This window comes from Molothrus ater, chromosome 1 (genome assembly GCF_012460135.2).
Source record: "Molothrus ater isolate BHLD 08-10-18 breed brown headed cowbird chromosome 1, BPBGC_Mater_1.1, whole genome shotgun sequence".
NCBI lineage: Eukaryota > Metazoa > Chordata > Aves > Passeriformes > Icteridae > Molothrus > Molothrus ater.
The window spans coordinates 113,172,893-113,234,116 of record NC_050478.2 but is presented as its reverse complement, the minus strand read 5'-3'; the positions used below and the strand labels follow the sequence as shown (position 1 = coordinate 113,234,116).

The window sequence follows — 61,224 nt, the reverse complement described above, 5'->3', positions numbered from 1 at the left end:
AAGGAGACAAGGCTTTGCACAATAATAGAAAACAAATCTTTTTGTTTGTTTTGTTTTTACACAAGACTTTAAGGTTCTTGAGCATAGAAAGAATCTGAAAAAGCTACTTAAAACTTGTGATTTAGATGTGCTATGGTTCTAATTGGTTCTTTTCATTTTAAGGCTTGTCCCAACTCCTACAGAGGTGAATGAAAATCTTTGCAGTAACTTCAAGGGCTGATAGATCTGCCTCTCAAGCTGGGGCTCAGCAGGGACACCCACTCTCTTGTTTCCCAACCTTCTTGATTATTCTTTTGAAAATACCAAAAGATAACATAAAAAGAGGGTAAGAAATTAAGTAACTTACCTGTTTATTTTGTCTAACTTAAACCTAATTATAAAACAGTTAATTGCCCTCTGGGTGGGTATAATGTCCATCCCAGGAAAGAAGGATACAGCTCTTCCAAAGGAGAGAAACAAGTTACAGCAGAGGTAAAGGACAGGGGTAAAACTGGGTGGCTCATAAAGGTAAAGGGCCTAGTAGGGTTCCAATACAAAGCTTCAAAACACTAAATAATAAACATTTAAATTAAAGAACAAAATTTAATGGCCTTAGTAGCAGCATTTTTATCTTAGGAACCCACTGTGGGGGGGAGACATATTTGAGAATCTTTGCTGAAGGGGTTAGAAATTTCCCAAAGTGGCGGCCCCAGGATGTTGTTCATCAACATTAGGTAGTCAGCCATGCTAGTCTGCAGACTCCCTAGATCTTCTCTGGGGATGTGGGTGAGAATAAAGGGACTATTTGCTTGCCTTTTACAACACTGCTTTTAATCCTTATGAGTATTCTGCCATCTGCCACAAACAGACATCCAATAAAGACTTTGAGGTTTTTATGAACAGCAAAAATATTCTGTCTTAGCAGTGCCACATGGATTTCCTTCCCATGTGACCTGCTTCCAGGGCTAGAAGATGTAAACCTAGTCAATGACTAGTAATGAAGTTGAGCAGAGGAGCTCCAGTGAAGGCAATACTTTGGTAGGTTCCATAGAAAAATTCAGTCCCATTCTGTGGTGTCAATATATGTCTCTGAGGGCAAAATAAAAGAATAATAAAATAATAGAAACAAATGAGCAAACGGAGAGAAAATTTTGGATTTATTTTGCAGCTGGTTAATTAATATGGTGCTTTATTTCTCAGCTGATTAGTGCTCCCCTTTCCCTCTTCACTGAACTTAACCATCAGCTTGACAAAAGTAAACTCATTATATGCACCCAATAAAGATGCAAAAGCAGGAAATCACCTAGGAGGAAAGAGAATGGCACCTTGCTTCAGTTATTCTGGAAATCCACAGGTCAGACCAGTGTATCTTGTGCAGTACACTGACCTCTAAAATATGTAGTGTGATAAAACCCTTGGTAAGCCTTTATTAGTTGAACACTGTTTGATCTCCAATCTTTGTGGGATCACAGCCCCAAAGGTGAGTGAGGATGGCCCAAGCAGAGGAAGATGTGGGGAAGAAGCTGGTTCCCATCACCAGCAATGACACAGTCCCTGTGAGATACAGCCCAGAGTGTGTGCTGCCTGAGACAACCAGAGAAGGGTATGAATGAAGGAGCTTGGGGCAGATTCAGAATAGTTTAAATCTCCTTCAAATCTAAATTCCCCCTTTTCACATCTTACAGGACGTCTCAAATCTTTTTTTCTTTTTGTTCACTCTTATTAAGTAAATATCTAAGTGGTAACTTATGACAAAGAGTTACACTTGCCACAAAAATACCAAAATAAAATATTGTCTGGTATAATTTGAAAACTGTGTATTGCTTTCCAATCTGTCAAGACCACCTGGATACAACTGCTCTTTAAAAGTTGAGATTTTATTTACTAATTTTTGGCAGATCTATTTAGGGCTTTAGGAGGCAAGGTTTTAAACCTGTGAGTTTAATGGTTCCTTTAGGTCACTACCTTTTTTGTAAACTTTTCATTAAGTGTCATTGTCAAAAATTAAAAAAGCTGTTTTGAAGAAGCAAACTTTTACGAGGTTCATAGTTTGTGAATTCACCTGCCAGAGACAGACTACCACTTTCCTTGACATCAAAACAGAACCAAATTTATACACACTTCAGACTTTGCTCACGGCTTCTTGCTCAATAAAAAAGGGGGGAATTAAATAGTTTCCTTGTTGTACTCCCAAGGGAATCCCACTAAGTTAAAGCACATTTTAATCTCTTGAGCCGGCAGCTTTATTAGTAAGCGTTCCCCAATCTTCAGGGAAATCTAATTTCACAAATAGATCACAGTCACTTCAAACGCAGCTTTCAGTTGCCATCCACCGGGGGACAAACGGGGAGGAGGAAGTCTGTCAGAAAAGACCCTCTCTGAGCCCAAGAGTGATTACCAGAGGTGTCTCCATCGACTGCCACCCACCTAAAGTCGATAGTACTCAGATGAGTACGCCGGTGCGGACTATATAAGAGAAGCGCATGGCCCTGAAGGGCGCATCCCCCATCTCCGGGCGCAGCACCGAGCGCCCCACTCCGCGCCCAGCGGAGCCTCCGCGGGGACACGGGCTCTGCCACGGCGGCACCGGGGCTCGCTCCGCAGCCCGCACGCACCCGGCCGCACTCGCCTCTGCCTGAAGGTAAGCGGCCGCCAGCCGGCTCTAAAGAAGGGACCTCGGCGTGGAACGAGGAGGTGCCGCTGCCCCGACAGCGAACCGCGGGTCGTTCCCCGGTTACTCCCGGGTTTGCCGTGCGCCCCGGCACGGCAGGGAGGGAGGGAGGGAGGGAGAGCCCGGAGCCGTCGGGGAAAGCCGACTCCCTTGAGGCTCCGATTAACTCCTTCGCCCAAGAGGATTTGCAAGGCAGGCCAGCTAGAAAACAGTTTGTAAATAACAGAATTTCCCTCCCTCCCTCTTAATCCTGCCCGTTCTCTATAATTAGAATAGCTTACCTAGGGCATTAAGTGCTGCTCTCGAAGCCGCAGCCTGTGGTAATTGTTTTCGCCCTTTCTACCCTGATGTGCGGCACTTCCAGCGTAACCTGCCCCTCAGTGAACTCCATCCGACTGCCGTCCGTGCTCGCTCCCCGAGCCCCCGGTGTGGCAGCGGACAAGGCTGGCCCATCGCGGGGCTCCGCCGGCAGAACCCGCAGAACCCGCGGGCGCGGGGACTCCGGGGCCAAAGGGAGCCGAGCAAATACCCCGCCAAACCCCGTACCGCGAACATGTGCGGCGCGCTCAAAACCCTTCCCTTAATCCGTGTCTATTAAACGCAGCCTCCGCGGAGCCGGGCGAGCGGCACCGCACGGGGCTGGCGGCGCCGGCGGGTGGCGGCCCCTCGGTGTCCCCGCTCCGCGCCCCCTCTGCCCGGCCCCGGCGTGCGGAGCGGCGGGCGGGGGTGCCCCGGGCGCGGCATGGGGGGCGGGCGGGTGGGGTGCGGGCCGGGCCCGGCGCTGACCGCCTTCGCTCTCTGCCTCCTCCCAGCGCCGCAGAGATGCGAGGGGCGAAGAAGCGGCAGGCGCTGCCCGCCATCGTGCTCCTGCTGCTGGCCTCGGCCCCGCCGCCGCCGGGCGCCGAGGGCAGGGACGTGCCCGCCGCCGGAGCCGAACGGGGGGCGCTCCTCGACATCCTCCTGCAAGCCCTGGGCGACGACGGCCGCCCGCTGCCGCCCCGCCCGCCGCGGAGGGAGCGGGTGATCTCCCGGCGCTACAGCGGCGGCGGTGCCCCTCCGATAGACCCCCGCGCCGCCGCTGCCGCCGCCCCGCCGCCCCCGCGGCTCTTCGCCGCCGCCCGGCACGGAGGTAAGAGACAGGAGCCCTGGGAGGCAGCCCCCTCAGATCCCGTCCCTGCCGCTGCCTCCGGCGGCCGAGCCCGACGGCTCCTTTGCCGGAGCACCCCGCTGCGGGAGGGACGGAGGGAGCGGGCGAGCGGAAAGCGGGTCGGGGATGCTCTCCCGCTCCCCGGGGCAGCCACGGCGGGGGCTCTGCCTCTGCTGAGCTCCAGCACCGCTGAGGGCAGCACAGCCCAGCCCCGCTCACCGGCTGGAGCTGTGGGAGATCCGAGACAGAAGGGAGGACAGGGTCACCGGGGCTTCGGCACCTTCGGCCGCGGGGTCAGCTGCGACCCCCACTGATCTACAGCCCCTTAGAGCAAGGCTTCCAACTTCCCTATACTGCAGCGCAGCACTGGGGGAGCCCTGTTTCTCCCCAGTCTTAGGAGAGCTGCTCTGACGGGCACAAAGAGAATAAATGACCAATCTGAGTGACAGCTCTCTGGATGTACTCCTTTAAACTTCCTCTCCAACTTTGCTAGTTCCCATGTGATGCGCTTCTCTAGTTTCGCAGGGCAGGTGCAAAAGATCCAGACAGAGTTGGGCATGGGGCTTATCTCACCTTTCGGAGGATGCTCAGACGGGCAGGGAGCACTGGCACGGGCCAGGCCTGGCAGGGACAGCAGGGACAGTTCAGGACCAAGCACAGCTGCCTGGTGATACTCACACAGCTCAGGGCCAAGCACAGCTGGCTGGTGCTAGTCACGCAGTTCAGAGCCAAGCACAGCTTCCTAGTGATAGTCCCACTGTCCTTGCCCAGGAGACTGACACTGCTAGGCTTGATGCAGAGCCGTGCAAAAGCATTTCCTCCTGGAGTGGAGCTGCCTGAGGGGTTTGTGTGAGTTAGGATGGTGCGGTGCCACAAAAAAAGGACAGTCTAGTGACTGTCCCTGGCTGTGGCCCACTAATATTTTTCTCTTGTTGCCTGCCACAGAGCTTGCTGGAGAGAAGCCAAACTAAGGAAACCCAAGGAAGTTCAGTTTCTTAGGGATTTGTGTCCCTGGAGAGCGCCCTTGTGGCTGATGGCTGGTAATGGGTGAAGCTGAGATGCAGCCCTCCTCAAGTCTCACTGGTAGACTTACTCTTTTCTGTTCAGTAGCCTGTTTTAAATGAAATTAAGCTCCATTTTCGAAAAACTTGAAGTTGGGTGACAGATTGAGAAGTTAATAGGCGAATAACTGATTGGTAGGGCACACTTGCTCAGGGAGATTGCTGCACATTCTAAGGAAACTGGGCTAAAATTTATCCATCAAAAAGTAAACAATGCTCTGGCCATGGAAGCTTCTTAGCCTGGCCTGCTCCAGGTATTGAACCTGGGGTTCAATACCCCATCTGTAAGGGGTTGTAATGTCCCAGTGAGCTTCCAGATATTCTTGCTTTTTCAGATATAAGGTCTCTGGTAGTTATGGAAAGGCAGCCCAAACCAGATTGCCACAGATTTGTGTGCTGACTGGAGAAGATGCTGCAGGTTATCAGCATGACTGGTCATATCTGTTTATTTACTGTGGCTTGAATTCTTTATGTGCTGTGGACAAGACCACAGCCCAAGAAAAAGAAAGTAAAATGTTTTTTCAAGGCAGAGTACATGAAGTCTTACATTCTTCTTTTCAAGAGAATGAAAGATAGAGTAGTATAAACCTGAGAATTAGTCTCAGGTTTATACTTTTCCGTAATTATTACAAGAATTACTATTATCAGGTGGTTTAAGAAAAAAATTCTGTTTTGAACAAATCTCTCCCATTTGAGATATTTGCTCTTAACTAAATAATTCTATTTAACTATAGAAAGTAGAAATATTTCATAATATTTATATAACTGTGAAGGGGAATTTTCTTAAACACATCAGTATTATACACAGTAAGATGGTGTTTTCTGTTAGTTATTACTTTTAGTAACTATGTTGTACACAAAAGGAACAGATGAACATTCTTAGAGAAATTCTCCAGTTGTCCCTGACATAGGTACAGTGTCCTAGGGGCAGCCACAAAGGTAGCTGTCTCTCCAGCCTAGAAAGAGCATTCTACAGTTTAAATAATAGTCCCATTTTTATATTCACCTCATTTTTTGTTACCAATACCAAGGATACAAATTAGTACCTGTCATGATGGTGTGTACTTGTTTTTTGGGATAGAGGACTGTGACAAAGCTTTTCTTACAAGTAATTAACTCATTTTTATAACTCCTGTCACCAAAACATTAATGGCAGCTTTTTATTCCAGCTGGTAGTACCTGATCATCAGCTGAACAGAAGGCTTATCTTCCCCTCAGACAGGAAAGTTGTTGCATTCAGTTGAGTATTCAGCCAAGCATTTGAAACTGGAGTTATGTACTTTGATTGTCTGTAGCTGCTGAAAATAAACCCAAGTGTCTGATTTAAAAAGCAATTGAGCAGCTAATTACTTTTGTTTGAAACAAAAAGCATCTGGAATAGTGCTGTATACAGAATAGAGAATGCAAGACAAATGATTTCTGTGTGTTTTCTCTCTTTTTTTTTTTTTTTTTTTTTTTTTTTTTTTTTTTTCTGTGGATGCTACTCTGTATTATCAATGAGTTGAATAGCAGGAAGACTGAAATGTGCTTCCTCCCCTGTTATCTCATTCCCTCACTCTCAGGACTCTCTCCAGCTTTAGTCTAGCCTCTCACTGAGCTGCACCTCCACACTCACCTTTCTTTTATTTCATTTAGGGGCTTGGTTAACTATTTGTATTGTGAGAAAGCTGACCTGGAGTACCACTGGGTGAATTCCAGGGGCAGCACAGGGCAAGTGGCTACAGCACATGTCCAGGGGTGAGCTTTGAGAGAGGATAGGACCTCCTCCTTAGATTGATGGGTCCTGCTCATTTAGCTGAGGCTGTAATGGAAAAGCACAGCATCCACAGGGCACCTTGATGAGGCAGGAAAAAGAAGAGTGAAACCCTTACCTGTCAGACATTGTACGTGTACCACTCAGTTCAGATGCATAAAGGGGATATGAAAGCAAGAGTGGTTTTGTTCTGTGATATCCCATCTGGATGTGGCTTGCAGGTGGTTCATGGACAGCTCCCAGGCCAGAGCTATGCCATGGGAATACGAGTTGTGCTCTACTTCCTGTGATTTTGTCACAGAGCAAAGGGGCAAGCCTGAAATAGAGTGGACACTCAAACCTGCTCAGCTGTGTGGGACAGTGTGATGCTGTGACCTGCCTGGAAAGGACTATTTAGGTCTTTCTTGCCCCTTAATAACCAGGGTTGTATTCCATGTCATGTGCTTCTTAACCATTAGAAAATTTGTGTAATGGTTCTTGTATGACCCTTCTTGTATGCAATAGAAATACCAGTTTCACCAACACTTTAGCTGTCTTAACTTCTTATCTCTTTTATCCCTACATGTTCAAAAGTCTTATCTCACACAGATCTGTCCCTGTTTTTCTTGGTGACCTGATTAATGAGAACGATCACTTTGAACAGTAACTTTAGAAGAAATTCCAACTACCCAAAAAGCAAGCTTCGTATTTTCTAGGACTCCTGGTAGGATGTCACTAAAAATACAAGTTGTTCCTTAGAGTTATTATATCTAGTAGGATTAAAATTTCTGTCATAACATCCTTTACTTGCCTGATTTCCATGAAGTTTTTATGCTTGAGTGTGATTTTATATTTTTCACTAAGAAGTGTCTTAAAGTTTTTTAATCTTAGTGATGAAAGCTCTTCAATGGGTAATCTTTTTTATAACTATCCCCTGCTTCTGATGCATAACTGTGGTCAGCTTTTTGTATGAAGAAAGTAAGTATTTTCACAAAGAGAAGATTCGGCTTCAGGTTATTTTTGGATGTCACGTCAAGGGAACTAGAATAGTTTGTCATTGTTCTTCGATTTTCTTTGTTACATTTTTCCAAACACTTTCTTCAAAACCAGAATAGCTTCCATATAATTAGATTTAAAGAACCTTGAGAAATAAAAACATCTGCTTTGACTATTCTTTCCTTACATATTGCCCACCACAGTGGAGAAAGGAGCTATCTGAACTTACAAGCGTTAGGGGGCTGAAATTTCCCTTTTGTCCTGGGAGACCAACAAGACATTTTAAAACATTTTGAGTAGTCATTTGTCAAGCATGAAGGAATGAAGACAAATATTGCTCTGAGTTTAAGAGTATGTTCAAATTAGCCTCCTGAGCATATCTACCTCAGATTTAGAATAACATATCAGAGAAGAGAATTTGGTCCTCAAAATATTTAAACTTTGAGGTTGCACTTATAAGTTCAGTTTTATGCCAAAATTTCTTACACATCAGCAGCAGAAAAAGTTGTGCTATGACATAGTGCTAGTTTAAACATTATGCATCATGAATTAGGTTTGAAAAATATGTTTGAGTTTTATTTTAGTTTATGGTTAAATCAAACCCCTATATCCTATGTAAGGCATAAGAAAAGTTTTGGTTTTTTTCCTCACTTAAAGAAATCTCCTGTAATGATAATTTCTCCTGTAGTGATAATTACAGCTGGAAGTCCCTAATTCTGAAAGACCTGCTGTGCCTAATACTAAACTACTTCAGTGAATGTAATTACAGATCTGGAATAAAAAAAGGAGACCATTGAGGATTGTAAACTTTGTCTCTAAGAAATTAAAATATATGATATGACATAACACAGTGTTCTTTGTAATACTTAAGCCTCATCTGATTATTATTCCTGTTAATAAGCTAGTGCTTTTTTTTTTTTTGTACTGTGTTAATAGGAATTGCTGGGCATTCAGGAGACTTAGAAGCTTAGAAGAAGATGAGAGTTAATAAAAAATTACAGAGGGTTTGGTGGAAAGAACCATTATCTCTGCTTGTACCGTGGTTAGGTGTCAGTTCCACCCAAAAAATACCAGTGGGCAGGATAGATTTTCATTTCCTTTGGTGAAAGGAAGTCCCAAACACTGCAGAGATTGTCTGTTCCTTCAGTTCTGCACAGTGCTTGGACCAATCATGGTTATGATGTGTCACATCTGTCACACTGCTGCTACATTCCTGTCCCTGCCTGCTTGGGGTTTTAGGTGTATTGTGCAATATGGTTTTTGACAGCAATACTCTGTGCTTGGCAAACAGAACTGCCACTGTAGAGCCAGGCCACTGAACAAAAGGCATCTGAAATCTAGGACAAGACAGAAGTCTTCCATATTGTGGTGGAGAATATCAAGCCCATGGACCAACCCTAAGAGCTGATGAGGGAGTGAGCAAAGATAAAATGTAGTTGTTGCATATATGGAGACCCAAAATATAGTGAAGTATGGAGCAGTGCTTCAAATGAAGTGGTCTCCAAGGGGCTTTGCTCTCACTCCCATTAATCCCAGTGAAGGATATCTGAGACATTGTGCTGTCCTGGCACAAAAAGGGAGAAGCCCTGTTGAACTGCAGTACCCTGAGCAGCAAACATGCAAACATTTCAGAGTCCACTGTGCTGTCCCGAGAGCAAGATAGGATGTCAGCATATGGAAAAGCTTTTCTGTTGAGCTATTGCTTTGATAAATATGAGGAGGTCTTCTGGGTTTTGTTTTAGTCCTATTTAATATTTTTATAGGACTTTTATTTAGCACGACAAGACACCCTATTACTAGTGTGTGCAGCTCTGGCCCCAAAAAAGTGAATGTCAGAATTTTCAATGTATTACACCAGGACTGGCTCTGAAGTACACCAGAACTTCTCCAATATGCAGCAAAGTGAATAGCAAAGAAAACAGAAGTTTTGTTTCAAAGTAGATCTGCATCCATTACCATCTGTAATTGAGGAGCAGCATGAATTTTGTATAAGCCTAGCTTGGCCCTGAGCCTGTGAGCGAACTGAAGAGCTGATATATATATATATATATATATATATGTGTGTGTGTGTGTGTGTTCGTGTGTGTGTGTGTGTGTGTGTGTGTGAGTGTTTTTTCCTTTACACTATGCACAATTTGATTTTTCTATCAAGAAAGAATGGCAGGTCTCTGTGTTTTTGTGGTTTGTTATTTCAGGTGCTAGTCTGCCAGGGAAAGCCTCTGAGAGGTGGGAGAAAGGCAGTGCACAGGTATAAGGCTTTGTAATACATTTATTGTTTGATAGGTAGCCTCTAGCCTTGAAAGTACACTGCTTCAAGTGTGGAGATGATGTTGCTTTTTGAATAAGCATGTATACAGGGAAAAGGATATAAAAAGAGAATTATACATACATCCATGCATCTAGGCACACAGACTTCTCTTTTAATTAATAAGGTTTGAGGGCAAAGTGCATGAGAATGATGTGATGTTTTAGACCCACATGTGATTTAAGAGATATAATTCACCAATGTGAATTATAAAGGCTTATGTTTTCCAAAGTGCCAACACAGCATAAAAATAATTGCAAAGTAGTCGTTACTGTGGAAAGCTATAAACAAAACTTCATAACCAATGAGATGCCCAAGACAGATGCACTATCTACAAAAAGAGCCACTGAGAGGCTGGAGAGAGAAAGGGGTGACTGGTTTCATGCCTAAAGTATACGTAAGGCCACTGTCTGCATTGAGATCATTTTATTCTTAAGAAGATCTCTCCAAGTCACTTAAAAGTAGTTTTTGCAAGGGGAAAATATCACCCTTATTAACACCTGTTTTCTAGAAAAATAAAATTTTCAGTGGTTTATCAAGTACATTTCACAGAAGTAAAAATACCCCAAAACTGAAATTGAATGTTATCCTATATTAGTAATTTGTAAGACTTGCTTTAAAACATACCAAATAAGTACACTTTAATAGTCATGGTAAATATCACATCCATTCAGATGACATTGTACTGAAAAAAAAAGAAAACAGTTCAGTTGTTTGCTTATGTTTGGTTTTGGTGGTTGATGGTTAGGCCTTTCTATTCAATTTAAGGATGAGTGCTTCATTTTGTCTCTTGTGAATTAGAGGTTACTACTTTTGTGTAAGTCCTAGAGGCTATTACTCAAGTTTTGTGGGGTTTTAATGTTGGCCAATTGGAAAACAGTTGCTCTAGTGAGGGGTTTAATTGACTATTGATTACATACTGAGGGCACAACTCTTTAGGTTATAAACAAGATTTAACACATGAAGGATCCAAGCATTTGATTGATTAGTGGCCATTTTGATATTATCCTATGTTTTATCATGTCTGCTTGTGCAAAAAAATCATTGATGTGCAGTGCTCCACTGATTTTACCAAAACACTGCTTAAAAACGTGTTTGTTTAGTATGGGCTTTAACACCAGTGAAAAATACTGTTTGGAGTTACAAATTGTGGCTACTATTTGATCCTAATTCTTTGTTTCTAAAGACAGAGTCAAAATGTATGTAGCCAAGCAAAAACCACTCATGGTAAAGGCACAATTTTGAATGCTAAGAATAGGTAAACTTCTTTTGTAAGTGTCTTGCTGTTGTTGTTTTTTTAAAGTCTAGTACGTTTTTATTTCTCAATTCCAGTTAGTTGGTTCTATTGCATTTTAATATGTGTTGTCTTACTACACGGTTTGAAATCCGTGTCTTTGGCTTAAAGAAAAACATTTAAAGTTACATCAGCAAAGCAATTATTGTCATGTTCCTTGCAGATTTTAGACAGCATCCTGTGTGACATAGCACAAATCTAATTAAGGCTTTGATACTCAAATTATTTTCTCCTTTTTTACTCAAGCCTGTAAAATAAAGTGAAAAGCAAAATAAAACCCTACTGGAAAACAGTCAGACAATTTTTCTTCCTTAACCTGTGCTGTTTATGATGACTTTAAAATGAAGTGTTGGAAAATTCATCCTTGTCAGTATATTTGGCAGTAGTGGATGTATGCCCTGGATTAGTAAAACCCTTAAATCCCATTGGATTAAAATAAGTAAGGAGATAGCTGTGATGTTATTACTCTAATCATGATAGAGTAATTACTTCTTAGTGTGTTAATCACATAGCATGCCTAATACATGAGAGACTTCTCTGCTGTCACAGAAATTTCAGTTTAGGAAATTTAGGAAAAAGATTTTCAGAACTTGTCTTTTACACAGCAAATGAAAAGTGATGACTGAGACATACTAATTAGAGGGTTTCTTGTGGCCTTCAGGGAAACCTTCTGTGTCAGAAGGCAATCTAGAGCAGGCTAATTGCCTGCATTTGATACTAGGCACCTAAAGTTTGAATGGACCTCTTGGTCACTAGTAAATCAGCAAAGTACCACAATTTGGGCTTCCCATTATTATAGGATCAAATTCCAGGTTTGTATATGAAGATAACATATACAGATTTCCCCCTTTATTCAGTACTAAGTCACTTTTCTAGATATCAGGCAACTTTCATTCTTTCAGAAAAGGGATTACTAGAAAATAAATCATTTGTGTGGATAAGACTGGCAAAGGTACTGCAAATTTACACTCATATCTGCTTCTCATGAACAGGGTGGCTCCACATTACCTGCATGATGGAGTCACTCCATGCATGGATGTGTGATTCAGCTGCATGGGGATATGGAGGATCACTTATGTAAGATGCAGTCAGGGCTTTAAAAATCCTTGAAAGAAATCCAAACTACACATTTATACTGAAGTCCACTGTCCCAGAACTGAGCAGCACCTCCAGAAAAGCCCTCTTTACTCTTGGCTGGGGTAGCTGTTTCTTTCCTGTCAGAGCAAGGAGTGAGAGAAAAAGAAAATCTGGAGATTAAGTATTACAAATATGTTAAGTGTAATCTTAGAATAAATAGAAAACTTCTCAAGTATTAGGGGGGGCACTCTTTCTGCATTTACACTCTATCTCAGAATGCCAGGATAACAGTGACAGTAGTATAAAAAATCAGGGAAATATTAAAGTTTCTCAGTCACAAACTATAGAAAGTGTTTTCTGCTTTTTAATTTAAGGTTAACTCTTTCTGCTCAGCATCTTTTGGCCCACTGAAATGTATGTTTGCATGTATATTACACCTGTTTATGAAGATCAAACCTCCAATATTAGTATGTGTAACTAGCTCACTATCTTTGATTCATTTATATGTAACACTCACATAAAATATTTTGATCGTAGTTATGCTTTATAAGCGGTCTCCTTATGTAATTACGATAGAGTAAAATGACCTTAGCCTGAGTATAAACCTGACATATGATCCCTGGAAACATCTTCAAAGTAGTAGTTTAGAATAAAGTATCTATGATGGAGAAATGGTATGTTATAAATCCACCTGTGACAGTTCTGTATCTGTTCAAATTCGGAAAAAAATAGAGACATTTCTAAAATAAGCACAGGAAATGTAAAGTACAGTTAAACATTACCATTTGCACAGCAATCAACCTGGAGCCTATTCATATTTAGAAAAAGAGCAGGGTCTAATTAAGCTCTGGCAAACTCGATTCTATTTCCTTTCACACCAACAGAGTTTGCTGTGTTTGTTAGTGCTGAGTTTGGCTTGCATGCAGTAAAGCACATGTCATCAGTTTTCATTCAGTCAATTCAACTAGTTCATATATTGCCTTTGATGTATTGCAGCTGTTCTTGTGTTTAATTTATGCAAATATTCCAAAATCTACATTTATTAGCAGCCATGATAGCTAAACCAGAGTGCTTTGCATAGAGTCCTGCAGAATTGCACAAAGTGAATTTCCTCTTAATACTTACAGATATGTAGTGTCTGTATCTTATCCTATGAGTGGTTTTGCCTTCAGTCTGGAGCCCTCCAATAACTTTCCAGGCATAATTTGGAGTCTCTTGATTCATCTGAAATATCATCTGAAATATCTTGATAGTTTAGTGATCCTGAGGGGCTAATAGACAAATTAATGAAAATTGTTTTCTGTTATAGAAAAAAATAGGATTTTTTTCAATAGATCAATTTCAATTCTATAGAACTGAATAGGGAAAGATAGCTTCAGTAAATAATGCCTTGAATAGTTCGACCAGTCTTTTCTATGTGCCTCATTATTTTCAGTGAATTATCCTTTGTAAGTTTAATGAACAATTAGCATTGTAATACATATTTCCTCTTGGAAAGGGGGAAGTACATATGTACAGCTTAATATTCAAAATAGCAAGGGTTTCAAAATACCCACATTTTCTCATTTCAACTGTTTGAGGAATATGCCATTCTGTTTATTAGATTTTTTTTTAAAGAGGGATCTTTTGCTTAAACTCATACATCAGATCTGTAATAGTTTTGAGATTTTTTCTTTACTTTTCAAAATAAATATGTATTTTAGTGTTTTATATGTTCACATCTCTGGCAGAGGAGAAAAAAAAATGAAGTATGCACAGAGTATGTTAACCTAGATCTTTATCCTTTCTAGTTTTAACTGTTTTCTGAAGTGATCATTAATAGTAATAGCAGAAAAGTAACCACATACTCTACAATTGGCTTATTTCTTGATCCCACAGCATTTTCTGATGGAAACAGGGATTTGCTGAGAGGGGAAAAAAAAGAAATCCATCCTTCTTAATGTTCTTTTGCCAAGCTAATATAAGGGTCTCCACAGGCAAGGATTAACTAATACAAATATGCTTTCTGAGCAGCTATTGAAGAATTACTAATAAACATAATTACAGCTGAGTTCAAGGTATCCAACCTTGTAAATATATCCTGGTATAATTTCATTACGCTTGACTGAAGCCCTAGAAGAAGCCAATGCTTCAATCTCTTTGTTCGAGTCTTAATGAATTATTGGAAAGTGGCTGATTAAAAAGCATTGAATCAGAAGAGGCTGCTGCATTCTAAATGTTGCTCTCTTTGATGTTGTTTACCTCCCAAGTTGACTCATTTCCTTGGCCAAAAATCTCTGCACATGAAGGTCTGAGCCTACTTTTTTGGACCATTATATTGTGTTTGGAAGATAAATGGGGTAGGTAGCTGTTTGTTGAACATTGTAAGTGCTCAGTGGAACTCACACCTTAGAATAGAATTCTCGCCAGAAGTGGGGCACAACTGTATGGTGGCTAAAGGGGAAACAATGAAATAAGTGAGATACCCAACCAGACCTTTAATTTCTTCTTAGAAACCACACTTTCCATACTTATTCCTTTTTTTTTTTTCTTCTGTTTGGTAACCTGTTTGCTACCAGTTTCCAGTTCCCTCTGAAATTGATGACTCTTCAGCTGCTCATGGCAGAGTCTCTAATGTGAAAATATCTGTTTGTGACACTGAAGTCACTCTGAGGCACTGGGGAAGAGCTGTGGCCTAGACTATGTACCAGCATATACTTGTGGAGAGCTCCAGATTTTTGTTAATCAGAAAAGAGCAGAGGCATAAGGGATGAGGATTTGAGTGCATCTTGAGATTGGACTCAGATCCTTGACAGTCTGAACATATTTAAAGATGTGGATGAAGTTTCAATAATTGGTGGTCCCTTTACAATGTCTTAGCATTGTCCATTACATCCTGCAGCACACATAGGAGGCAATCCCTCTGTGAACCTTCACATTTCCCAGCAGATCAGTTCCACACTGCATTGTTGGTTAAAGTAGACTCAAGTAAGTGCAGCGTTTAACTGCATCCTGATTCTTTTCATCCCCAATAAACTAGTCTCATCCAAAGTTCTTCTCATGGCATGCATCCCCTACAATAACATAGAGGGTGTCATAAGGTTCCCCACTCATACAATGGTTGACAAACAATCTGTTCAGATTGTGTGGAATTTTTCAGTTGAACCTGTCTTCAGCCTCTGCTCTCTTAGAGTGGAGATGGGGGCTAAGAGATTGGCATGCTTGGACTGAGGCTCTTTAGGGGTGACCTTGCACTTTGATTAAATTATTAAGCATGCCCTGCACAGATAGAAGTGACCCAGAGTACATGGGTTTAGAGCTTCTGAGGTATCTCACTGGTACACACCCTGGAAGGATCCTCAGTTGTATGTCTTCTGAAATACCACAGAAGAAGCACCAGAGCAGACTATGCTTCTACCTCAGTCACAATAGCCTAAGGATTATTTCAAATTAACCATATAGGTTTAATTTGAAGAGGCAAGTATGCAGACTAAGGATATTTGAAGCATGGTAATGAGGAATGTAGCCCAGGCCTAGTAATTTACTCTTTCTCATAAGGGTACGGTAAATATTCAGAGGAGTGAAATACCATGAAAAATAGAGGAGGAAATACCATGAAAGCTGATTTTGCCAGATGGGTAAAGACTTATTAATGCTGGTAGAATCTCCAGCTGGGAAAATCCATGGTTGTTATGGACTCTGTGCCACCAGAACAGAAAAAAGGGTTGGCTCAGAAAAGAGAATCTGGCTCAAAGAACTTAAAATAAATATCAGATGTCAGAGCTGTGACTTAATTGTTTAGCTAAGTAGATCATGTGAATTACACACAGATTGAGGACCTGGTTTTGCTCCTGTTGAAATCAAGGAGAACAGAATCAGGGCATAGTCTCCTTCCAGCGTTTTTCAGTCCTCAAAAATGTGTTCTTTGAGAGTACACCAGCTCCTAGATTAATTGTACCAGCCAGGAATCCAGAGAGCTGCTTCTACACAACTGCTTTGTGGTTTATTGCTGTAAACATAAGCTAAGATTCTAAACAGAACCTATTTTCTTAGTTGCTCTTGGTTTTTATTCCAACAAAAAACAACAGATTCTGTCACTAAGGACCACAATTGGAACTCCTGGTTCAGAGAGTGGTTTTTGACAGTCTCAAAGAGATACATTGAGATGTACACTTATTTTCCTCGCTTTATTGTAGTCTTGCATTACAGCTCTTCCAGTCTTGGAATTAGACCTGTGCCACAGACATTAGCGTATGAATATCCCCTTGGGAAACTGTAGTTTTGAAAAACTTATAACTTCATAGAGATATTTTTTTCTTGTAATGAACATCTAAGAGATGCTTGTCACTTTTATGAATAAAGGGAGAATCTTTTTTAAATCACATCACTTTCAATCTTACACTAATGAATGCTTCCTTTAGTATTTTTAAATTCTCTATTAAAAATTAAAAAACAAAACAAAACAAACCCATATTTAATTATGAAGGCCTTATAAGAGTGAGAAAAATATCTAAAGAAGGACATTAGCACCTGAAATCTTGAAAGGAATTTTTTGTTACAACCAAAATTAAATTATCTGGAGCTGGCTGACAATCTTACATTCAGGAAGAATAGGATTGTTTTGGGAGAAGGCTTCACATGTACAATTGAAACACATTTCCATTCTCTGTCTAAGATCCTTCACATAGTACTAGTGACAAGGAGAAATACTGGGAGATGTGTGACAAAAAAAATATTTGGAAACTTCTACAGCCAATTTATAGACTGACATATATTTGTACAAATTGTGTCTGGATGATGAATGACTTGGTACAGCATGTAACTGATACATTGTAAAGGAACAGAGAGAAATTATTTAGTATCATATTTCTAGACATACTTGGAAGATGCTTTGGGAAATATTCTGATTTAGATAGGGCTGTTCTTATGTGCTGGTTTCTGCATTCATACTGCAGCTAGGGCTCAGCTTCTTCAAGTTTGTGATGATGATAATACCATTACAGTAGTCTTTTAATCAGAACTGAGCTGTGATTTCTTTTTCTGAGAAATGGAATTACAGTGTCTAAGCACTTAGTGAGCAATTATGTTTCCTTCATAAATGGTGAATTAAAGAAAAATCAAAGTTTGAGGGGAAGAGGAGGAACATAATATTCCCAGTGTTGAAAAATGTGTATAGTCCACAGAAGGAGAAGCTATTCCACCCCATTCCCAGTCCACCTATCCTGACACTTCAGACACGATCAAATGTTTCCTCTGTAGCTTGAGTGGGTTAGCTCCCTCCAGCTTCAGGTTATGTCCTTCCCACAGTCCAGAGCCCAGTCTTGGAGGAGCCAACTTTAGGGATAATCTGTTGCCCTTAAGAGGATGTTGAACTGGTGGCTGGCAAGCCCTTTCAGGCTGTAAATAGTCATTGCTGTGCTGAGGTGGGAAGGCCTCCCTGGAATTACTGTTCATGCTGCTAGTCGTCTTCATAGCAGCCATTGCTAACTATTCCTGTCACTCTCTGCCCCCACTCGCAGCTCTGCAGAGTCCAGACAAGGTACAGAGGCCAAGCAGAATGCAAGGGAGGGGAGAAGGCAAAGGGAATGGCTTGGCAAGGGTAGGGTAGATGCAGGGAAGAGTGGGAGAAGTATTTGTCTGGATCCTTACCATGGATGTGAACAGATCTGTATCATCCTCCCCTGACTGCAAATCAACCTTTTCTGCTTCTAAGGCTACTGGCCGGCCTTGGTTAAATATAGTTGTCCTCCACAGCTTCTGAAGGATTGACCTCGGTGTGAGTAAAGGTGGGAAGGTGTTTTGTATCCATTGAAAGTGCTCCAAGTGATGATAAGATGAACACCAAATACTCCTATACCTGTTTCTCCTACTTTTGTTCTCTTACATCTGGATGAATTTTCCAGCCTCTGCCCTTGCACTGTCACAGGTGCTTTTACTTTTGAACAGCATGGTGATGTGGATCACAGAGAGTGGGAAACTGAGAGTACATGAACAGTTGTGGTATCTCAAGGATGGTTCTAGGAGTTCAAGTCAGAAAGCTGGGAAAGGATAGGACTTCTGTATTCTTTCCAGTTAGCAGCATAATCAAATGAAAAAGCAAAGTCAAGTAAAATCAGTATGTGTTTGCTTTGTTTACTCTTATTGATCTGATTTTGTAAAAGGTTTTATTGAAAAATTGATTTCACCTGAAACATAGGAAAACCTGGAGACAAAAGTTTGTCTCAGAGAACTTTGTGTCACTTCTCCTTCCTGCACTTGCATGAAGGAAGGCAGGTTTCCCCAGTCCATCCCATGTTGTGCTGGGGATGGACTGTGCTTGCAAGACTGCCATGATCCTAGCTGCAATAGCACAGCATCCCTGGCCGGGGCAATCTGCTCTCAGTATGTTCTGTGATGTTTAATAGAGAGGTACAAGGATTACAGGACTGAAGGTCTTGCTTTTTAAAAAAAAAGACTTCATTCATTTTCTACCACAGATGAATGGAGAAAAAACTGCAGCAGTGAAGAAAATTTAGAATACAAATGAGCATAAATTTAGAACATAAATTTAGAATAGAAATGAGCACATAACGCCTTCTGAGACAGCAGCACAATTATGGCTCTGGTGCTTCAGAAAGAGAAACTTGAAAAAATGGATTGCTTTAAAAGTTATCTGTCTCATGATGTACACCAAAGTTCATTTGCTTTTCCAAAAACAGTGATGTTTAACAGTTTGAAACATCCAAAAAGGGCCTGAATAACAGGCAGTTTTTTTTCATAAGACCTAGCACTTAATCAGTAGGATGTTACTTACAGATTTGATGGAAATGTGGCAAGGAGCTTGAGACATTTAATTTCTAATCCCAGGTACACTTTCACATGTAGTAGCAAGTAAACTGAATTAATTCAGAACCTGTCTCCATTTAGTGACTTGCAGTAAACAAAGAATGGAGGATTTAGGGATAAAACACAGTGGCAGATAAATCCAGTTCTTATCAAGGTTTAAGAACATGTTTTGGTTCATGGTTTACAAGCTTGCATTGTTTTTAGGTAAGTTGTAGGGTGTGATCAGAAGCACTCTAGGAGAGAGGTAGGAGTAGGGATTTAAGGGGAAATCACACCTCTTCTGCCATGATCCAATGGGGATGACAGAACATAAATTGGTAAATAAATTAAAATTGGTATTTCACATTTAGAATAATTTGGTTGAAGCCTATTGGATTTATTGAATCCAGCTATTAGCTATTTCAGGAAGCACATCCAAGAATCTTGTTCATAACCTTTTTCAATAAATGGAATGTGCCTAGCTAATGTAAGACTTCTCTTGCCTGTGTATCAGTTATTAGAGATAAATAAGTACCCCTTTATTCTTGAGGAAAGATCCGAGTCACGTCTTTTGTGTTACTATTTATATTATAGTATGTACAGAATTTTCTGTACTATTTTTAACAGTGTTCCTAAAATTTACTGCCCCATTGCTCAAATAAATTTTATAAATCCAACTGAAACTAAGTGTCTCACATTTGTCATTTTTTTTCTTGGTATCCACCTGAAGGTCTCTGTAATAATGATAAACCTGAAAACTACTTGAGTAAAAAATGTCTTCCATAATTCTCTTGCAATTACATGAATGGGGAGCTGTTGAACGAGAGAGTATACAACCATCAGTAAAAGTAGAATTTTACTCTGGTCACTGTAAAAAGGCAGCATTTCATATTAAATTTCAAGATTATTTTCAGAAATCTTAAAAAAAAAAAGAATATTCCATTCCAAGCAAAAGGTGAATAGTGAGAAATTTGCTATACTTCAAATCTATTCTCACCTGTAGTGTGCAGGGGTCAATCCATCAAACAAATTTTATGAGGCCATATAAACATAGATCTACAGACAAAAATCTAAGCATGCAGAACTAGGAAAGCTGTGTGCCTTTGCTCTTTGTATGTTTTTAATGGGCTTATTTTCACATTTTACTACCATTTGTAGATGTTTTGGTGGTTTTTGTCAGTTTTGGGAATCCCACTGTACAATAATTTGCACATTTTTTAAATGCCCAATATTTGCAGTATTGCGGCTTTGGTAGAACTAAGTTGATTGTAGCTATGCTCCTGAATGCCCTGTGGATATTAATCCCCCTAGTTTTAAGGGAGCAGCTGATGTAGATAAGACTTACAAGGGTGAGTAAGAGAGGTGGGACACACATGAGTAAACATTCTGGGATAGGAGTGAATGGTTGACTCTAGAGCGAAGAGAGGACAAAAATAGAAATCGTGACTAAATGCCAGACTGTGATTTTGGAAGCTAGTTCTTCCTTTTATACCCATCTTTAGCAGAGTTAATAACAACACTGAGTTTTTTTAATGTAATAGTCTTGACAATGTGGCTGACATGGTAAATTTCATCAACCATTATGAAAGCAGATGCTGGTACACTTTTTCTTTGGGGTGATTCCATTGTACGTCTAAACTGCCTGTTGCCACAGCCCACTTCATTACTCAGGTTTATGGTGAATGTTCCAGAATAAAACCTTAACATTTTATATATGCAAGACCACATATTCTGTTCATAACTAAAGTTGGGAGAACTTGAAGATATATCAATTAATCTGCATTTAAGAAGAGTATTATTTGCCATGTTCACATCAGAAAAATATTACTGGAATGAATACCAAGGCAAGTAAGTGTTAAGTCATTGGTTTAAGTGTCCCTAGAAGCACTGTGTCAAGCCTGGACAAATAATTAAACATGGAAGCATGTATTAGGCATGGGAGCAGAATTAGCATTTTAGGACTTGACTAATGAGGTATTATAAGATATCACAATGTGCCTTCCAATTTTTGTATAAGTAAAGTTTTAATGCCAAACAAAAATTTTATGGACAGCAAATAAATCCAAAGAGATTGGAGTAGTGTTTATATCTACTCTTTCAGAGGATAAATTGACCAAGTCATTAATTATGAATTCTTAATTGCACTCTACGTGTAACCCTTAAGCTCTGGAGTATACTTTGTGTTGTGGGAACTGAAAGAGATCCCATTAGGCAGGATAATGGGAAGCCTGGTAAACTCTGCTCACAGAGCAGGAAGGCATGCATGAGTAATTTCAGCATATTCTACATTCAGTAGATGGCAGTGGTATGCAGTAATATATTAATTCCGGATTTTCTCTTGAGCAGACACTCTTGCCTCTGTGAATCCAGGCTGTGTTGATTTGGGGATTTATCTGAGGCTTCTTCTTCTCCAGAAAATACTGAGATACTAAATAATTCTTCACTTGCTAGAGTAGAAAGTGACAGAAAATGAAAAAAAAAAACATTGCTAAGTTATTGTAATCTTCATTATACAGCACTTGGAGGAATCTGGTAAGTTTTGAATTTCAACAGCAATATTACATCCGAAAAGGAATGTGTCTGTCTGGAGCATTGACTCATTTTCCATCTATGCTCAGTATGTACACATCAAAGTCTCAAAACAAAAGTATTCAGTAAGTGGGAACTGTGTGTGTTACTTAACAGGAGTAGTAACACGGACTTCTCGGAATACTGCACACAGAAATAGATATTTTCCCTTGTCTAAAGGAATGCATTGCAGACCTAGTAGGGGAAAGCTGGGTATGGGAGTTGGGGTAGGGGTATATAAACAAAAAATGTTACTAAGACAATTAGAAATTATTGCAAAACTTTTAATTGCAGAAAACTGCAAAAAAAAGAACAAAGCAAAAGCAGAAATTGAGTTTATGTAGTAGAAATTGCAGATGAGTAGTCTAAGAGAATTAAAATACATTATTTATTCTAATAATTTCTAATTGTCTTAGTAACATTTTTTGTAGATATTTTCTCATATTGCAGTTATTTCTAACACAAATAATATAAAAATTTTAATGATCGATGATTGATAATGATGGAAGGAGTTGCTCCTTTTTACACAAAGGGGTTTTTTCCTTCTCTATGGGAGACTGCAGTAGGAAAAGTGTTAAATCTATTAGTCTGTGGACTGAGTTGTAATACAACCACAAATTCATCCTAAGGATTCTGAGTGCTCTTAAGGACCTTAGAATCAATTGGTGGTCCCTTAGCAGGGAATAAAAATGCCCCACTTTCAACAAAGTGTACTCTGTTTCTCTGTTGTTTCAGACACCACATGAGGAATCAGGAAAACATTTCAGTCTATACCGATATGTTTATTGTGTGCAGAACAAAAAGTAATATCATTCTGGTAGCAATGGCCTAGCAGCAGATACAATATAGCATTTCAGCCTAGCCAAAGCTGCTGGAAGCCCTCAGTTTTTCAGGTAAGGTCTTTGTCCAGCCATGAGCCCAGAAGTAAGAGTTTTGTGTAATCTGGTCACAGCCAAAGTGTAAAAATGAAAGGAGGAAATTAAGACCTTTTAATTGGTTGGGGAACTGAAGAAAGAAGTATATGCTAATTGATTCAACCATGCTTAAGTCATCTGCTGCTGAGCGAAACACCTATGTTTTACTCCACACCACACTGAATTATTTTCAAATAAATATTAACAATTCTTTTCTCCACTAGGATGCCTTATCTTTGCTCTTTGAACTGTTTTCTATTTTGAGCAAAACTCTTTCTAATCTTTTGTTAAACTGTGGCAGTACATGTATATCTAAAAGTTGTAGGAATAGTTATGTATGTAGATTAAATGCAGACATTTAATTTGGGACATTAAATTTTTGAATATATATATTTTTTTAAGCATTGTTTTTCTAGGGTTTCACTTATATTTTGGACAATCATGCTGAGGATGCTTTCATCCTGGCATTGCAATGTCATTCTATTCACTCATCTTCCCAGCATATCACTTTACTTGGGTATTATTATCTTGTTCTGGTTGAATTCCATCTCTACCGCTTCAATTATTCTGGGAACATATAAAATTCTTTATGAATTTACATTTGAAAGATTTCGTTATCATTTTTATTTCCAAACATTCTATGTTCTGTGCTAAGTAAACCATCTTGACATTGTTCAAAGAATGCAAATCTCCTCCTAGTTGTTTTTCACCTTGATTGTTGCAGTAGGCAAGAGTTGCCATCTTTAGGCAAGGTGAAGAATTTGTAGAAAAGAAAAGCTCCATTCAAATAAACGTGAGTTGTCTGTGTAAGTACTCAAGATAAGTTTTGCTGACAGAGTTCTAATATTTTTGGGAGCATGAAATTTCAACCATTGCAAGTTTTATTTGTATACTATGAACCAATATAGCCTTTGTATAAGTTGAAACTTTGGAAAGTCTTTTCCTTTAAAATGTCACATTTATTTAAAACTCTCCTAAAACATACTGTGTTGTAAGCAGTTTCATGACTTGAAATGTTCTTTCTGAAAAACAAAACAAAACAAAAAACCAAAACCCACATGCTATTTTCATGCCAAAACGTTTTGGAAGCCTGCATCTGGGTTTATAATAGAAGAGTCAGCTGCATCTTACTGCTGACAGTTTTCTTCTGCCATTTCACAGACAGAACCAAGAAAATGCACAACTCTAGTGCATTGAACCAAGAAAATGCACAACTCTGGTGGATTGACTCTAGCTGCATGCCAGACACCCACAAATGCCACTCTGTCACTCCTCTATGCAACTGGACAGGGTAGAGAAAATATAATGAAGGTTCATGAGTTGAGATAAGGACCTGGAGAGATAATCACCAAATACTGTTATGGGCAAAACAGGCTGGAATTAGAGATACTAATTGAATTTACTGCTTAAAATCAGAGCAGGATAATGAGAAGTAATGTTAGACCTTATAAACACCTTCCCCCACCCCTCATTTCTTCTCAGCTCTACCTCCTCCCCCTCAGTGGCAGAGGGAGACAGGGAATGGATATTAGGTCTGTTCATTGCATGCCGTTTCTGCTGCTCTTCCAGCATGATATCCCTCCCATGGGAGACAATTCTTCATGAACTTCTCCAACTGGAGCCTATCCCAAGGGGAACAGTCCTCTACAAACTGCTGCTATGGGGGCCACTCTTTCATAGGGTGCAGTCCTTCAAGGACAGGCTGGTCCAATGTGGGTCCCCATAGAGTCACAGGTCCTAACAGGCAACCTTCTCTAGAGTGGGCTTCTCTATCCATGGGTCTGCAGACCTTTGCCAGGACTCTGCTCCGTCGTGGGCCTACCACAGGTTCACAGCTTCCTCTCAGGCATCCACCTACTCTGGTGTGGGGTTCCTCCAGGGGCTGCAGGTGGATCTCTGCATCCATATGGACTTCCATGGGCTGCAGGGGCAGAGCTGCCTCCCCATGGTCTGCACCACCATCTGCAGAGGAATCTCAGCTCAAGCACAATGGAGCACCTTGTCCCCTTCCTCCTCCTTCTCCACCTTGGTGTCTGCAGAGTTGTTCCTCTCAATGTTCTCAATCTGCTCTTCTCTGGCTGTAGTTACATCTGCACAATAACTTCTTTTTATTTTCTTCTTAAATATGTTATCACAAAGGTGTCACCACCATTTCTGATTGGCCCAGACTTGACCAGTGGAGCACTTTTGCTGTCTGATTGACACTAATTCTCTGAATAAACTAAAAATGTACAAAAGTTGTCTGTTGGGAGCATAAACAAATGGAGATCTTGATTTTTTTCTGCCTGAGGATGTGGAGGTTTTATGTTCCAAGTCAACAAACTGTTGTGTGGAGTTGGCTTATTTCAGGGCTGTGATCACAGTTCTTTTTATTTATACTCCATTAGGACATGAATGTTCCTGGCACAATTATGGTGACATGATTCAGGAGACAGTGCAAACACAGGGTAAAAATCAGCATGTGCTGTCACAACTTTGCAGTCTGAACAGACAAAACACAGAGAAACTGAAGGCACAGAAAGGTGAAAAGAACCATTGAAGGTGGAGCAACTATGTCTTAAGTTGCAAGCTGAGGACAAACCTGAGACCACACTGTAGTTTGTTTAATCTCAGAGTTTTTTGTAATTTCACCCAAATTCGTGAAAAATTAAACATTCCTGTCAGCTGCTGAATGCTGAATAACAACTGAAAGAATAATCTTCTCAGGAATTAGCTTTACAACAGTGGTTAAATCAACTTTGGAAAGTTTATAACAAAATTTGAGTGAGAGGAGCTGGATCAGGAATCAACTGATTCCTCGCTTGGACCTGGCTAGCTCTCTCCATCATCACATTTATCCCAGCTGGGATAAAACTCAGGCAGATCTACTCACCTCTTACGTAAAGCCATGAGAACTCTGAAATGTCCTAGCTTGATAGGACTAATGGTATGGACTGGTTTAGAACCAACTTTGCATTATAAAGTTAACCATTCTGTCTGTGAAGCGGAGCTGGAAAACCCTCAAAATTTGTCTTGTCCCTAGAGTCTACCATAAATATTTCTGCCATGTTGGACAGAAGAGTCAATAGAAAATCCATCTTAGCACCATTTAATAGTTGCCCATGGCCAGTGCTGTCTGTGGAAGGACAGGCAATATTTTGTCCTGGATGAGTAAATATTGAAGGATACGCATCGAAGTCCTAATGTAGATAAGAAATAAATCCTAGAACTAATGTTATTTATGATTATAAACTGAGATTATGCCCAGAACAAACACAGAGTCAATAGCTCAAGTGGCTTTTAACCCAGATGTACTCTGTGGTGAGCAGTGCAGACTTTGTAAGCCTGGACACAAGAATGCCACAGTCTAAATATTCTCCCAGATTAATAAAACTAATGTTACTATATCGCATAGCATATATACTGGCTGTATTTTAATAGTTTGTGTAATATGTTCTTGGGGCAAGAGTGGATTCAGTAAGCTCTTTCCACTCAATATTTTCCATTTATGTGGATTTCACACTTAAGACATTTTTTTTTCATTTTCCTGTTTCTTTTTTAGTTTTTCACAGTGTGACTTTGAAGTGTTTTGATTTTAGTAATACTTTGCCAATCTATTTTATCATAATAATAATATACATGCTTCTGCTTTTCTTTTGTGAAATTAGTATGTCAAAGGAATTTAGCTTGCATTGTGAGGATATGAGCCTTTGTTGTGAAAATGGACACCTTAATAAGTGATAGATAACACATAAAATATGACTGGAGCAACTAAGAACTGTTTAGAAGCCAGAAAAAGCTAGTTCAGGGGCTTTTTCATGATGAGTTTTTGCTGCTCTATAGAAAAGCTTGTCAGAAGTATGTATGGACTTGATGTCCTGCTTCTGGCTGCAGCGTCATCAGGAGTCAGGGACACATATTCCATTCAAAGATGTGTGTTAGTTTGATTGAAATGCTAGGTCCTTTGAGACCTCAAACTCGCAGTTGTGTACAGACAGAAGGGCTTGGCTACATTGCTGGAAGAGGGGAGAAAATGACTGTGCTTGTCCTTGTGCTTGTGCTGGGCAATTCATGCTTCAGGGAGAGTTGCCTCTGCCATTAGAGCAGAAGCGTTCCAGTAACCTGTGCCGCCTGTGATTCTCATACAAATGAGCTTAGGTTGTTTTTGTGCCGGGCTGGGGGCTCACTGATTGTGTTTCACCCAGCACATGCACTGTACTGTTAAGCAAAGGAGCCCTTGAAGGAAGCTGAGCCATGGGCACATGGTGAAAAGCTGATTGCTGCCCGGAGGGACAGCAGCCGCAGCAGGGGAGCAGCAGGCACGCAGGCAGCGACACTTGGCTGCTTTTCAACACACAACTGACCTAGATTTCCCTGTTGGGGCAGGCTGGTGTGAGCCCTGGGCCAGTGTGGGTTACTCATGGAAAGCAGACTCTGCAGTGTTCCTTCTCAGGCTTGCCACCACAGCTACAGCTGCAATTTTATACTTGCAGTGCATAGCTCCTTGACAGAGCATCAATCTGTCCTCCTGTTTCACCTTGTGGCCATTAAGAGGTGGGGTTTTGGCTGTATACAGGCTTTTCCTAAAGAATTTTATAGGGAAAATAGAGAATTTTATGGGGCAAAAAGCAGCTACTGTTTCCACAGGCCACAGGAAATTCTATGCACTTTGCAAGTGTCTGTATCTAAATGCACTTTGTCTGAGCAAGGACTGTCAGTTCCTAGCCTACCCTTCACCAGGCAGTGATTATTCATCAGTACTTGCCCATTTGAGGCATCTCATTCAAAACTCACACCAATTGTTTCCCTATTTTGCCTTTTTGTCTTCATTCTGTATCATTTTAAACTACCTGACTTTTCTTATCGGTAAAATTCTAAGTTTATTAGAGAAAGGGTGCATTTCTTCTCAATGAGAAGAAATGCAATGAGACCCTTCTCATTGCATTTCTTCTGCAATGAGAAAAGAAATTAGTTAAAACTGATATATTTAAGGAATATTAAGTAAAGTAGGTTTCCTAACCTTGATCAGTTGCAGTAAGACTTGGGCATTTTATCTTAAAATCCCAGCCTAAAAATACACCCATGTGACCTCTGAGAAACTGCCTAAAGCCAGTGGTAAGAATTTATCTTGGCAGATAACCAACATCTTCCTATAGTATGAAAGGAAACTAGCTCTCTTCTGAGCTAGATGTTAACTCAGATTGAGAATTGGAAAAAAAAGATGTAGGAGAATACAAAGATTTAAAATTACTTTAGATATAAGGAAATATTTTTAGTGAATAAATGTATTTACCTGCAGGTCCAAATCCTGCAGTTAAATACATGTTTGTAATGCTCCTTGTCTTACTGCCAGGAGAGGTTCTTTGAATTTGATATAACAGGCAGCTTGCTACTGTCTCCAGTAATAACTGCAGGTAATCAAAAATTTTGATATAGTTTTTTCTGTGGAAAATTCATGAGACTGGGGGAACGTGTACTGGTTCTGAGGGTATTTACTTGCATCAAAAGTTTCTGCTGTCAGCCAGAGGCAGCATCCCATTGAAAAAAAAGAGAAAAAGGAACTTTATCTTTTTGTGTTGTTTCCATTTTCTGTTCTTTGTGATTCTTTTTGTGGGTTCTGAGGCTTCTACTCTCTTGTACTTTCTGGGGAAAAAATGCCATAAATGGAAAGGGAATATTTTAAAATTCACAGCACTTTTCACAGGAGATGAGGACCATTTTATTACTAATATTGCAATAAAAATATGCATGGCCCATGTCTATTTTAGGTGATTTGTAGGAGAATTTTCTCTTCAGGCACTTGTTATTTCAAAATCAATAAAGTAATTAGTTTTTATTTATCTATGGATTTTACATAATTTATTCAGGTACTTAAATACTTGTAAGTGTGATAATTTATATTATTTGCAGTCTTTCTATGCTTACAGCCCCGCTCAGACCTAAGATGTGCAGAAATCTGTGTCAGAAAATGATTGTGTGTCATAGGATGACCACTTAGTATTCATCTGGGAATTACCTGAAATACTTCACAATGTTGTTTACATGCCCACACCCCCCACCACTATGAAAATTAATGCTATAATTAATTTGAGAATCTGTTTGGTCTCTGTACATCAGACATCTTGGCATATTATGCTCTCAGAGCTTTTATTGTAATTCCTAGGCTACATAAATGTAATTTTGTTTTCTTCTCTCCTCAGAAATTTTTCCAAGAGATTCCAGTCTAAAAGACAAGTTCATAAAACATTTTACAGGTAAGGCAGCTGCTTGTGTTTTCCCACATGGGCATATTCTATGTAGCTACAAATGTCACACAACTAATTTTTTTGAGGCTCAACACCAAATTAACATTTCTGAAGTTAAATGAGCATATTTTAGAAGTATAAAGTTTTGAACAATTCTAGTTTCAATGAATAATCAAATGAACTATCTGGTCTAAAATAAGTTTCAAAATGTGGTAAGTTAAAACATAATTTAAAATTCATTGTTTAACTTTTATCCTCCTATTGTGCTTTCCATATTTATTTTCACATTCACTAATTTCCGAACTTCTCATTGGCCTGCACATATTTTTAATAAACAGACCTTTGTGGCCAAGTAAGTTTTTACCAAATCAGGGAAGATTTTTGCATCTTTCTCATGATGTCTACGTGTGGATACTTATTTTAATAGTGGAAACAGATAGAACAAGGAAGAATTAAATTAGTGTAAATGAAATATAAAAAATAACTTGCTGTTTCAAGTATGAAAGCTTATGATGATTACAACCAAGTACTTGAAAACTGAGGTGGAGTTGTATAATGCACTTAACTTTGGGACTGTATTGTAACTACTGAGAAAAATATAGTACCCTTTGAATACATGCAATACAAGTTGCCAATGACAAGGTGCTTGCACTGATTCTTTGCTCTCCAGTTCCAGCTTTCTGTAACTCAGAAAAGTGAAGGTCTCAAAGTGTGATACTGCAAATATTGTGGTGATTTTCGGGTTTATTTGAAGTATTGAAACTAAAAGCTAGAGATATAGTTGGACATTGGAGCATGGAAAAGAGAATTGGAAATAATTACGCATTTCCTCATTGCTGGAAATTTCAGGCAGTGCTTGACAAGAAAGGAAGGTATTTGTTGTCTCTTTTGCATGGGGGAAGTGTATTCCAACCCTTGGGATAAGCACAACTTTAAGGATCTTTCTGCCAATGTCTCACTGCAACCCAACAGAATCTACAGGAAATGTGCCAGAGCCAGCTGGCCCTTCATCCTTGCAGTAAACAAGAGGAATTGTGAACCTGATCATTTTCAGCCCATATGAGAAAGAAATTAACATAAAGCTTCAAACTCTGCTATGCTATGTGACAGAGGAACACTGAATATTCCTCTCCTGGGAAGGTCAGAAAAGAGAGATTTGTTTATGTTAGTACTTAATCCATTTCCTTTTCATTTTTAGCTTTGGAAACTCCTCAGCTACCATAAAAAGCTCAACATAAGAATCTGGGGAAGCTAAGTAATGAATACAGATTGAGTTTCATTACTCAAAACCAGGGAAAAACAGCCACGAGTTCTACAGGAGTTATTGTGAGAGTGGTAAATCATAGAAGAGAAAAAGAGAAAAGAACTAGTTCAAAGCATGTCTCTGGACCCATTCATTAAATTAATAGTCCTTTTCTGCATGAATTTAATTTAATTGCCATCAAAATTGCTGAAATTCCTTGAGTAAGATTAGTTGGAATGAATGAGGAAAGCAGGATCATTCCAAAATACTGAAAGTTTATTTGTTGGCTACAAATTTCTGCCTACAGTTAGTTTCTTTCTTTCTTTTTCTTTCTTTTTCTTTCCTTTTCTTTTCTTTCTTTTCTATCTATCTATCTATCTATCTATCTATCTATCTATCTATCTATCTATCTATCTATCTATCTCCTTTTCTCTCTCATTCTCTCTCTCTCTCTCTCTTTTCCTCTCTTTCTTTCACTCTTTTTTTAATATATTCTAAGATCTTCAGTGGCGGAGTTTTCTGCCTGTTGTTGTTTTATATTTTATTTTATTTTTCATAGTTTTATTAGATCCTGTAATACATAGTCATTTTCTTAAAATACAGTGGAACTTTGGTTTTTTTATTCTGTTCCAATCATAATCTTCTAGCAGCCTTCATTAATTAAACTGTTTGATTACAGTCCTTACTAGTTCAGAATTAGAACATCCTAAACTAATGAAGATGTAAAAAAAAAAAAAAAAAAGAGAGAAGCTGAAATCAATATTATCTTTATAGTACATTATCTTTACAGTTTCAGGGTTAAGAAAATTATTGCACACTTCTCATATGCCAGGAATAATAGACACATTTTAAAGCCAAATAAGAACCATATGTAACAGTCCTTGACTATAGGAAAAATCATAAATAATCTTGTGAGTCATAAAGTAATCTATCAATTTAACTTGGGAAGCCAGCTGACACAGATTGTTTTGTAAGGCACAGTAAAATTAACATCCTATTTTTGATGACAGGGAAGAGAGCTGGAAAACCATATATTATCTGAAGGGACATGGAATTTATTTAGTGACAAAAGCCAGTGTTGTCTCCATATATGCTGGAAAATTTCAAATTACATACTTCTCCTTGAGCCTAATAACTCACTCAGATAAAAAAAAATGGCAACAATATTCCAGTTCAGACTTGCAAAGGCTGCTCTTCCAGTTTGTTGAAAAGCTTCTTTGTGGCTGAAAAAATCTACTGAAATCCATGTACTACTGTAAAATAAATCCAATCTTCAAGTATGTTCACTGTCATAGGGAGGAATCTTCTCTGGAGCTCATGGTGGTTTGGCTTCACTACCCAGAGAGAATTAGATTGATATATTTTACCAGGCCCATAAACCATCTTTCAAGTTACGAAACAAGTATTTTTTTTTTCCCAGAAATGTTTCCTGGTTTCCTCTGAAAGGAATGCTGGCCAACAAAGTCTGCTTCATGTGAATCATTTCGTAGCATTGCTTGAAGCAAGCTATTCTTATTTAGGGTTCCTACTTGTACTAAATTTGCATTTAAATTTAGCCCTATTCACTTAATGTTGGTTTATGTCAATGTTTTCTGTCCAAACCACAGGATACTCATCCTCAGCTGTCAGTTACAGTCTTGCTAAGCAGGTTACAGGTTGCAAGTATTATGTTTTTGTTCTCCTTGAATGTCACCAGTAATACTTTCTGGGGCCATCAGCAATTTTGGAAGGGATCTTTGGCAACTTGTTACAGTTCAGACATGTTTTATAGAAAAATAGACCCATAGAATGGTGTGGGTTGTAAGGAACTTTAAAGATCATCCAGTTCCAACCCCCTGGCCATAAGCAGGGACACTTTTTTATCAAATATTAATGTAAACAGATGGCACTGTATATCCAAAGAAGAGAGCAGCACACTATACCCTGGACATGCAGGGATTTGCCTTGCCAAAGATGAAACATATCCTGCATTCTGCACATTGTATGCTTTTTTACTAGGATTATTTTAACAGGAGATCAGGTTCCTAGATGTTATTCAGCTGTCATTTTTTTTTCCTTCAACACCCACACTGTATATTAAGAATTTTATAAACCATCTATGTGCAAATTAAAAGCATTAGTACATGAAAGTACTTCATCTTTCCAGGGGTTAGAAACTCATATTTGGTTAAAATGTTGCTTTTATTTATCTTTACAAATAGTATCCTCAGTCCAGGTGCATTAGACTACAGACAACTATTGAACAAAGTAAATTCTACTGTAATTGTCATTCTGCTTTTCACCATATAAGAAATTTAACTGCTAATTTTGAATTACTGGAATTTCAAGGCTAAACCAGCCAGTCATTTTATGTGTCATTTTTCTGGCTTTTATATCATGAACATAAAGGCACAGCAAAAGAATTTCTTTGTGTTATTTCACTAGCATTATTATACTTCTGTTGCATCATAGTTGTTTAAGATATAGTAAAAGACTAATTCAGTCTTAGCCAAGAAATAAATGAACTTAATGCTATGTGTTGCTGTCATCCATTGAAGCTGCAGAGCAGTGACACTGAGAGCTTGTTGTTAACTCCTCCTTACTTTCAAACAGGGCCAGTCACATTTTCCTCAGAGTGTAGCAAGCACTTTCATCGACTGTATCACAACACAAGGGACTGCTCAACACCAACCTGTAAGTAGCAAAGTACTTTTTAATGCTAGCTGTGATACTTGCTTGAAAGCAGCACACTTTTTCTATTACGTATTTGATGTCCTAGTCCTTTTTTAACAGTTACTCTTTAGCACTACATTAAAAAACATACCCAAGGTCTTCTAATATATAAAGATTTCCTGTTAATGCACTTGCTGTCAGCTGAACATCATGGAGTTCCTTCAAAGCGATGCTGAAATAAATGAAACCAAAACCACACTGAAAAAAATCAGTAGGGCATGCTTATGCAGAAGGCAGATATTCTCCTTCTTGCTCTCTTTAGCTTTCCTTGTGCAAGATAAAATCTGAACCATTCTTTACCTTCTATTAATGCTTGACAGTAGAGTTATATCTTTGGGGTTTAGTATATTTCAGCTTGTGAGTATAATTTTCTATTATATGCCCATTGTTAAACAACAGAAAATCATTTGATTCATCACTTTGTTTTGATACTTTCAGTTCTTATCAAGCAAACTTCCTCTCTGAGACTGCAGAAGCTTTGCTTTAACACAGCCTGAATATAGTTTTGTCAGAGACACTGAAAAATAGAAATGTTCTTGGATAAAGTGGATAAAAAGCAAACAAAAACCCCAAACCAAAATAGAAATTCCTTAAATAGAAGTTACTTCAGCATTCTCTAGTGCAATGGACAATTCAATTCAAGTCAGTGGAAAAGAAGGAGTGTGTTTTAATTAGAGAAGGTGAACCTCATTAAGGATGTGTAAGCACAAACTGTGGGCAAAGTTTGGTGCTTTGGAAGCTTTTCAGGGTTTAACATGAAAAAGCAATGGGACCTTCTGGCTGCATCACTTAGAAGCACAGTTTGTGAGCAGCTGAGGTGCTCTCTCACCATAGGTCAGCACATCAGAGGATTTAGTGTTTGAAAGGGGATGGAGCAGCCCTCATCTCCATTTGATTTTATGCTTATTAGAAGCTGGAATGTAGGAATCCATGGCTTATCCTCAAAAGAAACACATGCAGCTTTCTAAGCAGACACAGGAGTACGCAAGGCATATTTCTATTACATGCTGTGCAACAAAAATACCATGTTGTATGCCTTGACACATGGATCCAGAGCATGTGAATATTATTTGGACTCTTATGTATTGCCTGAGTGTTTCACTTTATTTCTCCAGAAAAAGAGTAATATTATTTTTCTTCTAATTAAATAGCTTTTCTTAAAGTTAAAAACAAGACTGTGATTTTTAATGGTATTAAGAACTTATAGTTCTTAATTCTTATAGCTGAACTTTTAGTTCAACTATCAAAGCAAATTGTAAAATTAAAAGCAGAGTTTTTGTTCCCCCTCACATCAAGCAAACCCAAAGCAGACAATGAGTTAAATTCACCTGAAATGTTCTGTTCTAAAAAGGAGAGCTAAATCTTCAGGTTTGTCTTCACCTTATCTATCATTCAGGCTGATCCTAGCCAAGATCTTTCCCTGTGCCTTTAGAGGGGTTTGATATTTTCTGTCAGGGACACCTTAGTCATCATGGGATGTCTGAGGATGAGTTATTTCCTCTCGTTCTGACACGGTTATAATTGTACGAATATTTTCTGAGGAACTGAAACCCAGATAGCAATCACTTTCTTGCTGTTTGGCACAATTTATATTAAGTTTCATTAAAATACATATCAAGCAAGAGAAGCATCTATGTATTTGTTGTTAGCAAATACCAGAAAGGATAGCAGTAGTGACTCAGGATCCACTTGAACCAAGTGGTCATTTGAACCAAGGGCACACACAGGGGAAGTGGTAGGTTAGTATCTTAGTCTGATGATTAGGAGATGTACTTAAATGTGGAAAATATGGAATTAAATCAATATTAATAAGAAATGCAACAATAAAATGTTTGAAGCAGCCTGACTTCTGACTATGTTATAGTGATAGTTACAATAGCCTCCAAGTTAATGAGTTAAATTCCTGGTCTTCCACATCCTAGTAGAAAACTTCCTGAAATTTAAAACTTCCTGGTTGAAATTTAAAGCTTCCTGGTTGAAATTTAATTCCTTGCATCCCTTGTACTGTTCCTCTAGAGCACTGTTTATGCTAAGGTACAATCTAATATTGCATCTTGCACAGATAATTTCATGAATTTCCATCAGATAACAGTTTCACTGTGTAGAGTGTCTGAAATTCAGGTACACACTTTACATTTAATTTTATGCAGGTTTTTGAGGGTATCTGGCAACTGAGATTCATTATTGCTGTGGGTAATTCTGTTTTATAGATTACAAAAGGTGTGCAAGATTGCTAACAAGATTAGCAATGAGCCCTTTGTGTACACAGTCCTAGGATGTTTGCTATGTAAGTATTTTCCCCACTCATTTTCTTATTTGTTGAATGGTCTAGTGGTTTACTTCACATTTATACCTTGTTATCAGGTGTGCATAAAAAAATGTGGTATTATCAGAGTGTATCAACATGCAGCTTTGGCTTTGCAGAACTGACTGGCTCCTCCTGGAAATACATAGAAGCATAAATACCTCTGGCAAGCCCTGGTGTAATTTTCTGCAAGTCACTTGTGGCACTGCAGTCCATAGTTATGCACTGGGTGGCCTCTTACTGTTCAAAATTTCAAGGAGTCTGCTTGGTGAAAGAAAATGCCCAAGGAAATCATCAGCACATTTATTTCAGGCCATTCTTCAGAGAACTTTGTTGTTAATCCATGGAAAAAAGCAGAATGTTTTGGTCTCAGGTCTACCACTGCAATCTTCATAGATCACCTATCACTTAATTCATTTCTGGGACCCCTTTTCATTCCCATATAGTCTTCTGAGAATTTCTGAAAAGTTAATAACCACTACATGGTGATGGAAGGAAACTGAACATAAAGATGTGGAAAGCTAAAGGTTTCACTAAGTAGTCTGAGGAAGAAACCAGTCCATTCTTGTTTATGAATAGCATGTCAAATGTTAATTACACAGCATTGTCACTGGTAAAAGTAACATCTCTAAGTGAGTTGTTTTCTCCTGTTGTTTGAATAATAATAAGATAGTTATAATTTCAAAGATTAATTGTAAATACACACTCTGGTTGTTATTATTAACCACTAAAATGTATAATATCAGTGAATTTTATTTATTTACATTTCTTTAAAGATAGTTTCCTTTCACCACCTCCTCCTGACAAATACTGCAAGCTTGGAGCTTGGGGGAGTTGTGTATGTCACTTCTTCCTGCATCAAGACTTCAATTCATACTAATCAAGAATAAGAAAAGAAGAGTAGGATATGAGTCAGTGTTAGCTGATTTGATTTCTCAGTGGAGGTGGGATTCATTTTGGTGGCTGTGCTTTAAAGAATATGGCAATATTTCAGTTCTGAGAAGAAATGACATCATTTCTTTCTCTTCCTTTCTTCTTCATATTTTTCAGTCTCTTTGGCCTCTTGATTTCCAGGTGTTGCAGATGGTTTTGAATATAGCAAGGACAGCAAACTAGAGACTGATTAGGCATCTCATTACTTTGCCTGTATCTCCTTTTCATGACTCAAGGCAGGAATCCTTTCCTGAATGCCCTCTTAAAAAAAAAAAAAAAAAATTGGAGGGGGGGTACTTAAATTTCTGTTTGTTTATTAGTATCCTCTTTTAAATCTCAGCTTGTTCAAACATCCTACCACTCTCTTACTTTCTGCAGTTTTACCTTTTTAGTCTCTGTTTTTCCTTTACCTGTATCCATTTACATCTCTGGATTCACGTATCAGGGCTTTCAGAAAGATTTCTGGTGTTCCAAATTTCTTTTTTCTTTTAAGAGAATGAGTCAAAGATCTGCCTACATATCCACAGTACAGAAGCATCTATCTCATCCTATTTCCATCTTTAAAACACAAAAGGATCAAAAGTTGCTATGATTTGCAAAGCCAGGTGTTTTAATTTGCCTGCCAAAAATACATTCAAAGACATGAAAAATAGGGAAGAAAGGTTTTAAATGGTAAGCATTGCTAGCAGCTCATGTGCACTGCATTCACTTAAAGTTGTATCTAGGCTGGCTTTCTCTCTACTGTGTTAAAAACAGAGAAAATATTATAGGAAAAAGTATAGCCATGGTCTGAGTGTTTCCCAGCTGTCTCTGTGCTCCCTCAGCCCATTCCTCCACTAAGTACAGCAGATAGTTTCCATCATAAATAAGACATTCTCAGATCTTCATGTTTACTCATATCCACTGATTCTTGGAATGGAAACATTTTCTTGAGAAGGGTGAAGAGTGGCAGGAGTTGCTCTCTCTTCCCTGTTAGTAGGGAGTGCAAAAAAGGAGTTACATATGTTCATCCCTCAATCACATTGCTTTTCTAACATGATTCTCTGATTGCTTCTGCTTCATCTTTCCACACAAGGGATCTGTTTTCCTCACCACCCTCACACACACTAGTGTAGAGAGGACATGGCCATAGATCCTGTTGCCTGTAAGAAAATTTGTCTTCACTTTAACATCTGACAGATGTTGGAGACTCTTGGTTGCCTTGAAGAAGGAGGCTGAGGCTCTCTTACTTGAAGAACTGACAGCTATTTTTAAGCCTTTTCCTGCCAGTACTAAAATAGGCTGCCTTTTCCTCATTAAAAAAAAAGAGCTGCAGTGCTATTATGCAAATATTTTCCTTCCTCATCTGTAAATATCCGGCTATACAGAGAAGACTTGGTCTTTTCCTCCTCGAAATGAACTTTTGCTTGGGGAAAGCCAGTTGTTTGCCCGCGGATCTGGTCGCGCAAGCCGTGGCGGGATGTTTCAGCACCATGGAGAGGCGCCGCACCCCGGGCAGCCGCTGGGGTGGCTCCGGGACCGGGATACCGGGCACACGCTGCCCTTACAGCCCTTAGAGGTTTGGGTGGATTCGTTTTCACTTCCTGAGTCAGATCCCAGCAAATGGAAGTAAAGCATTTAATGAAACCCAGAATGCAGAACTGCACCTGGCTGCAGGTAGCTTCCCTGCAAGGTGCAGCAGTGCAGACCTCTGTGTGTTAAACCTCTTGGCACTGGCACTGAAGATTTGCCCCGGCAAAACTCATTAGTGTTCACAGGAGGGCAAGAACCACTGGCATTTGAAGTTAATCTTATGATTTATGCAACCCACAGGAAACTGTGGTTTATGAACAGAATTTTGCTAAGCAATCTGCTTCTCTGGTTTGAAACTAGCTATAAAATGGCATGTCCTTTTCTCTTGCAGACTTTCTACCAAGGAGAGAATTCTGATTTGCCAAGAAAGTGCCTTGAAATCTTCAAAAATGGAGAAGACATCTTTTATCTTTTTGATTTACAATGTTTTGTTACTAGATGCATTTTATTTTCATATATTTGTCCGACATTCCATATTTGTGTGAAACGTTATTTTATTTTGTAAATTTGTTGCCTATAGCTCAGACAAGCCAATTATTTAAATACATTGTATATGAAGAATACTAATGATGTACTGATTAAATGTTATAACCGTATGCAGGGAGTTGGTAAAATTTTGCTGTTTCTCTTGTTCCGTTGTATTGACATCGTTCTGCTCAGGCTCTTACTCTCATTATTTGCACTAACTTGAAATGCAGAAGTCTGTGTAACTGAAATCTGAATAAGCTGTAAGTGGGGAAGTTTTACTTGCCATGGAAGATATTTTATATTATGAAGCTTTGTTAATATATACATATATATTATTGTGCATCAGAAAAAAATTTGCTCAGAAATGCACCTTGCTTTCAGGAACATTTGTATGACTATTCTGGATTTTCATCAGTTACATTTGTACCGGCACTTATGGAAAGAGTTGCAAATAATGTAAATATAAAGACTGGAAAACTGCAATGCAGTTTTGGTGGAATAAAGAACATAAAAATAAACTATTTTACAGGAGGGATTATTTAAGTATGTCAAGAGGTCACTTATTTAATATATATATTTATTCTACTGGTGAACTTGAAATAATCCTTCACCGAGAACTTCAAACTTGTGGGTTTAGTATTTTACAGCATTTCATTTTCATGAGGTAAATTTTTTTCAGCCATTTATTCTTCAGTTGAACAAGGTGTGAACAAAAGTGCATCATGTACCTAGTGTGAACAACAGAAAACATCTTCAAGTATGCAAAGAGGGTAATAAAAAAGTCTAACAGGAGAAAAAATGTTTTAAAGTATAATACCACAAATCCAAGGGGTATAATGAATGAATTTTGCTGGTGATACATCAGTCTTAAATAAGACTGTGTCTCCAGGGCACAACTGCTACATATTTTTTATTTAAAATCTGATCGTATTGGTCATATTTGCTGTCCATTTGCTATCTCATCTCTTTTATTTCAAGTTCATGTGATTGCTTTACAAAGAATCTAGTATCCAGTGGGGTTTTACAGTCAGATCCAGAGTAATTGACAACACACATTGATTGCTATGCTCAAATCACAATTCTTGAGATTAATTGACCATTCAAGATAATCCCTTCAGATTAAATATTATCTCTACCCTTTCCCTCACTGTGGGCTTCATGAGCCCCTTAGCTTCTAGGCCCAGCACTCTTCCCACTACAGAATAGTAGGAAAACTTTGCCCTGGAATTTTTTGCCCTCACCAAATAGCAAAGGGTTGCCTTGTTATCCAAAGGGATTTTCTTCCTGCTTTTGATATGTTCAGTGTATTACTGCACCAAAGCAGTGCAGTGTCCTGTGATGCTCTATGCAGTCCAACCTCAACTTTTAGAAGTACTCCATCTATAGTCCCAGCTAGGAGGTTGTCCTGTCCTCTTTGTGATTAACTGGACTGGTTTTCTAACTTTCTGCAATCATATTCTTTTGGTAAGAGCAAAGTTTTCAAGTCTCCTTCTAATCCATCTTGAAAGCAATACTCATACTGAAAATGCCAGTGGTTTGAATGGTGAGAAGGATATCTTTGGATCTCTGTGGGTAACATACTTCATAGAAGGATTATTGGCCAAAACACTTCAGTGGGAGGACAAAGGATGAGACTCAGAACAGACAATCAGTCTCCAAGAAAAGCATTTGTCTTTAGTCTCACTTTGATTTTTCCACTCTGGTTTGCTAGCTTCTCAGTCTAAAAAAGGTTTCTCCTTTCTTTCCTCAAGGAATTGAAAAGAATTCAAGTATTTGTGTTTTTTTTTTCTGAAAATTCCTTTTTGTGATATCTAAATTCCAATGAGAAGACCTAATTGGGATTATTTAATAAAATTTTTGAGCTCAAATCTAATGTGCTAAATCAAGAGCTTCACCTTTGAAAAAATAAAGAAATCTTACTTCTATTGAGTTGAAAAGTTATCAAGTCCCTATCTTAGAGAAGATCCACAGATGTTACAAAGATGCAAAACAGAGATTAGTATGACAAGTTTAAATATTTATGAGGGAAAAAAAGAAATCATGAAATGATTAAAGGGATAAACCCCCATAAGTTTCCCAGAAGTCAAATGGCTTAGATTTATTATTTTTTTCTGGAAAAAAATTATTCTTTGAGACATTTGTGGCATGGATCCCTTCTTTCTGTTTGGCCCCTTTTTGATGCTCAGCATGTTTTAAGTAGCTGGAAATACACCCAACTTTTTCGCACCGCCCATCTACACATTTGTTTGTCACTATACTCTATCATGATTTTTAGATGCAGGGATGCTAAAGTTAGTAGCACAAAAACCATGAAGTAGCATAAGACAGTCACTTTCCTGTTTAACCTGAAATGGAAATTGTAAGATCTGCTAATGATCCTACATTTTAGGAATCAAGTCTACAGGATGGTTTTTGGAAACACAGTAAAGAAGCAAATGCCACAGAAGCCGAGATGATATACTCAAGTAAATTGCAGTTTTGTCAAGTTTTCACATGACCGTTTTCTCTTCCAGATTTTTTTTTCATTTTTCCTCATGAAATTAAATAAAAATATTTTGGCTTCAGAAATACTTCTGATTATGGCTTTTCCCATTACTGTGTTGTCCTTGCATGCTCAAAATTTTTTGTCTAATTTTTATCCTGTTGGAGAATATTGGATAGCGACAGACCCAGCATCTATAGTAGTTCCTCAACCCAATTTTTCACTCTGCTAAACTGTTCACCTTTTTCAAACAATTTCATTGCTCCAGACTTCTGAATTACTAAAGAAAACCACTGTCAGCAAATACTATTGTTGATCTGGCATATTGAAGAGAGAAGGCCAACAGCATAAGGCCAACAGCAATTTAACCTGGATCTGTGTCAATGGAGACTGCAACCCAAAGTTCAATTTTTTGTCTTTGTTGCTGAGACCTTCTTAATTTTTTATCAAAACACTGAAAAAGTTTTCCTAGTCTGTGCTCTGAGTGCTATTCAAATGCAAGACAGAGACCCTATTCTCATCTCAGAGAGGTTAAAGACACAGTAAAACAGTGTGAGGAAATTGTACATGAAAACAAGGAACTTTTCTTGATCAGTGAGGTGGAAAATTACTCCACTGTCAGCTGTCTAAATGCATCACTTGGAGATTTGACAGTAGAGGGCAAGACAGCCAAGTAGAGTTTTATAAGGAACTCTTCCTGTGATGAGGGCTTTCACTGTGGAGGGGCTTTTCTAAAATAAATAGAATAACCCAATGCTGCACACAGGAACCCACATAGGAAATAGGCGATGGTATGAACACCTTGTTGGTGTCAGAAACTGAAATTTTAGCATGGAATGAGGCATTAGTTTCAAAAATGGAAGACACAAAAATGAGAATAAGCAAAAATGTGGAAAAGTTTAACTGCAAGATTCAACTTGGACACATGCACTGGTCACCTGTTGTGAAGACCAGCAAAAGTGTTGGGAGAGTAACTGAGATGTAAAACAGCAAAATGAATATATCTTCAGATCATATTTAAAGTACTTTATTAATGGCTATGTTGGTTTTCAGCTGCAGGAGGAAATGGGTAAAGTTGAGACATTAGATAGATAAATACACTAGGCATAGGAGATGTAGAAATCCTACTTGCTTTAACATGACCAAAGAAACCAGCACCTCACGGACATTCTTTTCATCCCACCTGATCCTCCTTATCCACCATGGGATCTCTAATTCACCTGGGTCAGTAGCTTGTACTGGTCAGCAGAAGTAGAGATGCTGCTTATAGACCTGTCAGAGTTACCCAGCACAAGATGGTTTGGCATGAGAGACTCTGACCTGTGACAACTGGTCGGTGCAGAAGACCAGGATCAATAGCTGCCATGTGGGAAAGGAATAATCTGCCTGAAATATGTCCCACTGCTCTCACCATCCCATACTCAGGGGCTACTTGCACTAAACCTGAGCTGGGAAAGATAGCTATGGAAAAGCAAAGGAGTGGAACAAATAAAAAAAGTGAGGGTAGGCAGCACTTAGCACTCTGGAGGATGGGTTTGAATTCCCTAGGCTAATATTTGCTGCTTGTCTACATTTAATTTCTTTCCTCCTCCATCAGCCATACAATAGCTGAACTTTCCACCCAGTCTTACCTCCTCACTGTCTCTACGGATATGAAAGCCTTATCCTCTGCTCACAGACAGGTATTAAAAAATATGAAATCAAATATAAGCCATTATCATAAAAAGTCCACCAAAGAAAGAAAACAGTGCAAATAATCTGTGAAGCTTTCATGTAGCTTCACTGTAAGATGATAATTCTAAAATATTTTGACAGACAAATTTATAGCATGGTTTTTGCTTTTAGACCCAAGGACGAGTATTTTTTTCAACCATACCAGAATCACTTTACTATCCATGTAGATTGTTATTAATGTAATTACACTGCACAATGTAATGAGTGTAGTTAATTTATCTTTGGTTCTCATTTGTCCTTATCACTCCTGTAATTCTATAGAAGTACAGTAATTTTGCCCCTTGCTTTAGTAGTTGATTCATTTGCTTACTTGCAGTATCAAAAAATGTTTGTTCCCTCTTATATTTCTTCTAAAAAAATAGTCCTGTCATTGGAATTGCTGTCCATTTTTACATTGAGTATGGTAGTTTTTACATTTTTTCCATGAAGCAACCAGTTCAAGGAATAATTACTTACTCATTTACTACAAAAGAAACTGTTATATTTATTTGAAATATTCACTGATGGTCATGTGCTTCTACTTATGAAGCACATTTTGCAGCAGTCTGTTCTGTGCAATATGAATTCCATTTATGCCATTTGCCTCCCTTAGAACTCACTGTCTAAATAGTACATAAATATTTCTTATTTGTGTAACTGATATTTCTTTTCTAGTAACACTCACTTTAGATAGAGCTGAACAATAAATTTATGTTTTCATGGAAATATTTCACTTCCATATCTCAGAAAATGTTAGCTTGAAGCCCATAATTATATCTGTACATAATGTGTAATATGACTATTCTCATCTGTATTGCTTTGTGATTATCCAGATCAAATTTATTGTTTTCATTGTTTCCCTGTCATTCAGTATCTTAAGGTCTGGTAGGAATATTTTATAGGTCAGCTTTCATCTTTGGTACTCCAAGTAACTTGTTTTCATCAACAAAAGTACTTAAAATTGATCACTTTTTGATTGTGCTTTGTTAGAGGGAATTCTACAAAATAGAGGGAATATTTTGCATTTGGTTGTAAGAGAAGTCTAAGAAAGCAAACAAACTGCAGCCTTTCCTTTCATTTCCATTTTGAAACTTGTTTCTCCCCTGCCTTACCATGTTCTCCTTGCTTCAACTGGAAGATATGAGGATCTGTATAACTCACACATTCCTGAATGCAACTTTGAGTACTTAGGTAGTGCTATATGGAAATGTTCCTTAAACTTTTTGTGTCTCTAAACTTCTGCGAACTTGAGCTATTTAGGGCTTTCAGTGGGAGTAATTTCTCCTCACATGACCTCCACATCCTTACTGCCTTACCCATACAGAATCAATCACTAACTTTTTGGTGTAATTCTCTGTCTGAAAAGTCTACATGAAGATGTACTCCATAGGAGCTGACTGTGGACAAATGTCAGAATGATATTTTGAAAGTATAAAACCCTGAATAATTTCATTGTCAGATTGTGAGAGAGTCTTTTAATGGCAGTTTTTAAACATTTTTTATTAGGGGACTCAAATATGTTTATTAAATTATGGTAATTAAAATAGGTTAATCTAATAGGTTAATTCTGCAACTTAAAGAGGTCTCTCCCATTCATATACCCCAAAGAAAAGCAATAATTGACACTGATGACATCAGAAACTGAAATTTGCAAGATGGGGTAAAAGAGTTTTAAATGTTACCTGCTCCTGAAGAGTTCCTTCATCTTTCCCATACCCTGAGAATAACTTGTACTTCTGTTACATGAACTGTACAGCTTTCAGGGCACACTCACCAGGCTCATGGTTTATTTACAGCTGATAACCAGAGACTAAGTATAAAAAGGCTGCCTCTGAACCCTAGAGGTTTGAACACACCCAGTCACACCCAGACCCAGGGTACGCAGCAGACTGACACAGCACATAAACCAGCAGCTTATATTTTGTTCTCACTTGAACAACAGGAATGTGTTTTTAAGTTGTTCTGGGGCTGAATTCCTCTTGGCGAGACTGGATTTTGTCAGTTTATGGAGTTATAGTGCATTTTCCCAAATGAAATTAGTATATCCATGATACTTTTTGAATTCTAGCAGCCAGTCCATGCAGTCTCATGGCTGGAGGCTGACATCAAAGTGAGTGTCAGAGTTCTGAGGAAACTGCCTTGTTCTCCACTGTCTGATACCCTCAGGCCAGGATGGATAGCAGTTCCTCAAGCCCAATGCAAATCTAATGGAGAGTGTCAGAGTCATTGTCACTGCTTTGCTTTGAGAAAGCTTTGGATTGAGACTTCTTTTCAGTCATTTTTCATTAAGACTTGTTGACATCAAAAATAGAGACAATTTGAGAGAATTCTCTTTCCAGTTTTAGTTTTCATCCACATTCTATAATGACAAGAAATGCTGATCAGGTCATGCCATATCTTTTTGTCACAATTCTAATTTTTGGAGAAGCATCACAAGAAAACTTGAAGACTTAGTAGCACAATACAAAGCAGCATATTTCAGATATTGCTTTTAGTTTATTAGACTAGAACTGAACTAGAATCTTGTTAGACTCAAAAAGATCCTGGGGACCCCACAGCATGGTGAAGACTAATGTGCTTTGCAAGAGAAGTAATCTTTGTTTCCATGTGTATAAATTATTATTGGAAAGAATAGAGATGAATTCCAGACTGGCTTATGTTTGAAAGGAAGGAATGATTGCTAGAACTCCCAAAATTATATTATATGCCTTTAAATTTGTAAACAGAAATGAAATAGATACCAATGGAAAAACTCCTCTGAGTAAGTCAGGGAGGAGGAAAGAGACCCAAGTAAAATGGTCATGCAAATGAAAATAGCTCCTGGAAATGACTAAAGTACAAAATCTAAATAGAATCCATTCTGGAGGGAGAAATATAGGGCAAATTATACTTCAAAATGAGGGAGTTCAAGATAACATGAAAGAGTGACACAATGAACATGAAGCATGCAAATAGAAAATTTAGAGTGCACTTATTTCTACTGAAAAAAAAAAAGCTAAATAAGCAACACTAAGAGCTTTCAGAGATATCCAAGGCAATGGCAAATTCCCACATGGGAACTGTCGAAAACCTGCTGTCTCAGGTGTAAGCTTTGTAACATGCATCCTCTTTTGGTGAATAAAAAATTAACCTTTTGGTTTGCTTTTATTTTACTTTTGCATCATAGAATAGTGAACTATCTTATTATTTAATATTAGTAATACATATGATGGGAGGACAGGGAAGAGCAGAGAAAAAGGTGTATGATGTTTTCAGAGGACTCTCTAGTGGACTAGGGAGTGCATATTCCAAGGCTTCTTTCCAGTTGGTGCTCTGCCCAGAATAGAAAACCCTAAACCAGAACCACATTATGTGAAGCTGCTTCAATAAATCTGGCTTAAAGAAGTGTTTAAGTTTATTAAGACTTCACTGCCTAAAAGCTGCTTGGAATTATTGCTACAGCTGGGTTATAACATTCTCTCACTTGTCCAGTACTCTTTCCTCCATGGAAATCTCATAACTTATGTCTACTTCATCATGATGATTGATAGCTTTGAGCCAAAGGAGGCACATGTATGACAGTATTTTTGTCAAGTGGAATTTTTATTTTTAAATTAACATAAGGTCTAATAATAACTGGCAACATGATATTTGCAAAATATCTCAAAGAAGATGAAATCTAGTGAAAACTTCCACTAGAAGAAGCTGTCTGTACAGTAGATCTGTCATTCCTAAATAGAATTCCTGCCACTTGCTAACTAAAGTAATGCAATGGTAAGAAAAATCTTGGAGGTGACCTTGAGACTTGACTCACACTGTATAAGATTTAGCACTCCACTGATAAAAGTTAGATTAATTTGTTTTATGTTTTGACATCTAATCATATGGAAGAGGGGAACTGAAGACTAGGAAGAAAATGTTGAGACTTGCATGGGCATAGCAAAACCAGTAGCAGCACAGGTTTTAACTAAGATACTCTGATCCCACGTGTCTTGGAAAGTGCATTCTGGTTTTAAGCATCACAGTGCTTCTGTGGCTGTAGCCTTTGCTAAGAATTATATAGTCTTTACCTTTTTACCACCTGCCAGAGCAAACTTGAGTATGTAAACAAGCAGAGAAGTGCAGTTTGTTTTAAATCTCCAGGCTGAGAGTCTGGAGAAACAGATTAGAAGTGGGAGGAAAGCATGTCTATTCACTTCACTGCCTTGCAGTCTATGAGATCCTAACTGACAATGACTATATTCAGAGCCCAACATGAAATAAAGACTGTTCAGATTTTTTCCCCCAAACTCCTTTATCCATCTGAGTTTTACGTGCTTTATTGGGTGAATTCAATCTGCTTCTTTTTAAGGCAGTATGGGCTCTTTTCTCACTTTAATAAACTTTATAATTTCCTGTATCTCACTTTTATTTTGCTCTCTATGCTCTATATAATCTGCATTTTGCCTTTGTAGACAGATTGCAAACAGCTGACAGGCTGATCTGCAATGAACTGCCGATGACAACTCATCATTAATTGGGAGAGCTGTTGAAAAGGGGCTCCACATCAACTAATGCTTTTAAAGCTAATTAAATATTTTTGATTTATGATTTGGAACTACAAAGTTATTGCTGGTAACAGTCATGTTAAGTAATCAAAAAATATAATCATATGGATTATTTGATGTCCAGACTGATTTATAAGACAGGCTTGCTTTAATATTGCATTAATATTAGCAAAACTAAGGCTACATATGTAGAAATATGGAATACAGACCATAAATATAGAATTAAAAATTACTTCCTGAAAACCCTGGGAAGAATTCTAAGTTCATATCAGGTGTGCTAAGAAGTTTTTTCCTGAGAGAAAAAAGTGGTGCTACCTTTGTGATATGTTTTATCACAGTGTTTAACTTATCTTTTTACCTCCATATCTATAGTTTATCTGTACAGCTTCAAGATTTGCTTCATAAGTGGAGAGAGAGCAGGGACAGAATAAAAATGTCTGGGAGCTGGAAAGTATATGTCAGAATGGCAGAATTAAAGGGCTCAGCCTGCTTAGTAGATTTTTAAAGGCTACTAAGTAATGAATAGATTTCCATGTTTAATTACTTTCCCAAGAGTAAGGCACAAAGGGACTTCATAAATTTGTATGGAGAGGTACAATAAAGACAAAAACTGGAAGCTGCTGTTGTACAGATTTAAATTCAGAATGGCCCTAAATCACTAATGATCTGTATAAAAAAGTTAATCTATTGAGGTATGTTCAATTCTCTGGGAGCATTAGGAAAGAATTCAAAATGGAAGGTTTTCAAAAAAATGTACTAGGATAACTCATAAATTATTAGGCTTAGTAAGTAGTTAAACATATTAAGATGTGTTGGCCTGAAACACATAAAAATTTGGATAATCTAATGATCCTTTCTGGTCTTAAAGCCTATGCTTTTTACTCTGCCTCTTTCTTTCTAAATAAGACTTCAGGAGACTGGCAATGGCTGTACTCTATAATTAGGAAGTCCCGTAAAACATTTTAGGCCTAACTCTTCCTGCAAGAAAATAAAGATATAGAGATAACTTTGATGTATCTGAAATTTCAGATGCAAAGGTATGTCTGTCAGAAAATTTTTTGTACTTCCAAAATAAATTATAAAAACTATTTTGAATGACAGTTCTCCTCCCTCAATCCCTAAACTACTAAAATTAAGACTGTTTCTTGACAGCTTTTTTCTATACACAGAACAGACATGAACAAGCCAACTATCCTTGCTATATGACTGAGTCAATAGCTAATGAGACATCTCGTAGTCTCGGCTTTCCCTCTAAGTGGCTGTGTAGGGGACAGGAGATCAGACAGAGAGAACTGGTTTTTGTAACTTAACTTTTTCTGAAATTGACAGAACACAGTGAATGTTTCTTTTTCATTTAAAAATATTTAATACACTTGCATACTTTCCCAGCATCACTCTTATGCTGTACTCACTAACTGTGAGTAGTTATGTAAGTCCTGGATAACTGCTGGACAGAAAAATGGAAAAGACAATGTCTCTCCAGGGTGATACAAACAGCAAACCACCCAGGAATTCCTGCTGTACTGTGACATTAAATTATCTGAGGATGAAAACCAGGCTATGACTAAAAATTCCTATTCAATAATTTTGTAAAAAATAGTGACGCCTAGTATTTTAAAAGAGTTTGTTGGCATTTGTTTTTTATTGGCCTGACTTCCCCTCATGTGATTTACCTAAAAAAAGAAATGTACAACAGTCTTCAGCTCAACTGGTCACTACTGAAGAGGGTTAGCAGCAGCATTTAAATATTGCCAATGAATAGCAATGAAGATGGGTTTTTGTGCCTGAGTTTATATCAGTCACCATCACATTGGCAAGTGTTTCTGATGTCTAGTACAAAAATAGAGAAATAAGGGAGTCCTGCTAGCACTATTTACTTTGGCTGTCATGAAATAGGCTATGCATCTTCTTCCATGCTGAAAAACCTCTACATAAAGGTCTGCTAACATCTAGAACAGTTTCCACAGTCTTGGCTTGTGATGAAAGTAACATTCTCTCTATGTCCTTCATGGCATGCTTCCCATTTGGCCAAATCTGAGTCCCTGCATGCCAGAGATCCGCACCATATGTCCTTTGTATATCTGAATGATGACAGGGATCAGCTGATATAAAACATGAGGAAAGGCATGAAGGCCATGTTTGCAGGAGGCTGGTGACTGCAGGGGGCAGATTTGCACGAACTCACATCAGCGGCGTGTGTCTTCAAAGAGCGCGAAGCTCCAGTTGTGTGCAGGAGGAGAACATCACATCAGATCATGCTTGTGCCATCTGGCACTCAGCAGCACTTGTCCACAGAGCTCAGACAGACCTGCTCTGAGGTAGCAACACATGGATTGCGACCCTTTGACCCCATGGATGGTTGTATGGATCCTCACTTAGGAAAATGTTTTACTCTGCAGCACAGATGTGATTTGAAAGCCAATTACTTTGGTGACAGATTAATCCAGTGGTTTGGAGCATCAGGGTTGACCGCACTGTCTCATGAAGACAATGTCAGAACACTGCAAGAACAGGCAAACAGTCAAAAATAATAGCACAGAGTGCTTCTTGGCAGATCATTTAGCAACCTCATGGGCAATACATGAATAGCTCCACACACCTCTTTTGGTAATGTGTGTGGAACTTCTGTTTCTCTGCTGTATTCATGTCCTGCTGTGTGCTACTGCGGGAGGGGGCCCCCTCACTGGGACCCCGTTCCGTGTGGGTGGGGGCAGATCACCCCTTCACGGGGCCCGTTGGAGCGTGTCTGCCTCTTCCATGCGCGACAGTCCCGGATGTTTATCAGGTGGCATGACCAGAGGGAAGGAGGACTCGAGGCACCGGTGCTGGTCCACCTGGGTTTGTTAGCGGGAGGTCCGAGGGTGCAAGGAGGGAAGGAAAGCAGGGGTACTGCCACAGTTGAATGGAGCTGGTGTCATGGTGAACTCGAACCCCGCACCAGCCTGGGACTGGGGTTTATAAAGGAGAAAGGGTAGGCGGGGTTGGGGTACAATTCAACCACTGGCGAAAGGGTACAGAGTAGGGGACAAAGTGGGGTGATTGGGGGTACACCTATGGGAAAGTGGGGAGAGGGTGTTCTTGGGGAGAGGTCCAATGAGGGAGTGGGGAACGGGGAACTTTCCAGAAGGGAGGGAGTGGGTTACAAGTGATTGATGTTCGAGTCGTCCCAAGGTGCTCCCACCCTGTCCTCCCTGTCCCCTCCTCCCACATGCTACTATTAAACAGAACTCTCTGAGAACGCCACACAGTGACAATCTCATGTAAGAATCACAACTGGCTTTTTGCTGCCCACAGTTCAAGCGATGCAAATTCTTAACTTCCTCAGAATAGATCAGTGAAATCCTACTGAGCTGCTAGAAAGAATATGCAATACCTCCATTGAAGTTTTGAGTTTGCTCAGTTATTTCCCCCTTATTTTCTTCCTTTTGGTGTGACTAGGTAATGCTAAATATTCTATCTGCTATTTCCAAATGAAATTCTGTTGTCAGGCACTACTTGTGTTTCAAAGTAGTTTGGACGTATCTGGAGAGTTCAGAGTACTTTTCTGATGTATCTTTGCAGAGGTGGAAAGATTAGAGTCTGCTATTAAAATGGTAAGGAATTTTAGGAAATTATTTTGTATAATAAACAGAACTTCTCACCCTGAGGGCATAAAATGTCATTCAAAATGAATACAGTAAATCTGAAAAAAACATCACACATACACGACAATGGTTTATCTTTTATTTTCCATCCTTTTTACAAATGTATATGTATCAGTCATTTTCTTCATTTGTTGTCTTTGAAACACTAACTATTAAGAACAGTAAAATAATACAGTTCAATAGTTTTAGTAGTGGTCTTTGAAGAATAAGCTCTGTTTGCTACTAAAAGCAAAGTTAAGGACTGTAAAAGACAGTACCAGGAAAAAGGAGTATTGCCTGAAAAGTTGGGAGATAATTGCCCTGAGTTTGCTTCTCTTTTTCTGTTTTATATCTTTTTGCTTACACTATCACAGAGATGATATGTGGGCACATATGCTAAAAAAGACACACTTGCTTCACTTTCGATAGAGAGGATGCAATGAGCTTTTCCAAAGGGAGTGAATATAAATATCTGAGTACATTCTGCTAAGGCAAATCTTTCTTCTGGCCTTCTTTTTCAGTTTTTTCAGCTTTCCTGTTTTTCTGCTTGTTCTGTATCCTTTCTTTAGGATATTTACTTTGTTTCTCCTCTCTTATGCAGATGTATATATCCCTACAAACGTATTGCACAGGAAGTGTTAGCCTGTCAGGAGCTGAGCTGTGCTAAAAAAGGCCTTAGAATTATTGACAGGGAGGTATAAAAGACCAAGGACCTCTGTTTGACATTTTCCAACCTCATATTTTCCTTTCTTTACTGCTTTGTTCAGAAGATGTCTTGGAGCTACAGTAGAGGGTGAAGTTCTGTAAAAAGAAAATATTATTAAAACCATTGGGTTATTCAGCTGTCTCCAAAATATTCAACATTTAAATGTGCATATTTTTTTTTCAAAATGGCAAATGAGGTAAAACATAAAAACTAAAGGAACATCATTATCCAACTTTGTTTTCATTTTGTAGTGATTTCTGTAGAATTATTTCTCATTTAGTACAGTGGAAGCTTTACTGCTTGATTTTTTAAATGCTAATGGAACAAATATTTAAGAAAAGTATATTGTGGGCAACACCCTTCCTGTCAGAAAATGTGTACCACATCTAAAAACCCAGTCCATCTGAATTTGATTTTGCTCTCAGAAAAATCTATTCTCATCAACAAAATCTTGCAGACATATTTGTTTGCTTCACCTGGTCTGGCTAGTGGACTTGAGCTGAATATGAGCCTGTGATCTGAGAGTTATTCAAGCCTAGGTGATTAGGGCCTTAAAGGGTAAATGTTATTAGTATATTTATGATTTAAAGACAGACGGTGCACAGCTGAGCCAAGGGACATTGGAAAAATACAGCTGGCAAGCAATGTCTCACTTTACTCTGGTTAATAAGATATTTAAGACTGCACATGCTATGGCAGAGCTCTCTTTTGATTATATAAGAAACAAAGAAGACAGAGAAGGTTAAGCTTTTCCATCTATTGGACTGATTTCTCAGCTGTCTCCACAGAAGCCTGGAGATAGATGCCTTGCTCCCTTCCCTGGCCCAAGTTCTCTTCCTAACCCAGTTCCCCCAGTTCCTTTCCCCAGTCTACATCAGAAATTGGTGCTAAAGAGTTATTGTACTTGAATTCCCTTGCTTAAGGGCAGGATGATCGGATCACAGGGCTTTCCTAAGATTTCCTGTCCATGCTTTCTTCCTTGCCTGCAATGTAAACCCATGAAGGCATCCAGGGAACAATGGCCCAAAGAAGAAATTGCTGTTGGTGCTCCGCATTTTTGTTTCACTCCTTGGAATAATTTGTTTAGTTTTTAGTCTGTAATACAACCCTTTGCCCAGAGTTGTAGTCACTACTTTTGTTTTAGGCTCACAACCCTCATCTCTATGGTGGTCAGTAGTAGAACAAACACTTAAAATATCTCTATTTTTGTATCTTACGATATGTATCCTTTTAAGCTCATGATAGCATGAAAATATATGGAACAGTAAGAGAGCCATGCTTTCTGTGGTTCAGTAGGAAGGTGTTCTGTAAGATATTAATTTCTCAGTAATCTGTTTTATTCTCCAAGCCACCTCATGTAGTGTTATGTTACTGAATCTGAGCAGCAGTGGTTTTTTACTTGCAGGTCACTGCTACTGATCTCCTGCAAACTCACTGTCATAATTACCTTCTTAGAATGCTGATCAACTCAATCATTTTCCTGTTGCCAAGTTCAGCAGCCAAATCCCTGGAACCAGATATGTGAGTAGACTTTGGCCAGCTTGATAAGATGTTGGAATTGTATTTGCATCCATAAATATTTATATTTTATTAAGCTTACTGGCTAAAATAAAACAACCTGTGCTCCAAGCATTTAACCATTGGGATGAGAGAAATATGACAGTAGTGTAGCCATGGCAAAATGCCAGTGGAAATTAAAGTATTATACTGTGTTTGAGTATACACTGCTGGAAGGCCACCAGTTGGTTAGAAGGCTGGTAGCAATTAATGTCACAGAATAATGTGTTTGTATCAATTCAGCACACCTATGGCAAAGGATAATTAAAATCAAATAAGAATTAATACCTCAGCTGAGATTGTGAGAGACTCAAAAAAGCATTGATAAAGCTTTAGTTAAGGTGATTCAAAACTCATCTAAAGTTTCCTGACTTTATTGTGTTTTCAAGCCTATGATTGGAGTAGCAAAATGTTCACGTACTTCCATGTATGAGGAAGAAAGAAAGCAGCAATGTTTATGTAGATCTTTCATATGGATTATGTGATTTTTTTTTGTTTCCACTGAAGCATAGAAGAATTCCTGTGGATCCTGTTTTTAAAAACTGGCATGTTCCAACTAGGTTTTCAATATTTATATCAGCAATGTTATTGATGTATTTGGATTAATCTCTTAAATATTGAGATATAGTGGTTTCTATAGTTGTATGTAAGAATGATTCTTCTTACAAACCTGACTGGAACATCAGAAATTGGAATCCATTGATATGAATTATCAAATGTCTGAATTCTTTGCAGTTCTTTGAATCCTTAAAGGTTATTCAAAATAGCAAATTGATAATGACAGCAACAGCTAATATATTAATCATGGTGTATTAGCAATTAATCTCTTTTTTTCCTCAAGCACACCATTTAGAAGGGCATGTGCACAGCTTAGAAAACTAATTCTGTCTTCTCAGACATGAGATTTCGTGATACCCCTCCAAATTTTAATCAAACCACTGTGTTGCCCCTAATGAAATAATAAATTTCTGTAATTTATTTCTTTCCTATCTGTTTAATATAATTTAACAAGCAGGGGTCTTTGATCATATTCATAGAATATATGTCAGGGATGGAACACCTCTGTATAGGCAAACAACATTCTGGCAGTAATCTAAAGCCTGTATGAAATGCTTGTTGTATGATTCTTGAGGTGTCCTGTGCAGGGCCAGAAGTTGGACTTAATGGTCCTGGTGGATCCCTTCTGACTTAGCATATTCTATGTTTCTGTGGTACTAAGCAATTACACCATCATACAAACTTCTATAGTCCTTGTTCTTCATTTTTGTTCACCCACCTAAATTATGACCTGAATTACTGCTTGGTCTGGTCACTGACAAATTTGAACCTGAAATTTGTAATTAAAATCCTAAATAGTCAGTAGAATTGTCCCAGAAAAAAAAAATAATTCTTGTAGGTCATGTGAGTGTTCAGCTTAATGTTTTTTTTGTTTGTTTGTTTTTTTTAATTAAAGGCAATTAAAACCCACCCCCCACTCTCCTACGACAGACTTTGCACTCAGAATCATTTAGAGAGTGCAGGAAATCTCAGTTTGTCTTTTCTGGGAAAATTCTGAAAACCAAAATCATTTCTACCATACACAGTCTCAGAAATTTATGCAGCAACTGTACATACTGGTGGACATAAAATAGATTTTGTTTTGTCTAAAAATTTGCCATGTTCTCTAAACTGCATCATTAATATCCTAATTAGGCTGAGCAGAACAAGCTAGCTTATATACTGTAGAAATAGAATATTTAGTCTTAATCCTATTAAAGGTTATAATGAATTAATATGCATTAGTAATTAATATGAATAATTTAATCTAAGGTTAATCAGCTGCTTCACAAGACCATGGATGAGATGGACAAATATCCTTTTATCCCTAAGCCCTTACCTGGCACCCAAATCCTTTCCTTTGCCTGGGGAAGACTAAATTTCTCAAGGTGTTAAGAGTTTGCGGCAGAAAATTCCTAGGGGTGCCTTTTCTGGGCATTTACAGCACTCTTGACAGAACTGGTGAGCTCCATTAGCCTGCATAGCCAAGGCACCTGCAAGCAGAGATGTGTCTCACACAGGCAAGTGCCCTTGTCCTGCCCATTCTGCAATGGGCCATGCTTGCCCCTTGCAGTCCAGAAGTCATCTAGGCATTAACACAGCTCTGCTGAGGCAAGATGTTTTAGCTCGGGCACAAAGCCATGCTAAATTGGATCTATAGCTTCCAGGCCACAGCTGGCCTGTGTCTGTGAGCTCACAATGCTGGCAGAGGGATTCTCAGATGTCTTTGGGAAATGTGTTGGGTAGATTTATGTTTCTCTGGACCCCATGGAGAAGAGAGGCATTCTGTTAGATAAGCATATAATGCTATTCCCCAATAAAGCACAGCAGGGGAAAAAAAGACAGCCTCTTAGGTCAGTCCTGGTTACTCTAATGTCCAGTCTGAAATCCTTCAGCTTCTTGGGATGTTTCATAGCCACTGCCAAAGTCATACTCCTTGCTGCCAAATTACAGGGCAAAGTTGTGATGTGGACAGGGTTTGCCAGCTCTTTTGCTTGAACCAGGGCCATTTGGAGGTGGGCTGATTGCACAGAGAAAAACCAAGCTCATTCAGTGATGTAACACCCAGGGGTGCTGGTGGGGGGTGTTAGGTGTTTCACATAAAGTGGGAGAGCTTCACTTAGAGATTATGAATAAGCTCCAACCTGGAACACCTTGTGGTTTTTATAGACTGCATGCTTCCTCATATGATATGGCAGAATTGCAAACAGGAATTTAAAAAATCAGGGTGCTAGAAACACCCTTATAAGTTTCTGTGTTCATATACAGGATACCCAGCATTCTTTTCATTTTAGTGAAACAAAAGAATAGGTTATGATATTAGGAAAAGAATTAGGAAGAAAAGTTTAGCAGTTATTTCCCTGCAACAGGTTTCTATAGCTGAGTGGTAAATCTGTTCCTTTCCATTATGCCAAGTCTAGTTAATTACCCAGGGATAAATCCTGCAACAGATGTTTTAACTTATATCAACTTAGCACATTGCCCCAAGGCTTTCATGCAAATTTTCAGTGTTTTGAGAGCATTACAGGGCTTGACTAAAAGCTCAATGTGGCCTTTCTTAAACAATTTAATAGCAAATACTGACAAGAATGTTTGCCTTAAACTAGTTCAATACAAATAGCTCTGTAGCAGCCCACGTGACAGGCCCAGTTCTTTGAAGTCATTAAACTTGGTAACCACGTCATTCCTTTTGCCTTTAACAACGTAAGACAGCACCATCAACTCCTTTGTGAAATTGTCCATGAATATAAAGTACCTGACACTTCTGACATGTTCAAAATCTCCTATGGAGCTTAACACCCTGCAGCACCACTTAAATCTTGGGAGCTGCCATTCTTTTAAACTCTTTCCCACCATCAGGAAACTGTCCTTCACATGTAGTGTGGCTAATTCACAAGTTTCAAATGCAGCTTTGAAACACACAGCAGATTGGACCTAAATAGAACAGTGAACGTTGAAGGCAGTTGGAGGAAAAGAAACATATCTGTTTGTTTTAGTGTTGAAAAAGACAAAAATGGAACCATAGTTATACATGCAGAAATGCTCTCAAGTACTATTTGATCACAGACCTAAGGTACTATTGCAAAGTGATGCAGTATCTCAGGCAAAATGATTTATCTCTCTCTGGCTAGACACTTAACATCTGAAGGAAGGGGAAATGTCATTAAAAGAAAAAATTATATAGTTTCCTGTTATGCTGCTTGACTTAAAATTCTTTTGTCACTGTCATAAATCCAAGCAGTCCTTTTCTCCTGTGACCTGCATTTACAGCTTTTTAGGCATGACACAGCCATCCATTTATGCTAAGCAGACATGACTGTACAAAACCACCTTACAAAGTTTATACAATGTAGTGGGAGTTAAGCATCTGTTGAAGCAGAATATCTGCTCAAGTAAGACCTTGAAGAATCCTGGTCGGAAGAAAGTCAGTTTTTCTTTTCTTTTATAGTGCATGGTGGCTGTCTGCTTTTGAAGGATCATAGATCCAGTCAATGCATTCCAATAACATGTTTTTTAAAAAAACTTTTTACTTCCTGGAAGGCTGCAAAACATTTTAAACTTCTTGTAAGGAAAGAGCTGTAATGAACAAGTTGATGGCAGAGGAAAAGTGAAAACTATCTGGTTTAAGCTGGATATCTGCAGCCCTCAGTAACACAACCGGTACTAAGTGACTGTAGTAATATAACTTCATGTTTATTTATATAGGCTTGAGCTGTGTATCCTTGACCCGGGACATGGGCATCCCATGTTTCAGGGCTGCAGCTTACAACTGGCTCTTATAAAAAGTTCAGGATATGATTCAGGGAAAATGGATGTGCATACAGGTGAAATTGGCTCAGTTGTCCCAGATAGTGCAATCATACTATGAAATAAAAATTTAGATGACTGTTCAGATTAGGAAAGAATAGACAGTTAAAATATGTATTTTTAATGACAGGAAAAAGTCCAGAATATTTACTATAGAGTAGAAAAAGAAATTTCTATTATTTCCTCAAAGCATGAAGCTGCATGTAATTTTGGACAACCTTTTATTGTGAGCCTACAGTTTGGCTGCACAATTGATACACAGAAAAGGTAGGACTACTATGCTCTAGGAGGAAAAGAACACCAAGTTTCATATTGTGAAAAGCTTTTGTCAAAGGGTCAAATGTAGCTTGATTTCAAATTCCATCTAAAAAGGAAATGTTTAGTTACATTTTCGTAGGGATGGAAGAGGAAGCTGGTTTTACTCAGTTCTGATCCACCTCTGAATTTCTGTTTCCTTGGGCAAATAAACTGGAGAGGGTATATAGGTGAAATTCTGGACAATCTGTGTATGCATGAATGAAACAAGCCAGCCCTTGGTGGATAATCTATCATTCAAATAAAATATTACCAGACTTGTCCTATTCAGAATTTCAGTTTCAACTACTTCTGTGTTACAGAAGTAATGCAATGCAATGACAATGCAAAAATGAACTGTGTCATTTTTCCATATTTTAGAATTTAATAAAATTACTATTACTATAAGCACATTTTTTCCAAGATGTGAAATTTATTAATTTTTTTAGGGTACCTGAAATTGGAAGGGACCTTTGGGGTCACATAGTCCAACTCGTGGTTCTTCATTAACTGGTTATGGAGGCAGAAGGCAAGCAGGAAGAAATGATCTAAGTTAAGCAAGCACAGTAGGAATATTAGGCATGCTGGGGAGTGGCAGCAGAATTTGAAAAGCACAGCTATCTGTCCCTCTTATGGGTTACACATTAAGGATAGGAAAATCAATCTCTTAATACCAGGGAGAGGAAACAAGCAACTCTCAGAGCTTTTTGTGTAGTGAAAGAAGAGAGGAAAGGTTAGATGGCCAGCCTAACTTTTAGCCAAATGATGATGATCTTAAAATAGCTGTGAACTGATAAGCATAGTCTGCCATTTTGTTTTCTTGTCTTATTCTGTTTCTTTTGTAATTGTTTCCATTACAAGGAACACCTTGCCATCCAATCTTCAGCAGATCTCAGCTCTCTTATCCTATATGTCACTGAATACTAAAGTCTTTTTGGTAGCCTGACAGTACAGAGTGCCATTCCCAGAGAAGCAGTTCAAACATAGGTAGGGTGCATTGATTACTCCTGAATGACAGGCAACTCAGATCTGGGAGACCAAACAACCCACAGTCCCATTCTCCACCAGGTTATTAAAATCTGCCTTTCAGCTCTTGAATTGATGGTGCCAGTGTTGTATAGGGAAGAATATCCCTTATACAAATGGACTGTTAATTTAGAGTAAAGCAAAGTGATTTTTTGAAGGATGGGAGGAGAAATCTTTTTCCTGTTCCTGTGAAGAACAACTCCAAAAGAATAATTTTTTATCACATGTTCTTGAAACTGGGCAATTGTGGCTGCTATTTGAGGAGTTTTCTGATGTACTGAGAAGAGTTTGAAGAGTTCTCTCTTGTTTGGTTATGTTCTTTTTAAGGTTTTACTAGCTCTTGAATTTTGTGTCTCAATGTATTTTCTTAACACATACCATTTTTTACTATTAAATATGTGTAATTCCCAAAGGGGAGAGACTTCTTCTCTCTAACCTAATTTTTCACTGAAGTCACAATTCTTTGCTTATATAGGTCATATAGTTCTCTGATTTTAGGGTTACTGACAGCTTAAACCCAGAGTTACTTTTTACCTCCATTTTGAACTTCTTTGAGTTGAATTCAGTGTTTCCCAGAGTTCAAATCTTACTCAGTCATTTAACCCTTCCCCCCTGGTAGTAAAATATCAAGTTATATTTCAAAACAAGGTCTTTAACCTGCATAGCTGAAATGCATTGCAATCAACTGCCTCCAGAACTGACTTCTGAGACGACTTCTCAACAGGTCATTTTCCTTATCCACACACAAAGCCAAGGAGAATTAAGCTTGGGATCTTTTTCTCCATTGCATAACTGGTCTGTGTCAGCAGAAGGCGAAGATCCTAAATGGATCACACAAATGGATCCATGAAAAATAACTGCAGGATAATCTCATTTTATTTATCTCACATTTATGAAGCTGTTACCAAAATAAGTATTGATTTTTCAAGGGAGAGGGTGCAGAAATTTTGTTTATAAATGGTGCTTGTTTGTAAGAAGATGGCATATTGAGACTGCAAATGACAAATAAAGAAACTTAGTCATAAGGTTTTGCAACTGCATAAACTCTTGGTGGGAATGCCTCTCTTAGCCTCTATTCACCAAATCTTTAGAACAATTTACAGAAAAAAATGTAGCTTCTCAAAGAATAAAAGGTTTTAATTTTATATTAACTGGTGAAATACAGTTTTTTTTCATTTGAATAAAAAGAATGCTAGGTGTTCTTCAATTAAAAATTGGTGAATTATATTTTGTTATCGTCAGAAGACAAATAGTCTCATAATTGATCTTACAATGAAATAAAGACAATATTCTGAAGATTCAATAGAAGAAATACTAATATTGGAAGTTAATAGACTCTTTCCAATGTTTAAGAATTTTTTAGGTTTCTGAGATTAAAATGTTTTTCAGTCTGAAATTTAACATTTAACCATATAATAAATTGTAGCTAGTTTTCAATTATTAATTAATTTAAAATTAATAATTTGAACATGAATTTTAGTCTTAAAGGTGCTCATTTTTCAAATCTGTTTGCTAAGTGGAATACATTGTGCTCCCATTTTTTGAAGACCTTCTAAGGAGTAATGCTGAGAAAATCAATAAGGTCAGCTCAATTTGATGAGGAAAGTAACATTAATCTGGATGATTTTACCTGAATAGATTACAAAGAGCTCACAAAATTCCTTCCAGCATGCAGCAGAAGAGGGTTGGGAGGTGGATGAAGAGGAGAGGACCAACAAACATCTGGGGAATATGAATTATCCCAGCAGCAAAAGTGGACCTCAGAGAGGGCACAAGGCTCCAGTGCACTGGCTGGATCCATGTGTGGCACATCCAGCAACAGCTGCTAAAGGTGCAGCTACTGCCAGATGACACCACGGTCTAAGGAAATTGAATGTATGGGCTTGGGGAATTACTGCGGGAGGGAAGCAAAACTGAGCAGCAGGAGAATAGCTGTCTCTATACCCTGTTCCAGGAATAAATATTGTTGTTAATGAGCTCATTCCTATATCCCTATTCCAGGGAATTAAGTGCTAATCCACCAACTATTGACCCTTCAACTGCACAATATTTTTGTAGAATTTTACTTGGAGAATTTTGATACATTCTTGGAGGGAGTCAGAACTAAGCCACGGTTGAGTGCCACTTGCTGCCTCTCCATGCTGACTGCTTGCTGACCAGATATGTTTTTGTTAGCTTGATTGTACTATGGAGAGATTAGGCAGATAAAGACAGCCTAAATGGACCACCCCAAACCCTGATGGCCAGCAGCTGATTTACGTGGAACACATAAAAGAGTTGTGGATATGCTTCCATGTTTTTGCAGATGTTAGAGGGGCGGCAGTTAAGTTCTGAAGACCCTCCCATGACTCTTCTCCTTTTTAAAATAAAATCAAGTTGTTCCTAATTTAGTTTGTGAAGCAAGGAAAGTACTTTCATTCAAGCTGCAAAATCCAGTGACTGGTTAAACTCTACGTATGTGCCAATGAGAGATTTTTACATGTTCATTTTATGTTCTATTTAAAAAATAAACCATGTGTCACAAGGGGTACCATAATGCTCACTTGGTGGGCCTGTTTTCAGCACATCCCCTTCATGCTTCACGAAATGGAACCACAGCTGGTCTCCTTAAAAGAGAATTAGATCTTAATCACTAATGGAAAGTGGGGGAAATCAAAAGTCAGACTCTCTGCAGGCATCAGTAAAGACCAATAAGGACTCATTCTCCAGACAAAGTAATCACTGAAATAAGAAATAATTAATTATATGAAGGTTTATTTGTTGATGTAAATTCTCAGTTTTTTGAGACATTTGTATTAATAAACCAGAAGAACAGTATCAAACTTGTGCATGCATTCTAACACCTGTAGGCCTTAGAAGAGATTCTGTAATACTGGGAAACCTTTCAAAAATTCTGAAGATGTTTGGTGATTCCCAGTAAAACCTGATGTGAAAGTAGTATTTGGTACTTCCTGACCTAATCTATTAGT

General features: G+C 38.5%; 1 protein-coding gene across 2 annotated transcripts; it reads left to right on the top strand.

Moving 5' to 3' along the window:
• Positions 1-2,311: 2,311 nt before the first annotated feature.
• On the top strand, positions 2,312-38,522 carry ALKAL1 (ALK and LTK ligand 1). 2 transcript variants are annotated; one of them, XM_036379125.2, is made up of 6 exons: positions 2,319-2,620; positions 3,463-3,779; positions 28,707-28,760; positions 32,587-32,667; positions 34,917-34,993; positions 37,848-38,522. In XM_036379125.2, exons 2-5 carry the CDS (start codon positions 3,473-3,475, stop codon positions 34,979-34,981), a joined length of 507 nt encoding a protein of 168 aa, XP_036235018.1. In that variant the 5' UTR covers positions 2,319-2,620; positions 3,463-3,472; the 3' UTR covers positions 34,982-34,993; positions 37,848-38,522. The 2 variants fall into 2 exon arrangements, with proteins under 2 accessions (XP_036235020.1, XP_036235018.1); XM_036379127.2 differs by lacking the exon at positions 34,917-34,993 and having other exon boundaries at positions 2,312-2,620.
• Positions 38,523-61,224: the final 22,702 nt, after the last annotated feature.

Coding starts and splice junctions, on each gene's coding strand:
- ALKAL1 (XM_036379125.2), top strand. CDS start 3,473: ATGCGAGGGGCGAAGAAGCGGCAGGCGCTGCCCGCCATCGTGCTCCTG. Junction 3,780..28,706: donor CGCCGCCGCCCGGCACGGAG/GTAAGAGACAGG, acceptor TTCTCTCCTCAG/AAATTTTTCCAAGAGATTCC. Junction 28,761..32,586: donor GTTCATAAAACATTTTACAG/GTAAGGCAGCTG, acceptor ACTTTCAAACAG/GGCCAGTCACATTTTCCTCA.